Genomic DNA, 72,089 nt, shown 5'->3' with positions numbered 1-72,089 from the left:
ACCATTGTTGCCTACCTGGTGGGCAAGGGAAGTAGCATGCTGGATGGCGGATGAGGCAATTTTAGCTATTTCTTGACTGACTCCTTCTCCCTGACTCTGGCTGGACTGGTTAGTCTGGCCATGTTGCTCCAGTCCTGCCATAAAGTTCAGTGCCATGGTAAGTGTATTTTCAACGATATCCACTTGTTTCTGCATGGCTGCTGTGTCAAAGTTGACCTCTTCCCTGCCCTTCAAGTTGACGAGGTGGCGAGCGATGGGGATGAAGGACAGAGCAACTTTCTGGAGCTGCTCATTGGTGGAACCTCCCTCCTGAATGGCCGCGTCCGTCAGTGTAGGCAGGAACTTCTCCACCAGGTCGTGGACGGTGTCGTTCCTGTAGATGAGGTCATAGTTCACAACCTGATCAGGGCGTTGTTATGGTGCTGCCGTGATCAGGCCGACCACACCCACCAGGAGGTACACCAACTATTTTGGGGAAAATAAAGGCTGGTGTCCGCAATGCAAAACACAGTTTTGTTTTTGTATCACAAAAAATAAAGCAGTAAAAGACAGCATTAGATCCGGTACTTTTACCACAGACATAAATACGTGGCCTGAAGGAAAGTCAGCCAAGGAGAGAGAAAGAGAGAGAGAAATCCACGTGTGTCCTCTGCAAGACAGCACATTTACGATCGATTTTATCATAACTTATACCTTCTCTCTCTCTCTCTCTCTCTCTCTCTCTCTCTCTCTCTCTCTCTGACCCCTACAGTTCGAAAAGTCTATCTGGTCCTGAATAAAATCGTCTGGACATAGTGAGGAGAGGCCATTGAAAGACGTCAAGTGAGGAGGAAGTGAAGGTGTGGTGGTCAGGAATTGTGTGTGTGTGTGTGTGTGTGTGTGTGTGTGTGTGTGTGTGTGTGTGTGTGTGTGTGTGTGTGTGTGTGCGTGTGTGTGTGTGTGTGTGTGTGTGTGGTGGAAAGGAAGTGAGGGTGCATTGGTGAGGAAGTGCATGTGTGGTGGATAGGTACTGAGGAAATGGTGGCGAGGAAGTGAGGGTGTGGTGGAGAGGAAGTGAGGGTGTGTGATAAGGAAGTGAGGGTGTGGTGATAAGGAAGTCAGAATGTGGTGGAGAGGAAGTGAGGGTGTGGTGGAGAGGAAGTGAGGGTGTGGTGATTAGGAAATGAAAGTGTGGTGGAGAGGAAGTGAGAGTGTGGTGGAGAGGAAGTGAGAGTGCAGTGATAAGGAAGTGAGGGTATGATGGTGGTGGTGAGGAAGTGTGGGTTTGGTGGTGAGGAAGTGAGGATGTGGTGATGGTGGTAAGGAAGTGAGGATGTGGTGGTGGTGGTGGTGGTGGTGAGGAAATGAGGGTGTGGCGGTGGTGGTGAGGAAGCGAGGATGTGGTGGTGGTGGTGAGGAAGTGAAGGTGTGGTGGTGGTGGTGGTGAGGGAGTACGATCATGATGGTGAGAAAGTGAGGGTGTGGTGGTGGTGGTGAGGAAAAGTGGGTGTGGTGGTGATGGTGAGGAAGAGAGGGTGTGGTGATGGTGGTGAGAAAGTGAGGGTGTGGTGGTGATGGTGAGGAAGCGAGGGTGTGGTGGTGGTGGTGAGGAAATGAGGGTGTGGCGGTGGTGGTGAGGAAGTGAGGGTGTGGTGGTGGTGGTGAGGAAGTGAGGGTGTGGCGGTGGTGGTGAGGAAGTGAGGGTGTGGCGGTGGTGGTGAGGAAGTGAGGGTGTGGTGGTGATGGTGAGGAAGTGAGGGTGTGGTGGTGGTGGTGAGGAAGTGAGGGTGTGGCGGTAGTGGTGAGGAAGTGAGGGTGTGGTGGTGGTGGTGGTGGAGGTGGTAGTGAGGAAGTAAGGGTGTGTTGGTGGTGGTGGTGGTGAGACTCGCGGGCCAGATGAACCCTACACGTGTGGACTGTTGACTGTTTTCGCGCACCCTCTATTACACTCAATGGTGCGTACATCACCGGTGCGAATAGGAGGTGGGTGACGCAATGGTTATACACACAGCAGGACCCGGATTCACAAACACCCTTAAGATAAACTCCCTCTCGTAATTCAGAATACTTACGTGTCTACTCTAGGAGGGGGGGGGAGTGTTCAAGTAACGTAGAAAGGAATAAAAACGTTAAATATGCAAAATAAATAGCTGAGGAAGAGATGCCACGAAGTTTCCCATGGCAACGAGGAGAGGGGCCATATTCTGCGTGACACTTTAGATTTTGCAACCCTTCCTCCTTACCAATTTATTCTGCACATAACAGCTGTGTAACTTCTTGTACGGTACTGATGCGTACTATGTCGGTATTAAAACGATATGAACAGCATACAATAAAATGTTAAAGTGTATTATGCAAAATAAATCAGTTAAGAAAAGGTGCTACGGCCCTAGCAACAGCAGCAGCAGCAGCAATAGTAGTAGTAGTAGTAGTAGATGTTGTTGTTGTAGTAGTAGTATATGTTTTTGTAGCCTCAGATTCATCTGAAACATGAACCTGGTCGATTGCAGGCTTAAGTCGATCCTTTCCTGCAGTCCTTTCTCCTCCTTTCGGGGGATAGGTAGTTGAGGGACGTTTGTATAACCAGGCAGTTAAGCAGCCTGGTCATATCGGTGCCACCACATGAAAGCGTCCCTCTCCAGCATCCATAGACAACACTGTGCCGTCAGGGTTCGCTTGCCGCTGATGCACATTACTTAGGCACCTGCTCACCCTGGGGACTCTCTCTCTCTCTCTCTCTCTCTCTCTCTCTCTCTCTCTCTCTCTCTCTCTCTCTCTCTCTCTCTCTCCCCTTGCCACCACCAGACGATTTTAATCGACTTAGGTCAAACCTTTATACTTTTTGAACTCTAACTTGGCCAAGATTTTCGTCCTTTTGTAGCTTGTTTCACGTTTGCTAGTGAAGGAAAATAAACAATACAGTACTGTGACTGAACACCCTTTCCATATTGCTTCTTCATGACTAGCATAATATTTTAGCAATGATCTGTCTTTGCATCTCAGGATTCAAAACGGAGAGAGGGCAATTTTAGGCCAGGCTAGAGTAAAAGCGGTATAGTTGTGGAGGGGTTAATGAAGGCAATATTTTACACCTCCAATTTGAAAAGCACCTTTCCTTCATATTCTTTATTTCCTCCATAGTCTGTATGCTTTTGCTACACATTTTGGTCAAGGTATATATACTGCATATTGTATAACAGCATAACATGTATTATGGCATGACGTACAATGGTATTTGTTTCTAGAATTAGCTATGGAACTCATAGTTTCAAAACACACTCCATAATGGAAATTTCGCATAATTAAAACATTATCCTTAAACACACAGGTTCCCTAAATAACGGTAGCCGTTCTTTTGGATATCGCCTCAACACTTACCGAAATATTTATCTGATCATCTTGTATTTTAGCTGTACATTTACAGTACCGATCAATGCATCGCACTTATCTTACGTTGTGACGCACCTTTTAGCGCTTATAAGTAAACTCTGCACTGAAAATTAACGCCACAGGCCTTCTGGACGGCGTGGGAATTTGTCGAATCTCACTGAGGCCTACAACTAAATGTTCGTGCTTCGTTTCTTTTCCCCGAGGACGTGTACTTCGACCATAATCTTGTCTCTCAGCTACCAGTGCAGATATTTTTCCATCCATAATTTTTCTGCCTCCCGTGTTCCAGAGGGTGTTTTTCTACTACTTTCCATGGGTAAGTAATTCGATTGAACTCCACTGTGTTCGGGTATTATAAGGTGTCTATTGTCTTTCGCTCCTAGGCATCGATATCATATTCTAGGACTAGCATATCCTCTCTGTTAATTACCTTGCCTGTTAGCGTCATGTTCAAAGCTTTTCGGCTGTCCCCACAGCATTTCATATACAGTACTTGTATTTTTTCACACCTCTTTTCTACTGATGACATATACAGACTGCGATACACATAAACATAGTCAATAAAACAGTTCCACTTTCACATGTATCACTTCTCCTGCAGAAACCCCTTCCCATTCGTGCATCACCAGCTCGAGGAAAAGTTAATTCTGGCTATCATTCACTTTCCGAGAAGGTGCGGTACTGAGTGGACCTTATGTAAACTAACATAGACGCAAGTTAAGGGCTGTCTCATTTAGGACGTATTTTGGTGTTAGCGGGAGTGTTTCATGACCTACCAATGGGTTTTCTAGAAGGGCAGTAAAGTGAAATTCAAAATTCAAAGTGTTTCTTGCTCCATTCTGTGATCGAACTAGCATTTTCGCGAACAGCAGATCGCTTCTCTAACCGACCACCACCCTCCCTCCCGACGTGGTTGTCTCCGGCCACCTCGTACTAATTCTTGGCCAGTACGTATGGCGATGTCTGTTTTGCTTTTTCTTATTCGCTCTAGGTACTGTAGATTTATTACACTCTCCCTCGTGAAGCCAGCGTCGGGTAGTGTTGTACGTGGTGTGTGTGTGTGTGTGTGTGTGTGTGTGTGTGTGTGTGTGTGTGTGTGTGTGTGTGTGTGTGTGAAAAAAATAACTAAAAAATTATTATCCGATTTGGACAAACCAGCTCACACCCACGCACACGCACGCACGCACACACGCACGCACCCACACCCGCACACACACACACACACACACACACACACACACACACACACACATAGATACATATATACACACATCTGTCTGTCTATCTGTAGCAAGACTCCTTAACCCCTTAGTGGGTGGCCACAAACAAATCACCTCCATGTCGCCCTGTCCCCTGCCATTTCGATGCCCATTCCCCCGTTCCCCACCGCACACCCCCTCTCTCATATACATCTCCACTCCATCCTTCCATCTCATCCTCGGTTTCCCCCTCTCTGCCCCTCCCCCTCTCCACGTCACTCACAAACACTCTAGTCTTTAGTCTGTCGCTCTCCATCCTCTCCACATGGCCAAACTACCTTCAATATATTTCCCTAACGCTTTCTATTACATCGACTTCCACACCACAACGCTCCTTCACTTCCTCATTTGTCAGCCTGTCTCTCCATGTAACTCCACATGCTCTTCTCAGATAACTCATTTCCACTGCTCTTTCTCTTGATCTGTGTCCTTCCAACAAGGCTCAAACTTCGCTTCCATACGATAGGGCTGATATCACAATACTCTCATGCAGCGACTTTTTTGCTTCCACGCCCACTTTCCTGTTCTTTATCACTGCTTCCAGGAACATACATAAGGGTACATGATAAATATCAAGGACCAGTTTTTTCCACTATGGACCCTAATTGCCGATGCTGCGAAAAGACGACCCGGAACAGACCAAGGGTACGAAGCCAAGATACTAATCAGAATTTTAGCACCTGCCCGATGTGCGTGTGTGTGTGTGTGTGTGTGTGTGTGTGTGTGTGTGTGTGTGTGTGTGTGTGTGTGTGTGTGTGTGTGTGTGTGTGTGTGTGTGTGTGCTTTGTTCAGGGTGCCGGATAGGGACGCCTTCACACGGAGGCATCGACATACGCCGGTAACTCTAATCCCTACTTATACAAACGTCTCTCACCTCCCTCCCTGTACCCAGGAAGGAAGGTAGTGGACCTCAGGAGGCTGTACACGTTGGTCTGCAGTCCACTGGGTTCATGCTTAGATGTGCCTAGGGCCAGAACAGCATCAATGGTTGATCAACGTTCATGCATATCATCGTGGTGCTGTCAAGGTTGCGTATGAGGAAAGTAAAAAACAGTTCCCATGAATTGAGACTTTCCATATGACACTACAAGCTCCTAGGACTCACTCTCACCTGAAGAAAATCGTTTGGCGAGAATGATAGAGTTGTCTGAACAAGGGAGGGTTATTCTTATTAACTGTAAGAACAGTCCTACACGAGTGACGACTAAAATGTTATGGCCTGTGTACAGTCACCGCAAGAAGTACTGCTTCCATGAAACTGAACCCCACTTCTCCCTCTCCTTCCTTCCTTCCTTCCCCTCTCCCCCACCTTCCTTCTCTCTCCCCTTCCCCACCTCCCTTCCCTCCTTTCTCCCCCACCCACCTTTATACTCTGTTGCTGCTTTAAGCCAAATTCCGCTGCATCCCTCCACCCCTTCCTCTTCCTCACTTCTCCCTGCTTTCCTCATCCTCTCTTTCCAAAGCAGCCCTACTTGTACAGTATATTAAACCGTATTCAAAGGGAAGATTGTAACCGCAGACAACTGATTGTCTGCCTTAATAACGTTTGCACAATACATTGGCGTTAATTCTAAGTTTTTTACTATATATAAATCCATTTATTCAATCTCTACATATATAAAGTGGGTCCAAGTCAGGCCGAGACTGCTGTAACCCCCCAGTGAACAACCCTTCAAATGTGGGCATAAATCTTCCACGCGTCTGTCTGTTTGGTAATTCTGTATATTTATATACATATATTAAAGCGAGTTATTGTTTTACCTTTTTTTTTTCTTTTCTTTTTTTTATGTCTTCCGATGGACATGATGCAAAAATTATAATATGGTTACCGAGAGAGAACACAAGACTATAGTTCAGAATTCTTCGTCCTGTGGCTAAAGTGAAGCGCGTGTGGGAATACCAATGCTGTGTTTATTCCCTACAACTCGATTACGTATTATTCCACTTGTTTTCGCTACTTTCAGATGATTTTTTATTCAAATTTGCAGATGCTTTTCACACTGGAGATGTAAAATATTGCCTTCATTAACCCCTCCACGACTATACCGCTTTTACTCTAGCCTGGCCTAAAATTGACCTCTCTCCATTTTGAATCCTGAGATGTAAAAACAGATCAATGCTAAAATATGATGCTAGTCATGAAGAAACAATATGGAAAGGGTGTAAAGTCACAGTATTATCTTTTCCTTTCACTAACAAGCGTGAAACAAGCTGCAAAAGGACGAAAACCTTGGCCAAGTTAAAGTACAAAGACTATAGGGGTTTGGCCTAAGTCGATTAAAATCATCTAGTGGTGGCAAGGAGAGAGAGAGAGAGAGAGAGAGAGAGAGAGAAAAGTCCCCAGGGTGGGCAAGTGTCTAAGTAATGTGCATCAGCGGCAAGCGAACCCTGACGGCACAGTGTTGTCTATGGATGCTGGAGTGCGACGCCTTCATGTGGTGGCACCGATATAACCAGGCTGCTTAACTGCCTGGTTATACAAACGTCCCTAAACTACCTATCCCCCGAAAGGAGGAGAATGGACTGCAGGAGAGGATTGAGCCTACAATCGACCGGGTTCACGTTTCAGATGAATCTGAGGCTACAAAAAAACTACGACTACTACTGCTGCTACTAATACTGCTGCTGCTACTGCTGCTGCTGCTGCCGCTAGGGCCGAAGCACCTTTTCTTAACTAATTTATTTTGCATTGTACACTATAATATTCTGTTGTATGCTGTTCATATCGTTTTAATACTGACATACGTAGTATGCATCAGTATCATACAAGAGGTTACAGAGCTGTTATGTGCAGAATAAATCGGTAAGGAGGATGCGTTGCAAAGTCTAAAGTGTCACTTAGACTATGGCCCCTCTCCTCGTTGCCATGGAAAACTTCGTGGCATCTCTTCCTCAGAGATTTATTTGGCATGATTAATGTTTTTATTCCTTTCTACCTTACTCGAACACCACCACCCCTTAGAGTAGACACATAAGATATCTGAGTTACGAGAGGAAGTTCATCTTAAGGGTGTTTGTGAAGCAGGTCCTTCGGTGTGTATAATCACTGCGTCGCCCCACCTCCTATTCTCACCGATCATGTATGCACCAGCGGGTGTAATAGAGGGTGCGCAAAAACAGTCAACAGTCCACATGTGTAAGGTTCATCTGGCCCGCGAGTCTCACTACCACCACCACCACCATCACACTTTCACCGCACCCTACCACCTCGCTTCCTCCATCACCACACCCCTCACTTCCTCTCCATCACCACATCCTCACTTCATTACCACACCCTCGCTTCCTCACCACCACCACCACACCCTCACTTCCTCACCACCACACCACACCCTCACTTCCTCACCACCACCACCACACTCTCACTTCCTCACCACCACCACCACACCCTCACTTCCTTGCCACCACTTCCTCACTTCCTATCCACCACACACGCACTTCCTCACCAGTGCACCCTCACTTTCTTTTCACTCCTCCCCCCCCCACACAAACAATTCCTGACCATCACACCTTCACTTCCTCCTCACCTGACGTCTTTCAATGGCCTATCCTCACCATTTCCAGACGATTTTATTCAGGACCAGATTGACTTTTCGAACTGTAGGGGTCAGAGAGAGAGAGAGAGAGAGGGAGGGAGGAAGGGAGGGAGGGAATAAAAAATCTGAGTTATGATAGAATCGATCGTACATGTGCTATCTTGCAGGGGACACACGTGGATTCCTCTCTCTCTCTCTCTCTCTCTCTCTCTTTCCTTTGCTGACTTCCCTTCAGGCCACGTATTTATGAAGAGTCTTTAGCGTAAGTCTTTTTAAAATTGCCTCTTTATTCTTATATCTCCATTGATGCAGCTAACAAACCCTTTACAGCCAAACTAGAGCAATTAAAGTTTAAAATTACGAAAAAAAAAAAATCCTATAAAATCTACTCCTTATGGAAACTTGCTTATCCTGTAAACAGCTGAGGATTCTTTAAAAATATATCAACTATTACACAATCGCATTACAACACTTTTCCTATCCCGCCTTGACTTAACCTACTTTACCCTTTTATCTCTTATTTTTGGAGTGTCTCGGAGAAAGAACATGATGAACAGGTTGCATGGGTCTCTCGGCCGTACTGAAGTGGCACGGAAGGTTTCGTAGCTCCTCTTTCCATAGCAATTTATTCTGCATGGTACATCCAAATATTCCCTTGTACATTATTTATATTGTTTTAGTATCAACGAATTTCGCATCAGTAACATACAAATGGATAAAGAGGCTTTCTATTATGTAGGACAAATCACTGTGTAAGAGTTGCTACGAAACTTCCAAAGCCAATAAGTGCACATAAAAAATAAAAACTTGCATCACTCAGCAATTTCTGCTCCTTCGTCAGTTTACCTGTTACCCATTTACCTATTACCCATTTTATCTATTACCCATTTTATCTATTACCCATTATATTTATTACCCATTTGTCTTCCTCCTTGGCGTGTCATAGATGAAGGTATTACGTGACTGGTTGCTCGAGTGTACGTAACATTATAAATTTCGAGAGGAGCAATAGGGTACGCAGATGTCATGGCCACTACGCGGAACTGCAGATACCTGACTGTAGATGAAAAAAAAAAAAAAAATGGGAACAAAAAACAACTTACTGCATACTTTTTGTCCAGTACCTCGACAGTAGAATCCCATCTATTTAAGTTTTATCTGACATTGGCAGCTTCCTCAGGGCTCCTTAGTGCGTTGTTGTTGTTGGAATAATTGAAGTCAGTGGTTCCAAGGGCCGCGTCCCAAGTAGCATAAAAGATTTCGTGGTACCTTATTTTCAGCGATTTATTTCATACACTCCTTAATATTCTGCCTTAGGAACTGAAAAGACGAGACATCAAAGAGGAAAATACAAAGTTTATAGCAACGACGCTGTGACACGAAATCTCCTATACTACTTGGAATACGGCTCCCAAAACTTTTTATCCCTTTTGTATTTCCGAAATTCTCTCATTCTCCTATCCTCCACCATATTTTCCTCTCGTTGAATCTTATTATGTATTATGAGTTTCAGTGCTATTGAGGCTCAGGTGATAAATTTATCCTCATATATATATATATATATATATATATATATATATATATATATATATATATATATATATATATATATATATATAAAGTAGACTAAGAAACTGTAATTTTTTCTGATGAAGCCACGACACGGTATTTGCTAATCACCGGCTGGCTACAGGGAAAATTTCTAACGAAGAATTAAAGGAGGAGAAAATCAGACTAAAGAAATCCGTGAACCAGGTGACCATTAATTTTAACACTGTCAGTCAGATAACGCAGGTTCTATTTTGTTCTGTTTAATACTCTTACGGTTTTACTCAGGAGAATGCACTAAGTTATTAATGAAAAGGTTATTAAAAGCTGTGTTTGATTCCTGTTTGAAAAGTATATGAATTTAAGTCGCCTGGGGACAGAGAGCAAGAATTAAACCAACATGTACAAAAATGCTTGATAGATAGATAGACCATTAGGGCCGTAATATGGGGGTTGCTAAAGTCCATGAGGGTGAAACAACTATACTCGTTTTTTTTTTTTTTTTTTTTTTTACGTGTCCGACTCTGGGCAAAGGCTTCAGGGCCTATTTCTCGGGGGCAGTGACCTATCCCAAGGCCCAGTAGTCCTCCTACACCTCCACATGTCACCACTTCGGCGCTAACACCCATCATCCATATTGAATACATCCTAGGGCTTGTTCATACAGGATTGGTGTATTGGTATTACTCGTAGCGGGGGTATTTTTACGACATGTCGGCGGGTCATCTGGTAGATCAGGAAAGTCTGCTTTTAGGAAATTCAAATCCTGAAACTGTTCCCTGCCCCAGCCGGGATTCGTTCCTGGGTCCATTAGGACTGCAGGCCGCCTCTCTACCGATTCAGCCCACTTGGCCTAAATTTCCGATCAACCAGTCTTGAATGCTGAAGTGTAGGAAGAGAATAATGTAACACACGATGCTGGTCACAAAGGAACGCTATGGAAAGGATGTAGAGCGGTTGCATTGCCACTTTCTGTCACTGAGCTAAGTGAAATAACCTGTAAAAGGACGAAACTCTAGAGCCAGTTTGGGTAAAGACAGTACAGTGTGCGAAAATATTAAGGAGTGACTGGCTGACGGAGCCGTTCCAAGAGATGCTCCCTTGTCTGAAAGCACGTCATCGTATCGCAAGGTTTAACATACAGTAGATGAGAGTGAGGGAGGAATGTTGGGTGACGGTGATGTGAGGGAAAGCGATGTCAGTGAGGTATCAATGATGTACCGTACGTACAACGAGCCCGAGACGAGTGATGGATAAGAAACAGGTCTCTCTCTCTCTCTCTCTCTCTCTCTCTCTCTCTCTCTCTCTCTTACATTTTCGTCAGGCAACAGCGTGTGACAAGACTGAGATTTTTCTTCGATCATACAAACTTAGGGTTTCCTTGTTGCTTCATTTCAGTCATTTAATTTCTTCACTCATTTCACTCATTCATTTCATTCCTTCATTCATTTCACTCATTCATGCATTTCATTCCTTCAGTCCAGCGACGTACTGTAATCTTTATTTCATTTCTTGTGTCTTCAGAGTTTGTATTTAGCTTTGGAGAAAATATTCGGACTGGAGAAGTTAGGTACAGCCATAATTAATCCCTGCATCGTAATAAATCCACCCTAAAGCGAATAAAATCAGCTAAACATAGCAAGAATAATGCTGAGAACACCAAAGGGTCAATGGAAAGTAGTTTGGGGTCCTTGAGTGCATAATTCAAAAAAATCAAGATAGAATTGGCCTACTATTACTAAACTTGGTACATTTATAGAACTTGATATGCAATGCATGGCTACCAAATATGAATGACCTTGACCCAGAACTCAAGGTCACAGCCTGTTTGACACTCTTCATGGAGGGTCATAATACCTTCACTTTGAAGAGAACACCATGTGAAGAGTGCTGAAATCATCAGCTCCAGCGACAGGTATTGGGGATTATATCGGCCCCTGCAGTCGAGCTGAAGAAGAAATTGGATAACCTTGTCATGTGGTGAGTTACTGAAATTGCTATTGGCGATTTCTGTTTTCTAGTTATAATAATAATAATAATAATAAAAATAATAATAATTATTATTATTATTATTATTATTATTATACTAAAAGGGTTGGTGGTGGGTTAGTGCCCCACCCCGTAAAAAGAACTAACTAAAAAAGCAAATAAAGCGCCTCGGACCCGGACGGACCATACGTTGACGACTAAGGAACGGACAAAGGACATTCTGAGAGTAGGAACGTGGAATGTGAGAGGAGTGAATGATGAAGTGAAAGAGAGAGAGATTGTCCAGGTGCTTGAGGATGCAAAAGTGGATATATGTGGATTGACTGAAACTAAATGGAAAGGTGAAAGGATGAGAGAATGGGAATACGGTGTAGGTATATGTGCGGGAGTCAGTGAGAATGAGAGGGCAAGAGAGGGAGTATGTCTGATGATAAGCAAGAAGTGGAAGGAGAATATAAGAGAGAGTATGGAACAGTGGGTGCAAGGATTGTATGGGTGAGGATGAAAGTAGGTATACAAGCATGGTCGATTGTATGTGTGTGTATGCTCCAACAGAGGATCGAGTGGCAAGAGTGAAAGATGAGTTTTGGGCAAGAGTAGAATCATGAATGGACAAGTTTGAGAGGAGCTTGAGAGAGTGATGTTGATTGGAGACATGAATGGCAAAGTCGGGAATGTACGAGTGGATGGAGTGGTTGGTCAGTGGGGTGTGCCAGCAGAAGTAGATGGGAATGGTAGTGCTTTGGTGGACATCTGTGCTGGTAAGGGGTTGGCAATAGCCAACACCTACTTTCGTCATAAGATGATCCACCGGTATACATGGAGAGTAATGAGGAGGATGGATGGTGAACTTGTTGAACGAAAGGCAATGATAGACTACGTGTGTGTGGATGAGCGAATGAGAAGACAAGTGTTGGATGCAAGGGTGTGGAGAGGGTGGGGGAATGGAGTCTCGGACCATCACTTAGTGATGGCCAAGGTAGAGCTGCAAAGAAAGTGGTTGAGGAGGCGAAGGGGAAGACAGGAGGAAACAGCTCCTGTGAGAAGAGTGGAGAAATTGCAAGATAGTGAGAAGAGGACAGAGTATAAGAGCATAGTGGAAGAAAGATTGGGAAGGTATGAGCTAGAGCAGATGGAAGGGTGGAAGACGTATGTAAGATATTCACGGAAGAGATAAGCGCAGCGTGTGAGGTGGTTTGTGGAGTGAGGAGGAGATGCAAGGGTGTGCAACGGACAGCATGGTGGAATGATGAGGTGAAACGAGCTGTGGAACAAAAAGAATAAGGCATATGGTGAATGGTTGGCGAGTAGAGGGAGGGGAGAAGATGAGAGAGAGAAGAGAGAGGTATATGTGAGCAGGAGAAGGGAGGTTAAGAGACTGGTGAAGGAGAGTAAGAAGAAAGTGGATGAAGAGTTTGGGAGGAATCTGAGTGTGAAATGGAGGGAGAGTAAGAAATTGTTTTGGAAGGAGGTAAAGAAAGTAAGGATGTGTGAAAGGGGAAATAGTAGGGGAGTGAAAGATAGGAATAATAGATTGTTGGTAGAGAAGAGAGAGAAATTGAGGAGATGGAAGGAGCACTTTGAGGATTTGTTGAATGTAGAGAGTGAGAGCAGTGTGAGTATAAGTGGTTGGGGAATGGCTGGGAGAAGAAGAGATGAGAGGAGGGAGGAAGAGATCAGTAGGTCGGAAGTAGTGGAAGCGATGAAGAAGATTAAGCTGGGAAAGGCCCCAGGAATTGATGGAGTATGTGGTGAAATGCTTAGGTATGGGGGTGAGATTGTTGCGGAGTGGATATGGAAGTTGTGTAGATTGGCTTGGGAAGAGGGAAGGGTTCCAGAGGACTGGAAATCAGGTATAATTGTTCCTCTGTACAAAGGAAAAGGGGAGAGAGAAGTATGTGGTAACCATAGGGGTATTTGCCTTCTTAGTGTGACTGGTAAAATATATGGTAGAATACTCATTGATAGGGTTAGGCATATGACAGAGGAGCTAGTTGGAGAAGAACAAGGGGGATTTAGGAAGGGAAAAGGGTGTGTAGATCAGATATTTGTTCTAAGATGTTTAGTGGAGAAGTATCTAGAGAAGGGAAGGAAAGTGTACGCTGCCTTCATGGACTTGGAGAAAGCTTATGACAGAATAGATAGGAAAGGTATGTGGAAGGTATTAAGAATATATGGAGTGGAGGGGAAATTGTTGAGTGCTGTGAAGAGTATGTACGAGGGAGCTAGGGCTAAGGTGCGAGTGGATGGTGAGCTGAGTGAGTTCTTTGATCTCAATGTGGGACTGAAACAGGGGTGTGTAATGTCTCCATGGCTGTTTAATATATATATGGATGGGGTCGTAAAGGAGGTACAAGGTAGGGCAGTGGATGTGGGGGTGGCCCTAATGAATGAGGGTGAGATTTGGAAGCTTCCGGTGTTGCTGTTTGCCGATGATACAGTATTGTTGAGTGAAGATGAATGGGAGTTGCAAGGTTTGGTGAATGAATTTGGGACAGTGTGTAGGAGGAGGAAGCTGAAAGTTAATGTAAACAAAAGTAAAGTTATGGTGTTTGAGAGGAATGAAGTCACAGAGTGTGCAGTGAGGTTGGATGGTGAGGATATGGAGAATGTGAGTGCATTCAAGTACTTGGGTAGTGTGATGAGTAAGGATGGAACTTTGGGGGATGAAGTGCGTGTGAAAGGGTACAGCAGGGAAGGAAGGTTGTAGGCATGCTGAAAGCAGTGATGAGAAATAGGGAAGTGAGTATGGAAGTTAAGAAGTCTCTGCATGATGGTATTGTGATCCCTACTCTGACGTATGGAAGCGAGGCGTGGACCTTGCAAGAGGGGAACAAGTCAAGAGTGAGAGCAGTGGAAATGAGTTACTTGAGAGGAGCATGTGGAGTGACATGGAGGGACAGGTTGACGAATGAAGAAGTGAAGGAACGTTGTGGGGTAGATGGGGATGTGGTTGAAAAGATTAGGAGAAATACACTGAGGTGGTTTGGACATGTGGAGAGGATGGAGAGTGAAAGACTGACTAAGAGGGTGTATGTGGGTGAGGTGGAGGGAGGGAGAGGGAGGGGTAGAACGAGGATGAGGTGGAGGGATGGAGTTGAGAGGTATATGAGGGAGGGGGGGGTGAGTTGGGGGGAGGGGAGTCAAATGGTGGGTGACAGAGTGACTTGGAGGCGTTTTGTCTGCGGCCACCCTTTGCGGGATTAGGGCGTCGGGCTATAGATAGATAGATAGATAGATTATTATTTGGGGCGTCCACCATCCACTTAGTCGATGTAGTAGTACTACCTTCAGGTAACTCTGTACTGAGTGACAAAAGTTCCCTGTTACCCAAGAAATCATTTACTATGTTAGGTATAAAAATACCCCCGCTAATACCAATACACCAGTCCTGTATGAGACAGCCCTAGCATGTATTCAATATGGACGGTGAGTGTTAGCGCCGAAGTGGTGACATGTGGAGGTGTAGGAGGACTACTGGGCCTTGGGATGGGCTACTGCCCCCGAGAAATAGGCCCTGAAGCCATTGCCCAGAGTCGGACACATTAAAAAAAAACTTTGTAACGAAATGATGCTATGCGGGCTAAGGCGCTTCAACTGGATGGATTCGGTTTATTTCTCACAGAGTGCCACTCGGACGAACAAAGTTTGTCATCTTCGTTTTAAATGTCAGGAGAGAGTAGCCTAGCCCCGGACTCATATGTTCCTGATCAAAAAAGGGACTGAATAATAATAATAATAATATACCGGTATACAGAGAAAGAGACAATGAATGTTCCAGCCAAGGCCACCCCTGACGTTCCTCCCCAACGACAAACCGGTGTTACCATGTCCTATGTTTTCATTCTCTCTCCCTCCTTTATTTTATCCTATTCCACTGTAGTTGCTTAGTTGTGTAAATGATTAAATTAACTAATCCGCTGGTTAATCTGGTCAGTCAGATTATTTTTTATTGTTATTCTAGCTATATCCAGCCGATTTTCTTCACCTTAGGAGGGGTTAGATAATGCCTTCATTAATCCCTTCACTACTAGAGGTCTGCCCTGAGTCGAATTAAATCGCTTGACGGTATCAAGGGTAATATAAAACATCATCGGATTCAATGGGTCAATGCGACTCTTCACTGAGTCCACTACTACTACTACTACTACTACTACTACTACTATTAATGCTACTGCTGCTACTACTACTACTACTGCTACTACTACTACTACCAGCGGTAGGTGGTGGTGACCATAATCCACCCACTTGATGAACTGCTGCCTACTTCTCCTTCACTTTTGATGGCTAGCTCCATGCTGCCCTTATTGTTAGTCACTTTTTCTTTCTTTCTTTCTCTTATTCTTTCTTGTTTAACTGTGGCAGGCACTTCTACCCTTCAGAATTAACCGATTCCGACCAAACTTGGAAACAAAAACCAGCAAATGGCCTAGTTGTGTCCGCATGGTTTTGGTTGCTAGGCAACTACTCATTGCCTAGCAACGGCCGAAAATCCTCTTTTTTCTCACTTTTCACGTTTTGAACTGTAGAAGCATTACTAATGGCCGTAGAAAGTTCTGGCTTCTTTAGGCGTAATCTTGAGGTCATTCCCTATCAGAAGTGTGCTACCCATTTTTCCCTGTCTTCTCTAGTTTTCGAGTGGCAACGCTAACGAAGATTGGCCCTTAGTGTCCCTAGCAACCAGTACCAGTTTTCAAAAACGTACCCCAAGTTTCCCAGAGGCTTGATGGAATTGAATGAAAGTTTGCATGCTTATAGACATTGACTACAGCTTTCTACTGTACACCTATGTGGTACGTTGGCCAGGTCAGGGGTTAAAGGTCATCAAATGCAAAAACGGCGAAAATTGCTAAAAATCACAACTATGCTCGCACGAAATGCTAAGTCTTCGAAGGTTATTAAGCCAGGGCCATGATTCTTGGGTTGAATGTTGCACTGGAGTACCTCCATACAAAAATGACATTTAGTGTCGAAACTCACTTCCAGTCACTGGCAGCGCCACCTAGAAGTTGTACCTCTGGTGGGCCATTCTGCAAATTTCAAGTTCCCTAGCTCCACAGTGGGTGGATTGAATAGAATGAAACTTGCACGCTTATACTGTAGGCGTTAATGAATACCACACATGTGCTTTGTACAAGCAGGTCAGAGGTCAAAGGTCATCAAGTGCAGAAAATATGAAAAGCGCTAAAATTACGACCTTGCTCATGCAAAGTGCTAAGTCTCCAAAGATTATTAAGCCAGGGCCATGATTCTTGGGTGGAATTTTGCACTGGAGAACCTCCATATAGGAATTACTTTTAGTGTCGAAACTCACTTCCGGTTGCCGACAAAGCTTGGTCCACTTAAAGTTGGCCATCGTCACCTACCGGCTTGTAATTCTATTTTTGAGTCTGCTCTCCTCTCTTCCTACTTCTCCCTTTCCTTCCTGTCACATTATATTCTTCTTCTTTCTGCTTCACATGGCTGTGCACTGAGTGATAAGTGTGATGGATTATTGTAACCTAGGAAACCATTTACAATGCTGGATGATAACCATATAACTATATCTTTGGGTGAAGTGGAGCGCACTATGGTGCCCTGTTAACAGCGTGAAGACGCAGATGCGACATCCATCCAGGAACAAAACTTCCACATTCTTCCCGTGCCTCGCCAAAGCAAGGCGCTGTCGCCTGCATGGGGACATCTTTTTACAGAACGGGACGGCCCTGCAGGGGAGGATGCTTGCCTGTGGTTGAATAATCAGCCCGGCCAGACAGACTGGGGTTGATCGACAACAACTACAACTATTACTACTACTACTACTAATACTAATACTAATACTACTGTTACTATTACTGCTACTACCACCACCACCACCACTACTACTACTACTACTACTACTACTACTACTGCTGCTGCTGCTGCTGCTGCTGCTATTACTACTACATGTATAGTAGAACTACAGTAAATCCAGAAATAAATATGCAGATTTTTTTTTTTTAATAGGTTAAGAAAGGCAGCCTTAGATGAGAACCATAATAATAAGGATATGGTAACTTCCTGGAAGGAAATCAAGAAAATACAAAATAATAATACAGTGCTCCACTGCTTTTAAGTGTTGGCGGAAGCTTTAGACCCGTTAACATCCACAACCAGTGGATATTACATTATCAATATCTATTTAATTGTGCTGGGAAACCGATAGGTAATAACTAATGTATCAGAAAGTCACAATGACATTAGGGTGAACACTGAAGAAATTAAGGCTGCCATCAAGCTACTAGACTCCAACAAATGCTGTAGTCTTGATGGAATCCATACCGAACATTTGAAATTTGCCTCTACCCAACTCCTCAATAGACTCAGTACTTGCATCACCAGTCCTCTTATACATGCTTTGCTACCTAATTCATGAATCTCTGTTAACTCAGTACAAGTCACTAGAGATAAAGCAGGTAAAATTACCAGCAAAAATAACTACAGACTATTAGCGCTAGATAGTACTGTAGGTAAACTTCTTCAAACCATACTTGTAGACAGAATTTCCAACCTGAGTTCTACAAGTAGTGCCGGTAATCAGTTTGGCTTTAAGAAGATTTACAGAACTGACCATTGTATATGACTGTATACTGAAGGAGTTTGTAAAAGGGTATATCAAATGGAACAGTACCACTTTCACTTGTTTCCTAGATGCTAGTAAGGTATATGACAGAGCATGCTATAACATACTCTTTGATAAATTAGTCAAGTATGGTATGCTCATTTACGTTCTGAGAATTTTTATTTACTGATATTCTCATCAAACATTCTGTGTAAGTCAAGACAACTAATGGTGTACGAGAAGGTGGTATATTGCCCTCCCCCCTAAGTATTTAATGTGTACTTACTGTAGATGATTCGTGAAAAATTAAGTAGTAAAAAAATTGGATGTTTTAGTGGAAATGTACTTATTAACCACTTAATAAGCACCATCTGCAGCAGGCTTAAGCAAACTCCATTCAGTAGGTGAACATTTTGGTAACAATCACCTTGTTAACTTAACCCACTGAAATGTGCACCCAGGATATTAAGATCCAATCTATTAACCAAAGGCAAATCACCTACATTCAAAGGCAGCCTCAATTTCTTCAGTGGCTAATGAACGTGAACAAACGCTCGCAAACAAGCATTGGCGAACGTTGGCCTACATGACTGTGTACAGTCCCTTGAGCATTCATTCATATCCTGGAACTTCCGAATTAAAAGTATCCTTCAAAATTCCCACTGCAACCACTAACATACCAAGTATCAAGGGACGAAAAAGCAGTTGCATGACCTGAAATCAGTGTCATCCATGGGCTGTTGGAGGAAACGATGACATACCAACACACATTCGAACATTCATATAATGTAAGCTCATTTAAGTTCGAATATGCTCGCCAAAGAGGCAGCGAATTGCCACTACAATATTTACAAGTACGTTCGTTAGTATTTGTTCACGTTCGTTTGCCAAGTATAGTAACTCCACCTTCACAGTCAGGATCTACAAAAGGTAGATAAAATTAAATATCTTGGCCACTTTACATTAGCCGACTGCTCGGCTGATGCCGATATTTAACAGCAGCGGCTGTCCTCGAGAAGTAACGCTATCATTAAGAAATTCCACGTGTGTACCTAGGATACCAATGTCACATTGTTCAGGACATACTGTACCTCGATGTACACAGCTCGCTTATGATGAACATATAAAGATCCTCCATGGGTGGACTGTGTGCTTCATACCATAATAAATCAAAAACGTTCATTTGCCTCTCCAAATATGAGAGCAATAGTCTAATATGCTGCCAGGCCACCATACTAGGAGACCGGTACAGTATACGGTTTCATGCAACAACTGCTCTCTTCATTATTCGTTCTCCCGATATATTGATAAAGATAAAATAATGTGAAATAAGTTATGGCCATCTCCCTGTACTCAGTGCATTGCTTCCGCTATAACGAAAGGTGGCAGGTGAAAAGCCTCGTGTTTCTCCATGTCTCCTTCCTTTTTTGCTTTCCTCCTTTCTTTGTTGACGGTTCTGTTTTTTCTTATTTCCTTTTAAATTAACTTGTTAGCCAGATTGGTTCAATTAGCTTTGGGATGCTTCCTCCTATCTTCTTTTTGAGTTTTGTCATCATTTGCGAGCTTACAGTTTCGTTATTTTTTTTTTTTTTCAAAATGAAGAACATATCCTCTACGTGCTTCCGGTAGTGCTGCTAGTTTTTCCTCCATTTTTTCATAAATTTTATTTCCTTGATTTCATCCTTTTGTACTTTAATTTTCTGGATTTATGCTGAATTTAGCAAATAGTTGGTTGTGGTCTGAATGGTCGAAATGATTTACCTCCTCGTCAGTTTCCACATTGCAAAATCTCTCACATAAAAGTTGGTTTACTAGCATAAAATCAATTGTGCTAACTTGTTCTCCTCTGGCCAGCACTCCCACTTCTGGGGATTTTGTCCCCAGATTGGAACTTTTTAGTGCATCTAGGGATAAATCTTGGGAAATGAGCTTTCTGGGGATTTTCTGGGGAATTTTGGTCATGCTTAGTGACAATTTAGGGATTTATGCCTAAAATGATGAATTCATATCCACTGAAGGGCAGCACATATATGGTAGGGAGGCGATCGCCCAAGAGTTTAGTGGTCAGCTGTTTTGTGAGCTATATTTTGTATCGAGAATTTTCATTGGCTAATGAAGTCAAACATTATTTTTTTACTTCTCAGCCAATCACAGTCCATCTCTGTTCTCGGCTCGGCCTCGGTGCCAGTTTGTTTACATTGATCCTCCACATGTTGGACTCCGTCATACGCTGAGTAAGTGCATGATTTATTATTGATATTTTGAGTTATCATCAAATATAGTTTTATATCAGTCCTGCATAAAAGTGAATAGAGCTTGAATGTTAAGTGTGATTGTAACAGGATGTCATGTGGTAATAGGATATCATGAAATAAACCCACGTTAAAATGAAAGGTGTATTGTACAGCCATACACCATTTCTACCCGGCTTGGGGTCCCTCTCCAGCTAGGCTAGTGACAAACGAAGTACAAAAACAGCGTATATATAATATGAATGGGTAGATGGGGGGAATGGAGAGTAAGGGAGGAGTGGTGGCGGCCGTTAGCAGTTTTTGAGAAACAGTACCATCAAAACGTTTACAAGGAAAACACAGAAATACAAGTAGCTGCTTTCATAGCTGAAAATAACCTACCTTTCACTCTGGCAAGCCCATTGATACGCCTGATTCAGTCAAGATCTCCAGCAAATACCGCAGAAGAGGCTACATTAACACAGATCAGACATAGTGACACAAAGTGTACCAACATAACAAGGCAAGGACTAGGTCTGTACTTTGCAGAAGAGTTGGTTACGAAGCTGAGAGAAACAAAATTTAGCATTATACCTGATGAGACGACTAATGTGTCTGCAGAAAAACAACTTGGGATTGTTGTGTTATATTGTAATAATTTAAAATTGGAAGATTCACTCGGTTCTTTGATCTTGTTCCTGTTCATAACAGTACAGCAGAAGGACTTTACAGTGTAATAAAACAGTCACTGATTGAAAAGGGCAACCCAGTGAGTAACGTTATTGGTTATTCATCTGATACTACAAATGTCATGTTTGGAGATATATATATATATATATATATATATATATAATATATATATATATATATATATATATATATACTTTGGAAGTGTACTGTACTCTTTAGTTACTCATGTCAGAACTCTGAAATCACTCAGGAGTACTGGTATTTTTATTAGTTTATGGTATACCAAAGCCTGATTGAGTATTGACTCTAGTCAGAAAACAGGGTTTCATTTTACTTTAACTCCTTTTTAGTTCATAGTGAATTCACTCTGGTCAGAAAACAATGCTGTATTTTCTTTTACTTATACCAAAGCTATGTAAACCAAAAGATTACACTATAATGAAAAATAAATCTCATAAGTATAAACCACCCATTTCGTCTTATGATTTCAAAAAAATATGATTTTCTTATTTATAAGTACATTTATATATGTAATTTAAATCTGAGGACTTTTTGTCCAATCTAGGGATTTTTCAGTCCAAGTTTAGGAAATTACTGATTTCCTCTTGTGAGAGCCCTGCCTCTGGCCCAGGTTATCTCCCTTTGACATCTGTCATCTCCATTCAGAATTATGAGGTTATATTTTTCTGCCCAGTTTAGAACTCTGTTGCCGTTTAATCTTATTTCCTATGGACCTATAAAACCAATGTGGTCATTAAAGTCCCCTAAAAATAATGCTGGTTCTTCATGTTTCTGAAGAATGTGATCAATGTGTTTTCCTAGTGTTTTTTTTTCTGTTATTATTATTATTCCCTGGTTGCCATATATACCAAAATTAGGTTAAGATGTAGGTTTCCTGCTCTGCATATTGCGTGTAATATGTCCTTGTGCCATTCTTTTTGCTTTTCTATCTATATACCACTATTCTTGTTGTGTTGGATGGAGAGTCCACCTCCTTTCTTGTCTTCAATATTTCTCACGGAGAATGCATCTTTAAGGTTGTCTGGTAGGTTCAGATTTTCCCATTTACGTTGAGTTTCAGATATACAATATATAGCTTGCAAATTTATTTCACTCTGTTTTTCTATAAATTTAGCTGGAGTCAATCCTTGTATGTTGATTAACTTAACATCAAACTTAATTTTATTTTGCCTTTTAGGCATTAGGTTTCAAGGTTGCAAAGGACCGTGCGATTCTCCTGCGGGAGGCAGTACCGAGGGCAAATTAAAACTGAAACCGCGCCCTTGATGTACCACACAGAAAATTTTCATGCCCTGGCAAGTTACATCAAGAAGAACTTCAATTTGGTGTAATCTGGAGGCCCAATGCCGGAGCCTGACTGACCTCAAAGTTTTACCAGATCTACGTAGCTCTGCTCTGCAAGATCGCGAACCACTTACTGCTCGTCCCTGACAATGCGCTGAGACACCCTGCCTCCATGGGTGACTGGGTAGGGAACGTCAGAGTCAACTTTCTGCTCCCCAACATTATCCCCCCACTACAGTACAGCCAATGGACCAGGGAGTCGTTACTACATTTAAAGCGCTGTACCTGTGGCGCACCATGCAGCAGATGCTGGATGCGAGCAAGTCCCACGAGCCTGGTAGCACAGAGCTATTTCGATAGGGTTACAATATCCGCTACACCATTAATAGCTCAACTGCTGTGCGGAATGAGGTGTCAACTTGTACAACGAATGGCGTGTGGTGCAAGTTTTGGCCGGAGTGCATTCACTCCTTCACCCACTTCCCAGTAAATGAAGAGGAGGAGGAGGAGCGGAACATCGGGGACGTGTCGCACAAAGCTGGATTCCGGGGCGTTAATGAACAAGCTGTCCAGGGTATAATGGAAAGCCACAGGGAGGAGCTCTCCAGCAGAGAGCTAAAAACATGCAGGGGGAGTGTGCACATGTTCAGGAGGGCAAGGTAGAATCCGTGCTGATACTGGATATGGCAAAAGCTGCAGGAGATTCTTAACAGGGTTGAACAAACCTCATTTCGGAGAGGGACCCAAAACTAGCTCGCAATTACTTGTCTGCGTCCACGTGAACAAGGCTGTCGCCTGCTACAGGGAGCTCCTGGCAGAAAAGAAGAAGGCTGCCTAACGGCCCAGCATTATCACCTTTAAAACATGGCCCAAAACAAACAGCAAGGACCACCCATGGCCTTCCAGTCTTTCACCTATGTATCCACCTCCCCCAACACTTATTCAAAGCTCGCCCAACTCAGCTCCCTCAGCCTCTCCACGTCGCTCTCCACCTCGTTCTTCTTCAGTTGATGTGAGTGCTCCTAAGAACAAAGAATGAAGCCCAAGGACACCACCTGTCCCCTAGCCTCGGGAGGGACCCATTAAGACAACTCGACCAGGGCCAAGCTCCGCTTAAGGTTATAGTCATGCATGTTTTGGGACTTGATTAATTGTATCACTTGTACTCCACCATATTCTTATTACTCTTTCTACCTTACCCATAGGTGGCACAGTGATTGAAGGAATGTAGTCAGATAAGGCATCAGAGGAGATTTAAGTACCAGTCTAAAGGGTAGGATTTTTTTTTTTTTTTTCTCGATTTTGAGTGGGTGCCTCTTGCCCTTAAACGTAAGCCCTTTGAATACACGTAATCAGTGTTTCCAGATCTCCCGAAATATCGGTAGATCTACTGAAATTCTGATGAATCTCCAGAAATTTTTATGGATTTTGCCATTATCTCCCGAAATTTCGATCAGTGCTCCAGAATATCTACAGAAATTTTGCTGAATGGTAGTTAAAATGCACAGAAGCTAACTTGAGTGTCTGAGAGAGAGAGAGAGAGAGAGAATTTCCCTTTGCTGATGCTACTCACCAAAATCTCGAGGTACTAGATCCCCGTCTTGTAAGGTCAGTAGTATCAGTTGCTCCATTAATGACCTCATTTCCCTCCCTTGTTACCTCTCAGACTGCACCAAATATAGACACAGAATGAAGGCTGCTCAGAAAGTGATGTACTGAGCGGTGATATCGGCACAGCTCAGTTTTAGATAAAAGTGTGTAACGAAAAAAAAAAAAAAAAAAGAGAAACTGAGCCTATGTATCCACACCTGTCTGACTTCATGCTAAATTTGCTGTTTGCCTCACTCGAGTGCAACAGCTGAAAGACTACTTTCGTATATAAATCGCATGAAAACAAAATTGAGAAATAAGGTGTCATCTCAGACTATGGAATGCTTCACATTAAAAGGCTTCTTTAATGTGATAGTTGTCATAATTTTAAATTAACAAAGAAATCAAGAAAAGAATGGCTAGTGCCATGTGTAAGAAAAAAAAAAAATGTATTGGTCAAAAAGTTGCTGATGGTTCTGATGATCATCGCATGGGGGGTGATGGTGAAGAGAAATATTAAAATTTTGGTGCATATTTGCACGTTTAAAGGTAGTTGTTTGAATTCATGATTGAAAGAGTAATTTTCATGGCACTATTTTGTTAAATTTTTTATTTTCGTTAATTTCATCATTATTTAATCTACCAATTGTGCCATAAAATTTTATAAAAAAAAAAAATTAATTTCATTTCTTTTCCGATCTACCAATTATTGCAAGCACCATAAAGTGGATAATGTACAGTATGTAATGTATTAAAATGAGAAACTCCCGAATTTATACTCGTTTCTCCTGAAATTTTCGATCAGAATCTCCTGAAATTATCTCCGAACCATCTGGCAACACTGTACACGTTATAATCGCCCCAGTATCAGATAAATTGTTTTCCAATCCACTTAACGTATCCCCAATGGATTTCAGAACTGGGATGTAATTGTGCATAACCTCCATTCTTGGCGTCTGCCCTTGAGTTGCTATCTGTTGTAATTTCACACTAGCACACGAAAACAACCCAGTGTCTTTCATAGGGCCAGTTTTAGTTCCCTATTCAGGTTTCCCGTCACAAACACTCTGTAACTCCTGGCATTTATTCTGTGACTCCATTTAATTGGTCAAGAAACTTTTCTCGTCCACAACACTTGTATTTCCTTAGGCTCAAACGTACAGAAATGACAATGATTTGATGGACGTGTACAGTATTGTGCTTTCTTGAATGCGAGGTCTTGGGGAGGCGGGGGGCTTGGTATACGATGGAATAGTTGAAAGGAAGAATGGGACTGAAGTGTTTTGGTGTGATGAGGAAGGGGAGATTGAGATTTTTTTATTTTATTTTTATTTTTTTTAAAGAAGGAACCAAGGGCCAGGAGCCCACAAGACTGTTCCTTCCAAGAAAAAGCAAAAACAAGATAATAGGAAGCCACATTCAAGATCTGTTAATTTCGAGGTGCCTGGACACTGAGTTGGAAAGACTAAAGGTCATAGGCATTAGGAAATATAGAACGAGGAAGAGAGTGCCACAGTTGACCTGCTGCGTGCATGAAGGACTGGTAGTAATGGTCAGCTCTCGCATTTGAGAGTTGGACAGAAAAGGGATAAGAGTTTGTTGCTGCTGTAGAAGGGTTCTATGTGCCCACCGTAGTGATGGAGGGATGCAAGCAGACAGTTCAGAGGAGCAGTGAATATTGAAGTAGCAATAGGAAAGAGATAAAGATGCAACAGTGCAGTAAAGAGACAGAGATTGAAGGGAGCCAGTAAGAGGAGGAGACTTAATGAGACGAAAAGCCTTTGATTCTACCCCGTCGAGAAGAGCTGTATGTGTAGAGCCTCCCTACACGTGACATCTGTATTTTACACAGTGGTGAATAAAACCCATGTATAAAGTCAACATCTGTGCAGGGTAAAGAAGGCGCGGAATCAGCATGGCACGCCTAATCTCTTGGAGGCAGATTTTTACAAGAGAGGTAATATGACCTTTCCAAGATAAATCCCGGGAGAATGAAACCCAAATTATGTTTAAAGATGCAGAATTGAGCTGGATATTGTTAATAATTAGAGGGTACTCCTGTGGAAGATTTTGATGGGTTGAAAGATGTAGTAACTGAGTTTTATGAAGCATTAAAAGCAACAAGATTACTTTTACCCCAGTCAGAGATATGAGCCATGTCAAAGTCAAAGTCATATATTTATTTAGCCATAGAGATTACAGAAGTTGACATAACACTTAGTTTACAAGCGGCTGAGCCTTTTGAGACATCAGGTGTGCCATAGCCTCATCCCTTGCTTGTTGAAGTAACTACTGAGATGGATGCTGCAAGAAGCGAATGGAAAGGTGAAGGGTGCAGTCATCAGCATAGGAGTAGAGAGGGTTATATGTACAGCTTAGAAGACCATTGATGAATAGAAGGAAGAGAGTTGGTGATAGGACAGACCCTGGGGAACACCACTATCGTTAGCTGTAGGAGAAGAATGGTGGCCGTTTACAACAGCAGCTACGGAATACCCAGAAAAGAAGCTAAAGGCACAGATAGAAGGATGGGAGAGCGGTTTGGAAATTAAAAGATATATGCCTAACTCGATCAAAAGCCTTTCAGATGTCAAATGCAATGGCAAAGCTTTTGCCAAAGTCCCAAAAGGAGGATGACCAGAAGATCACCAGTGCAGCTTCCCTGACGAAACCCATATACTGACAGTCGGAAAGAAGGCTGAGGTAGGAAAGGTGTTTTTAAATTTTTTTTGTTAAGAACAGATTCAAAAACTTTTGAAATACAAGATGTTAAAGCAGCTGGGCGATAGTCAGAGGGATGAGAATGGCCATCCTTCTTCGGGACAAGCTGAATGAGAGAAAACTTACAGCAAGAAGGTAGGATGCAAGCTAACAGACAAAGGTAAAAGAGTTTACCTAGACAGATTGTAAGCAGAGGAGCACAGTTCATGAGAACAACAGGAGGGACTCCATCAGGCCCATAAGGCTTTTTGGTACTGAGGCCAATAGTGAAGAAAAAAACATCAGTTGAAGACATTTTAAAGTCAGCCATGAGGAAGTCAGAGGCGAAGTGATGGAGGAACATCACCAGAATTGTCTAAGGTGGTTTGGGCATGTGCAAAAGATGAAAATGGGACGTGTGAATGTTGTGGGTAGGGTTGCGAGAGGTAGACCGAAAAAGACCCAGGATGAGGTCATAGAATGTGACCTTAAGGATAAGGGACTGAATAGGGAGGCTGCCAGAGATTAAGCTGCGTGGACAACCTCCATTACCTAACCAAGGCCAATGCATAGCACAAAGCCCCAGATAAATATATACAGCTAAGCTACTGGTAATTATCTGTCCAGTACAGTTTTAACCCTCCAGCTGTGACGTGCATTTCACAAGGCATTTCTGGTAATCTACAGCATGCCTTTCAGAATTTTGCCCCATTTTCCAAATTTTCCTCCTTCCTTGCATGTTCTTATACTTGAGTTGCCGGACACGGGGTGATGCAACTTCTGTCGCACATTATGGTTGGTGGTGGTTTCTTTCTGCCTGTGTTGGTGTTAGTTGGCCAAAATATGCTCTGATAGCCAAACAATAAGGAGTCAGCCCACTGCTGAATGGGAACTGGGTTACCAAGATTCTACCGCTGTATTTCATTTGTAAGTAGAAATATTGGATCATTTGTATATTTATTTTGTTATTAATGTATGGTAATTATTTCTGTGAATAATTTTGAAGTGACAGAGGTCAGTTCATCCTAAAGCTCTCACACCAGAGACAGGCACGACACAGCCTGAGGTTAATATCGATGAGAAGTGTAGAAGTCAGTCACCATAAATCAAAAAGGCATCATCTTTCACATTAGGTTCTCGTTAACCTTCCTTTCCTTTTATCGGACTCAAGACAGCATAACAATAACAAATCTTAAATTACTAATAGCTCCATTTTTTTTTTTTATGCATTTGTTTCTGAACTATGGGTATGGTATATCTGTATTACCGTGGTGCGGCTGGTGCCGTTGAGGAGCCTTCATGTAGTGGAACTGTGCACCCTGGGTGGAGCAGCTGTAACATCCACTTCTTTGCCGAACCTCATAATACAGTAACTGTACTTCCTTGCACCTCGCCAAAGGAAGGACTCTGGTCCAACCGTGTACAGTACTTATTATACTTGCAGGACAGCCACACATGAGCAGTTGCTTATATGTGGTTGACGAGTTTGCTCAGCCAGACAGACCTTGGTTAAGCTACAATAAGAACAACTGTATTACTGTATTCAACCCTAGCATTTAGTAAGCACATTCTAAAATGTCTTGTGCATTAGACATCCTCCCCATATGCTTGACACTGGGTCACGTGGCTAGAGAAGCAGTCTCATGTCCGAAAGGACATGGGTTCCATCCCATGCTAAGATGAAGGTGAACATGAAGGTGGGGGCATATGCCATGAGGTATTTAGCTGCAGCGCTCATCTCTGCAACATTGGCCTTTGAGCCTGTGATGAGTTATTTACCCAATATCCAACGATACAAGACCACTGCAACCCCACTACATCATCAAACCAGTTTGGTATGCAACAACCCTAGCATGTATTGAGTATGGATGGCAGTGTCATATGAAGGTATATGGCACTAAGGACTGCTGGGACTCAAGAGACTAATAGGTATGTGCGCAGAGCTGGACACATAAAAAATTTGACAGTATAATGCTTTTAAAATTTTAAAGTTACTAAAATTACTTTTATCAGGATGGACCTTCCTCCTGTTAGTCTGATTTTTTATTTTTTTTAAATAACAGAACAGGCTCAGACGTACAGAAATGACAATGATTAGGTGGGTGTGTAGTGCGTCCCTGCGTCCAAGGTCTGGGAGGGCTGGGTTCACGATGGAAGAGTTGAGAGGTAGGATGGGACTGGAGTGTATTGGTGTTGTGATGAGAAGAGGTAGATTGAGATGGTTTGGACATGTGGAGATGATGGGGGATGATAAATTGGGTGAGGAAGGTGGGAAGTGTTAATATTGGGGGTGGGGTTACGAGGGGTAGACCGAGAAAGACATGGGACGAGATCATTGTGACCTCAGGGTTAAGGGACTGAACAGGGAGGCTGCAATGGATCGTGCAGCATGGAGAGCCGCTGTAGCGTTATGATCTGTCCCCCTGTCCGCCCCCTAAGGCGCATGCGTGAGGGTTGCCAGAGGCCGCCACAAATATGCCATTTGTCCTCTGATCTCTGTAGGGGTAACATGATCGGAGCCTCACGCCCTTTGTTTACAAACGGCAAATGGTCATTCCGGCTTCTCTTATCATTCGTCTCAAAGCTTTCTCGGGTAGTTTCCGCCCTTAAATTAAATTAGGTTAGGCGGAAAGCAGTAAAAATTCGAATTTCTAAGGTATGAATGAGTTAGGTTGGATAAAAATAGTTATAATTAATCATCTGGGGACGAGTTATCTAATCTGTTAGGCGTGAGGATTGCCTTAGCTTTGTATCTTTAAAGGAATGAGTCAAGCTCGTACTGTCCCGTGTATTAAACCATTTTTATCATACATATCCTTGAAATTATAAATAGTTTTGGCACACACTACTTCATTCGGTTGTGCATTCCACTGATCAATTGTCCTATTAGGGAAACTGAATTTCCTTACATCTTTATCACCTCTCTTTTTATGCTGTATTTTGCAATGTCCTTTTGCTGATTCTTCACAAATATGATATATATTCATTTATGTCTATTTTCTGTTCCCCTGATATGCATTTATATAGCATAATCATGTCTCCTCCTCTCCTGCAGCGTTGGTAAATTCAATCTTTCCAGTCTTTCTCAGTAACTTAAATCCCTTAAGCTTGGTACCCATCTTGTAGTGGCCCGTTGTACTTTTTCAATCTTATCTGTGTTTTTTGAGATGAGGATTCCAGACTACTGTGATGCATACTCCAGAGTTGGTCTGATGAATATCTTCCTCAGTATATCTTCATTTATATATGTGAATGCTATTCTCATATTAGCAAGCAATGTATACATGTTTCGTACCTTCTCACTGATGTGATCATCAAGATAGTCTGTTACTGATAATTACTCCTAGGTCCTTCTCCTTTTCTGATATGTGTAGGGTTGATCTTCCTAACTTATAATACCAATCTGGTCTTTTCTCACTTTTACCAAATTTTATTACATGACACTTATCCACATTAAATTCCATTTGCCATTTATTGCTCCATTCATGAAGCTTGTTCAATTCCTCTTGCAGCTCTTTGCAAGAATCTATGTTAGTAATTTTCTTTTTAATTTTTGCATCATCTGCAAACATATATAGATAGCTTCCATTTCCAATATTACTATCTATGTCATTTATATATACTAAAAACATAATATACTAACAACGTAACTGAGCCCTGTGGAACTCCGCTGGTCACTTCCCTCCATGATGAGTAATTTCCCCTCAATATTGTTCTCATTTCCCCTTTTCTTAGAAAATCCTGCATCCAACAGTGGAGATTACCTTGGATACCTCCTTGATGGTACAGCTTCCATAAAAGTCTTTGGTGCGGTACTCTGTCAAATGCTTTCTTAAAATCTAAATAGATACTGTCCACCCATCCTTCTCTTTTCTGTAATGTTTCTCTAACTTTGTCATAATTGCTTAGAAGATTAGTAACACATGATTTTCCCTTCCTAAAACCGAACTGCCTCTTTTATCATACCATGTTCTAGATGTTTTACCCAAGCTTCCCTTATCAGCTTTTCTAGTATCTTACAACACTGGTCAGTGATACTGGTCTGTAGCTGAGTAGTTGTCATTGTGTTAAATTTGACTAGTGTACAGGTATTTGTAGACCTCACAGGTGGTTAAGAGGGATGAGTAAAGGACTCATGAATGGAATGGAATGAAATGGAATGGAATAATTAACCAAAAAAAAAAAAAAAAGGAAAGCGAGCACCAAGCCACTCAATGACTAAGTTTCCCCCTGGGGAGGGGGGGGGATAGAATACCTCCTCAGTATCCCTGCTTGTCGTAAAAACCGTCTAAAAGGGGCACTTTAATCTTCATCCGTCCTCTTTTCCCCCTCTGCTTCTTGTACTTTATCTGTCCCACCTCTCTGCCTTATATTTTCACTTTAATACCCACCCAACTCCTATTGTAGTGCCATATAGTCATTGAGTGGCTTGGTGCTCGCTTTCCTTTTTTTTTTTTTTTTTTTTTTAATAATCCATTTCATTTAATGACTAAGTTATATGGCACTAACTTGGGTGGGTATTGAAAATATATGGCAGAGAGGTGGAACAGATAAAGTACAAGAAGCAGAGGGGGAAAAGGGGAAGGATTTTTAGTGGGCTTTTACGACAAGCAGGGATACTGAGGAAGTATTCTATCCCCTCCTCCCCAAGGGGAAAGAATTCGTGAGATAACCGTGACTGGGAGCTGGCTTAGTTTCCATTGATAGTACCCCTCTGGGGAGGGGGGACAATACTTCCTCAGTATCCCTGCTTGTGGCAAAAGGGGCACTTTAATCTCCATCCTTCCCCTCTTCCCACTCTGCTCCTGTACTTTATCTGTCTTACCTCTCTGCCTTACATTTTCATTTTAATACCCATCAAACCCTCTTCCATTATAGTGCCATGTAGTCATTGTTTTAACTTGGTACTGGCGCTTATTATTCACCTCCTCTTGTACTTCATGTGTCTTATCTCTCAGCCTTATATTTTCACTTTTATAACCACCCTAATAGGACAATTGATCAGTGGAATGCACAACCGAATGAAGTAGTGTGTGCCAAAACTATTTATAATTTCAAGGATATGTATGATAAAAATGGTTTAATACACGGGACAGTACGTGCTTGACTCATTCCTGTAAAGATACAAAGCTAAGGCAATCCTCACGCCTAACAGATTAGATAACTCGTCCCCAGATGATTAATTATAACTATTTTTATCCAACCTAACTCATTCATACCTTAGAAATTCGAATTTTTACCGCTTTCCGCCTAACTAATTTAATTTAAGGGCGGAAACTACCCAAGAAAAGCTTTGAGACGAATGATAAGAGAAGCCGGAATGACCATTTGCCGTTTGTAAACAAAGGGCGAGAGGCTCCGATCATGTTACCCCTACAGAGATCAGAGGACAAATGGCATATTTGTGGCGGCATCTGGCAACCCTCGCGCATGCGCCGTAGGGGGCGGACAGGGGGACAGATCATAACGCTACACCGCCATTAGGTGACCAAGGCCGACGCATGCAAACATGTTGGAGCCTTTAAAGAAACGAAACGAAGCGAGAGGAAGGAAAAACAAAAAAAATAAAAATAATCCATACACCAGATTACTGGTGTCCTCTGTTCATAATATATCTGTAACAGTTAGACTTGAACGGCTGTGGGTTGAAATTTGGAGGGAAACAACTCTGGGGAAGCGAGTTCCAGAGAGATACAGTTCGGGGAATGAAGAATTCTGACAGGCAAAAGTCCTGCAATATGGTTGAGTGACATTCCAGTCATGAGCGCTATTAGATGCCCGTGTAGCACAAGGGAAGGCATGGAGAGGTGGCACCATGGACGTAACTTCGTCAGAGCATTTGCCATAAAAATATCTGGAAAATAATGCAAGGGAGGCAACATTCCTTCTTACTTGTAGGGGAGGTAGTTTACTTGTAATGGCAGGGTTGTTAATAATTCTGACAGCTTTGTTCTGAATTTTGTCCAGTTGTTTTCATGCAACCTCTCCACATCCATTCCACAAGGTTGAGCAATATTCAAGCTGTGAGCGCACGTGACTCATAAATTACAGCTAACTGCTCTCAGTGAAGAAGTTACAGACTCGGTACAATAATCCAAGCTTTTTTGAGGCGGTTTTAGCAAGTGATCTAACATGAGAAGTCCAGCTGAGGGCACTTAAGTGAGATGCCAAGAATTTCAATACTTTTGGAGATGGGAATATTAGTAGCACTGAAGGTAATATATGAATCTGGCAATATCAGTCTATTAGTAAATTGTATATATTTAGTTTTACTAGCATTAAATGATACAAGGGTTCTCCATTCACTGATCGTAGATAGGTCTTGATTTATGGAGATGGCTGTACTGAGTTGAGAGGTAGAGACATTAGACTTTGTATATGGGTGTCTGAGTGTGAATGAACCATGTAGTGTTGAGTCATCTGCGTATGAGTGGATGGGTTTGTGGGTGACAGATAAGAGATCATTAATATGAACCAGGAACAGGGTTGGCGTCAGAACTGATCCCTGTGGCACACCAGCATTAGTCGAGTGAAAATTGGAATATACATCATCTACTTTTACTCTCTATTTTCCTGTCACTAAAGATATGAAGAAATCAAAGGAACAAAAGACGTTAGTCCATAGGAAGGGAGTTTGGACAGCAGGGAACGTTGCCATACTCTGTCAAAAGCTTTAGAAATATCAAGGGCTACTGCATGAGTTTCTCCATGTAGATCAGTTGACTGATGGATGGTATAAGTTAGGAGATTGAGTATGTCAATGGTGGATCTTTCATGGCGAAAACCATATTGTCTATCACTAATTAAGTTGTTGGATTCAAGATGTTTAACAATGTGCTTATTAATTAAAGTTTCAAATACCTTACCAAGACAAGATGTGACAGCTATTGGTCTGTAATCAGAGGGGTCAGAGGAACTTCCTTTTTCTTCAGAATTGGGTGGATATTGGCTTCTTTCCATGAATCTGGGAATATAAGAAGTACGTATGCATAGTTTGAATAATTTAGCTAGAACAGAGGCAAGTTCAGGGGAACACTTTTTCAAAACAATTGGCAAAATCCCATCTGGGCCTGGAGCTTTGTTGGTAGGTAAATTGTCTAGGATGGATTTTACGTATCTTGTCTGTATTTTAAGTGGGGCAATTTTGGGAGAGTCAAGTTCTAGTACTGGGACATTCTGACTCGTATCGTCTATGATAGAGTTTCTGGCAAAAATATCCGCATTCCCACGCGGGTCGTTTGTAATGTTGCCATCTGAAGATTTTAATGGGGGAATGGAAGATGACTTGTTAAAGTTATTATTGAAAGAATTAAGAGTTGACCAGAATATTCTATTGTCATTAGGGTTGTTAAGTTGTTTTGATGCTTGCTTTTGAAGAAAGTTTGATTTGGCTAGAATTATTACAGTTTTTGCATGATTTCTAGTAATTTTAAATTGAGAGAGTGATTCAGATGTTTTTGATTTTAAGTAAGAGTTATATGCTAATGACTTTTCGGCTGTTGCTCTGGCACAGTTGCCATTAGACCATTTTGGAGAATTCGATCTTTTAGTGAACTGTTGACTTGGTATGAATAAATCCATACTAGCTAGTATTAAGGGGAGACTATTCATTTTTTTTGGTTGAAAATGAAATTATGCATCAATTTACAAGAAATTTTACTGGATAATAGCTATATTTGGCAAAACTAATCCCTGTGCTTTATTTGTAAATTAGTAATTTAATCAGATATTTTTAAAATGATTGTATGTTTACTCACGTAGGATCAGTAGTCAGTGAAAGTTAGGTTAAATATATTAAGATTTTACTGAATATTTTTTTTCTTTTCTTCATGTATTGTCCTGAAACTTTCTACACGCTTAAGCAGGTATCATAGCTATTATCCAGTAAAGTTTCATGTAGATTGATGCATAATTTCATTTTCAACCAAAAAAAATGAGTTGTCATCCCTCAAGTCACAAATGTGGGACTTCATGAAGGTTTATGAAAATTAAAGGTGTAACACATGTTAGTCAAGCCAAATATCTAACTTCTCCATATGACCCCATCCAAATTGTTACCTTAAATGTTCTGTAATCAGTGTTAAATCAGGTAATCAGTTAAACTAAATTGCCAACTTTTCATTTTATGATATCACAATAATATATTATCAAAATTCATCTAAAATAATCCTCTTACAAACTACAGAGAGAATTTCATGAATTCAGAACCTGTCAATTCTGAATCCAAAAACTAGCAGTTTCTAGTCACAATAATTACAGTGCATTCATACATACAGTACTGTGAACAAGATTTTTTTCTACCTCAACTAAGCACTGCCCAATAAAACTGCATGAACATAACTTGTGTAATTAAAAATAACCCCAAATTTTTTATGAACTCGGTACACTGCTTGGTCAATAAAGTGATATTTTGGATAAAAATAAGAATTTATTCTTAGAAATGACCAATAAATCCTTCATAACTAAAGCAAATATCTACTCCAATGTAGCCTACTTGATCCAGGTAAATGAAGTGCCACTATAACAATTTACTGCCTTCAACTTTTCTATATACTGTATTTCAAATACCAGAAGCCTATCACAAAACTAATGTTTACAGTTCCTCTTTATATGCATTATCATCTCATCCCAACTGCTTTTGGGGAAAAAAAAAAAAAAAAAAAAAAACAGTGAAACAGCTAGGCAACAACTCACCAATCAAGACCTTGAATTTTTCAGCTTCATCCCTTATGTCAAAAGAGCCACAAACTATCACATATCTAACTATAAGAAGAGGCACCTTGCTCCCAAAGTGGGTGTTCATGAGGAATTACCTCTATGTCTGTCCTCTGTATCAGGCAACCTTCCCTCATTCTCACACCACCATCATTTATATACTGTACCTCCCTCCACCTCATCTTTGGTCTCCCTCTGCTCTTCTCTCCCTGTCTCACTAACACACACTCTCCTAGTCAATATCTCACTCTCCAGTCAATCAACATGGCCAAACTATCTCAGGATACTCCTCCACACACTTTCCAGCATATCCACATCAAACCTACAACACTCCCAAACCTCCTAATTTCCTGTCTCTCTCTCTCTCCACATAACTCCACACACTTCTCTCTCATTCAGGTACACTTGTTAAGTAAAACCACTCCACTAATTATTAAGTTACAATGAGGGATGCAACCTCTGTCTTGGGCAAATGCTTGCAGGCTTCACCTGTTCATTTTCATCAAATATTTGTTTTGCTTCCTCAGCTTTTAACATCACTTTTCCACACAGTTAATCATACTATCATCATATAAATATGCAGCCACAAAAGCTATCACATACAGCACTGCACAAAGATAAAACAAGGGCACATAATATCATACAGTACATCATAAATTCATGACAAACCATTTTGTACTGTAACTAGTAATGCACATAAAGGCTTCCATCTGCTTAAGTAATATACAACAGTATTACTCAGTTACAGGAAACAAATCACTGTTCATATCAAGAGCCACATATATAAATAAGACTCTACAGCTGATGCAATTCAGCTATCACAACATGCAATTCAGCTAACACAAAGTAATTCTGTCACATAAAGGAAGTCTGTTCAATCAATATAATTAAACTGGCAAGACATCACACCATTACAGGCTCATTTGTTTCAGCAGCTACACATGTTACATAAGGGGGGGAAAGGAAAGAAGAAACACACTTCCTTAATCTCAACAAAGTATCTCACACCAAAGATGACTTAAGAATGAGATACATTTAATTTTTTCCCTCTGATGACATTCACTGTTTTACTCTTGCCATCTCTAGATACTTCTCTTCAGCTTAACGGAAACATTTCATACTGGAGAGATTAAATATACCCTCACTAACCTCTTCACTATTACAGTTCATCCTAACTTGAATAATATCATTTGGTGGTAGGGTGAGTAATATTATAAATACATCACCATACAGTACTTTCAATTCCACAGCAAGTCTTTCGGCACACACGGCACAGTATAATAAATCATCTCTATAACAAACCGCAATTTACCAAATTTTGGTTATAATGAAATTTTTGTGTCAATCAAACAATTTCCTTATACAGTACAGTACTGTACACTAAAAAGGGTTCAATATATAGGGAGGATGCAGGCAACCCGCTGGTCAACCATATCGCAACTTCAAATGATTCATACAGTGCGCAGTGAGCCCAAAGAAAGTTAAAGCAGCACTAAGGTGAAGAACTCTGTCCTGATGGCAAAAATAAAGTGAAAAATATTGTGTTGCCATACTAAACAAGATAAGGCTTGACAAAGATCAGACTAAGAAGTAGATCTGCCTTTCCTCTTAACATTTTTTTATAATTTAGAAGCAACCAACGAAGTGAAACAAGAATGACTGTATATAAAAAGTATTCCTCTACACTTCAACATATCAGCCCCTTCAGTCTTGAGGGTATAAAATACATCTTGCTATTGCTGCTACCAAACAATTCTGCTTGTATTATGAAATCACCTGATGAAGTGAAATGGTTAGTCAAAGTTACACCTAATCCATCCAGTTCAAGAAACTTCTCAAAAGCAAAAGAGACTAGTCTGGGAACAGCAAGTACAATGGAAAAAAAAAAAAAGTGACAAAGTTGTCCTCCCTGGCAGACTTGCAAGCTAGCAGATGAGATATGATCAGAAAGAAGATATATACTGTACTGTAGAAGTAAAGCCACCATAGTAGTACAGCCACCATATAATCACATTAAAGCATAGTAATAATGGTCTAGCAGCAATAGTCCATCTACTTTGACTTGGCATTTGAGTTTTATCTTTCCCATAGCTAAATGACATACGACAATTCTTACCGCCCTACAAGTTCCATACCATTCTTCATGACTTGCACTGCATTTTAGTGTTCATCTCTCATTGCAGCTCAGCATTCAAGATGGAGAGATGGCAATTCCTGGCCAAGTTAAACAAAGCAGAGTACAGTAAATCTTCGCTGCATGTCTGGGATGTATTTCAAACTCTCATAACATTTTTTTTTTTTTCCATTCAATTGGTAATGAAAACTGGAAGAAATTAATAATCAGCTTTACTGATAATACCAGAACATGAACAGGGAATCTTTTTGTGATACGCAGTGAACTTAACTGAAAATGTGGACATAAAATAAAGCAACATATAACAAGGGCTTACTATACAGTCTGTACTACTTACTGTACATACCCAATGCTTCTCCATCTTTAGTCATGCAGTATGGTAGTTGTAACCCACTAAACATTTCCACTACACATTATCTATTTATTATCTTTTTAGTGTTCCACATTGTGTGAGCTAAGGGTTAAGGAACCAACTAGAGAGGCTGCTACATATCGAGCAGCGTGGAGAGCTGCCATTTGATGGCCAAAGTGAACATATGGAAGCATGTCAAAACCTTTATAAATGAAGTGAAACAGTAATGACTTCTCATAAGAATAAAGGAGCAGTTTCATTGGTTAATTCCTTTGATACACTGACATTGTTTTTTTTAATTCTTGCCAATGACAGGTAACTTCATTCAACTTGTGGAAGAACACTGCTACCAAAAGGACCTATAAATGCTATACAGAATCTAAACTCTCCAGGATTCTAATACAGATAAAGTCATCTGAAGATACAAGAAACAAAACAGAAAATGCTTCACCAAATTGAAAGTGTTAAGGGAGATCTCCAAATACTTCTTCTTAACCAGTTTCTCCCCAGATATATCATATTAATTTTCTTTTATATGTTACTACTCAGGCAATGTGTCGATATTCACTTCTTCAGCACACTGACATATTTTTCATTTTAATCAAGCCATAAGAGATGATTTTATTCAAGCTTTAGAAGGATCTCTAGCAGTCAAATGGTCATTGAGGGTTACATCTAACCCCTTCCCTAAGCTGAATATAGACCTCTGGAGAAACCACGAATATAAAAATGTATCATCAAACTCATAGAGTTAAAAAGACATAACATACTAAAGCATATAAAGGTGTAGTATGCAAAATAAATAATTAAAGAGGTGCTAAAAAACCTCCTAAGCCTACAAAAATATGACCTGAGAAATGTAACATTAAGACATCTTTAACCAACAAGGAGACCAATGCTGAAAGTAGGGCACTGCAATGACTTTCACCATGCTTAATACAATACATACTACAGGTATCTCATCTTCTGAGTGTCGTATTGCTTCACATTTGGTTATGATGTTTTATCATCAATACAGGGTGGTTGTGATGGTGACAATCATCCAATCATTTGATGTAGTATAGCCTACTTTTTCCTCCTCCTTTCTCATTCTATCTTTTTGTCTGCCCTACTCCCTTCCCAAATCTCAGTTTCTTTGCTGTCCCCCCCCCCCTTTTTTTTTTTTTTAATTCTTCTTTCCACTGATGTTGGCTCTATACTGAGTGACATACCAAACAGTTTCCTGTAACCAAGGAAACCATTTATAACACAGGGTGGTAACCATATAACCAAATCATGTGGTGACATGGAGCCTCCTACGGTGCCCTTGTTAACTGGTTGGACAGACACAAAGGCGGCGTCCATCCAGGAACCAAACCTCCACACTATTCCTCACGCCTCGCTGTGGTGAGGTGCTGTCGGTCTCAAGGGGACATCAGTTCACTGCATGGGACAACTCTGCAGGGGCAGTTGCCTACCTGCAGTTGATGGATCTGCCCAGCCAGACAAAAGAGTTGATCAAAAACAACAACAACCGCATCACAAGACACATGATCTATGACTATGAAAGCAATACAGGCTTATCATATTCTTTTTAGAGAAAACTTTAAATTAAACCTTCACTGCTCAAAAACCATTAATTCTACAGCACCTATTTTAACACGGTCATCTTTCTTGCCCCAGCCCCAACACCCACCATATTTCCATCCCATCCAATCATTTCTTTGCTCACCACACTCATTTATCTTCCACAACAACTCAGGGTTTCATGATGACACTGGTCACATGATCAATGGACAAGCTTGATTTCTTTTTGCATAGAGTAACTCCTATCTCAGCATTTGTTTGTAGGAATTATCAATCCCATGGACATTTTTATTTTTCCCTTCCTGGATGGATGGATGACTTATATTCCCACAAAGAGAAGCCTGGAGCAACAAAGTGAGTAATTCAGAGATTACACTTGACACCTTGAGCTACAGGGGTTAGACACTTAATTCCATTAATCTTCTCACACTGAGAATATTGTATACTGGGTATGTAATTCTCTCTACTGCCAAGCAATATTACTTGGCTAAGAAAAAATCCTATGGGATGAATGAATAAAGCAAAAAGTACTTTAACCCTCACTGCGCTGCAGACCTCGTATAAGGCAAAATGAACGTAGGTTTGCACAGGCTATGCTGCAAGCCACGTATAAGGTACAGTTACCAATGGTTATTAAACAATTCTTCAGGGGAGGTAAAATACTTTACAGACAATAAGTGTGGCAGAGGTTAAGTGAGGCTCATTTTTCAGCATGAAACAATACTTCTGAAATAACAGTACAATAAAATATGAATGCAATATCAAAATAAATATACATAAAGGAAAAATCCTATGAGACAAATGAGCAAAGTAAAAATCATTTAAGTAAAGCTCATATTCTAGAATGAAACAATTCCTTCTGCAATAATACTGTAATAAAATAAAATATGACTGCAAAACAGCATAAAAATGTATACAAGTACTGTATAGGCCAGTCACATGGAACTATTTAGGTGTATGGATAATAAGTAAGCAATTTAATCAATAAAACAAAACTGATGAGATAAATGCACATGATGATATGCTACAGCCCCTTCAATCCAATGATGCATTTTCCATTATATTATCAATGATGCATATTCTGTTATACAGTATCGTGCTCTTTCCAAATGATTTTTCTCTGCTTTGGGGAGATTTCAGAACCTAAGAGGTTAAATATAGCCTTCACTAATCCCTTTGCTACTTGGGGAATTATTCTAAGTGAATGAAGTCATCTAATTGCAGTAGAAATAAAACAAGAAATGCATCATCACACTAAAGGGGTTAACCATGACCCTTCACCGAACATCTCAACCAATTAGAAATGAACAAATAGTGTGCCATAGAAATGTGCTCCAAAGTTATTTCATAGCTTTTTTTGTGAAGAATGTGTGAAGTGTTTATTTTTCAGCAGAACTCCTGTTATTGTACTTAATCTCTTTAATCCAATAATGTGCTTTTCATTTTAACGTTGATATTTCCAGGTGGTATTATTCAGGTTAGGAGACACTTTCTGAACTGGAGGAACTATATACAGCCTTCACTAATCCTTTCACTTCTAACAGTTTGTCCTAAGTTCAATAAAATTATGTGATATACTGTGAAACAATAAACCATGAAAAAAAAAAAAATCAAATTCAAGGGCTAAATGAATGACAGACACCTGATTCTTTCCATCCTGACTGAACATGTGAAATTTTATTGAGATGATGATGTTAATGGTGTTTCTTTTACTTATTTACAATACAGATGTGATATAAGTAGTTGCAAATTACAGTATCTGCTCATACAACAAATCAAACTTCTAATCCTAAATACATTTCATTTATAAAAGCTCTAAAACGCTTGCATGAGTCAGCCTTGATCACCTAATGGTGGCTCTCCATGCTGTTTGATCTCTGGCAGCCTCCTTAGTCAGTCCCTTGTCCCTGAGGTCAAACTCTACGACCTCGTCCCAGATCTTTTGGTCTGCCTCTCACTACCCTATCCTTGATGATGACACCTCTCATCTTCCGTAACCACTTAACTTCCATCCTCTCAACGTACCCAAATTTCTGTTCTAAAAATCTATTAATCTCTTCAGTTCAGTAACATATTTTCATATTTTATACACTCACTTTGACACCAGATAATTGCAATCAGCTTACGAGTTTCCAAGTACTGTAGTAATGGAATCAATGAAGGCTGTATCTGACCCTCAGTTCAAGAAATGTCTCCTTAACTGAATGAAACACCTGGAAATAGCATGAATCATATTACAGCTGAGTGAAGGGGTTCACAATATCTGTGTAGCGCAGAATGAACTGAAAACTTTGGTTTTTAAAAAATATAAATGAATTATGGTAGTGAACATAGGAACTTATGATTGTTAACAATCAGGAGGCACAGTTACTGAGTATCAGCACCCTTACTACCTGTAAATACAGTAGCAAACCTGGGGTGGTATAGTACCTGTAGCAAAGATCAGGTAAATGCCATGTTAATATAATAAAATCATTCAAGCTAAAGTACTTTGATCTACCTTGTATTTAAATCTGTTGTACAAAACTAAATGTAAAAAAAAATACTGAGAAACTATAAATACCTTAAAATTTCAAAAGTATACCCACTCTTCATCCATTCCTGACTACAAGTCCATAAAAGAAATAATAATAATTTTACATCATTCATCATCTCATTCAGTTCTCTCACTCATGTTCCTCTCTTCCCTCTTGTTATATCATTTAGTCTCACTCTTTAAAACTTATTTTACATTGTACTTCCTCAGTCTTTATAGTATCCATTCCTCACACACTTCCTACCAGCCACCTTTCTTCATTGAACCACTCTGACCCTCACTTCTTTTACACACTTACCTCTCTTCTCTTTTACAGCACCATCATACGTAAACTCTTCCACTAATTCAAGACTCTCTTCATTCACCAGTACAGCACACTAAGAGTCACATTTTCACTAAGTCACATTTTCACCAACATAACCTTACTGTTTTCTCTTATTCATCTGTCTCCATTTGCTTCTATCAATTTTCTTGCCACATCCTCACTCATGCTGCTCTTGTCCTCTTGCCACAACCTCACTCCTCACTCTTACTTTTCTTGCTGCATCCCCTTACCCCACTTATGCATCTCTTGCCACATCCTCACTCCTCTCATACTTCTCTTGCCACACTTCACTCACACTTCTTGTCACATTCTCATTTCTCACTCATGCTTCTCTCATCACATCCTCACTCATATTTATCTTCCTATACCCTCATTCCCCACTCATATTTCTCTTTACAAATCCCCACTCCTCACTCATGCCATTCGAACAGAAGCAGACTGGAAGGAAGGCACAGCAGAGAGGACAGCTTCCTTCAGATTCCGCACCATCTCCTCCGGCTTCCACTGTGAATTATGCTTCAGGTGGTCAGAGAGGTCACGGGAATAGGGTTCTCTGGGCCCGTTGTGGTACAGAGACTGCAGTACAACCCTTGCGCCTTGCTGTTAATAATAAGTAAAGAGCGGGAAAACTTGATGTATGAAGCGAAGTAATGCTTTCAGACATAATAACAACTAAATCCTACGAGCTATAGTTCATTCACTTTAACACTGAGAAGATTTTTGTAATTTTGCAGTTTATTTCCAGTAGTTACATGACACCTTAAGCTAATACTGTGGCTCTACATCTTTCTCATGACACTTTGTGAATAACACCATTTTCTAGTGTTAATCTCTACTTATAGCTCAGCATTCAAGATAGTAAGATGGCAACTTTACACCACATTAAAGTAGACAGGGGGAGGCGGTGGCTCAATTGGTAGAGGTGGCCTGCAGTCCTACCGGACCCAGTTTCAAATCCCTGCTGGGACAGGGAACAGTTTAAGGATTTGAATTTCATAAACTCAGACTTTACTGATCTACCAGAAGACCCGCCAACATGTCATAAAAATAACCCCACTAATACCAATACACCAGTCCTGTATGAGACAGCCCTAGCATGTATTCAATATGGATGGTGGGTGTTAGCATCGAAGTGGTGACATGTAGAGATGTAAAGTATGTAGGAGGACTACTGGGCCTTGGAAGCAGGCTGTGAAGCCTATGCCCAGAGTTGAACACATTAAAAAGACATGGAGAAGAAAAAAAAAAGTTGACAAGAGGTGAAATGGGGTGAAGTGTAAGGTGATCTGAAATATCAAAGTGTAGAGTATGACTTCATCACTATAATTAACCTAACCTCAATATTATGATCACTGTCATCATCATCACCTTTCTTTGTATTACTACCTATGGATGAGGTGAAATAAAGCTGAGGGAAGATAGTTTTTAAACTTTTCTTACAACCCTGTGATGAGTTTTGTTAGCTGAGTTGAGAATTCAGACTAGACTGACTACAGACAACTTTCATTAATTTATTCAGTACAACAGATCTTTCCTAAATGGAATAAAGTTATATGGATGGAGCAAGAACAAAATATATAAAGATATCACCACATTGCAGAGGTTAACAATATACAGTGATCCATTATAATGACAAACTGTCAAAACATGCGCCACATCTTAGCACATAAACAGTACTGTGAACTACAGTACAGTACTGCATGTTTATTTACAGTTAAAAAAAAAAATAATGATGATAATAATAATAATAAGAGCTGGTAACATATTACACCTCTCATGTCACAGGGGACCCTAAAGTAAACTAGTCCAGTTCTCTTAACTCCTCCACACCGGGCTCCAGTATTTATAATGCCGTTGTTCTCTCACTATGGAAATTTTTTCAAAAATAGCTTGTTTTCAAACCTTAATATCTCGAAAACTATAACAGTTAAGGAAACAAATTAACGACCAAATTACTCACCAACTCTTCTCCTTGCAAATGAAAGTATCCCCAGGTAGGTAGGTTATTGCATAGATGAATAATGACATAATGAAAAGGAGTAATTTTTGGCAAGAGAGGTAGGCTGCATTCATGTGTTAGCGCTCGGCCCCGATTTTGGCTTTGCTCTCAATGTGATAACTTCTCCATTACTAGACAAACTAGACACAGCGGTGTCCAGGGCATGTCTTATGGCATTATCACTGAGTCCTTTCCTAGTATCCTTGGAATGAGGCTTGGCAAGGGTGGATGAGGCAGAAGTCAACGTGAGGTGGGAACGGAATTGAATAAGAAAGGTTTACACCCGGCAAAGTCACGCAGATGACTAAGGTATAGTTGGCATGGCTGGTGGGAGTCCCTCCCTAGCTTTTGGTGACAAAATCAAATGGCGGCCACTTCAAATTGTGGTGCAAAAACATGTGTGGTTCCTAACGACACCTGGCGACGCACAGCCACTGATTTCTTGACAGTTCCGACCGACATCCGGCAGCCAGGAGTTAAAGGGAGAAACATAACACACTCTGTGGAGAATTCTACAAAACAGAAAACCGCCAGCTACTTCTCAAGGTCTCAAACCATTGCACATAAGGCACAGCTTTTATCACAAACTAGAGTGCCCTACCACTAAAACCTCAAGGCATCACAGGCAATAACTAGGTAAATAACAATCATGTGTAGAAGCAATCAAAACATGGTACAGGTTGAGTATACAGTATACTGTACATAAAGTCTGCCATACAGAACAGCAGAAAGGAATAACCTGAAAACTATCTAATTATCTATCTATTGCCAGACTTCATAATCCTGTAAGGGGTGGCCATTTGACTTTGAGTTATTGGTTTTACGGGGAGGGGCACTAGCCCTCCACCAACCCACTTGCTGACTTGTAGGGAGCACGTATGGGTTGGTTATATGGTTACCACCCAACGTTGTAAATGGTTTCTTCGTTTACAGGAAACCATTTGGCTTGTCACTCAATGTAAAGCCACCTGTATAGGAAAGAAGAGCAATAAGAAGTGACAGGAAAGATGGGAGATATACGAAGAGAGGAGGGCAGCACAGAAAAAGAATGATAAAGGCTAAGGAAGAAGTAGGCAGCACTACATCAAGTGAGTGGATGATGGTTGCCACCACCTACCACCTGAAAACTACCTTAATAGACAGATAGACTATGGATGAATGACTCACCAGGAAGACTCCTAATTATCAACACACTTGACTATCCAGTATCATTAATTCAACAGACAAACCAGGAATGAATGTGGGAACAAACAAAATCTCTGAGGGTAAACATGGGCCCATAATCACATATACAGTATTTTGTCAAACACTGCATACCAACTTTTATAAAAACTGTCTTGCATAACAACTGGTTTATTTCCAATTTTGCCTTCTACAAATAAAAACTTGGCAGAGAATTTATCCATATGGTTCAAACATCACCTTAAAAGTGGCACCATTTACAGTAAATATAACTTTCACAGTAAAGCCCCAAGTTTCATGCCTAATTGGTTCCGTGAAAAGTACTGCAAACCATGAAACCGCTAGTTGGGGCATTGATTCTATGAGAAATAGGCTAATTAGTTCCAGGTCCCATGTCAACTCCCCCTAAAACCCATTTATGCAATGTGAAATTTACTGATTACACCTGAAATGAAAGTACAGTAGTATTAATACAAAGTACATAATAGGCAAGGAAACACTTGGAAGGCTGGAGTGAGGTGCTTAATGGAAGGGATGGGTGTGTAATTTCCGAGGCAGGTGGTGAGGCTACAGTGCCCCGCCAATCTGGCACCTCCACCTCCTCTGCCTGTACTGCCTCCGCCTCTTCACACAATACATCTATCCTGTGCAGCATCTCTTCTGCGACACTGGCAGCGAACAAATGACAATTGCTTTCTATACACGTGGTTTGTTTACTTTTTCTTGCCGCAAACTGAGAGGTTTTCGCATGAAATATTTGCAGGCCACTGCTAACCATGAAACCACGAACAAAGATGTCACTAAACTTGGGGCTTACAATAATCTGAAAAACTTTAGTCACCGTATAGTGAAAATTATGGTCCAGTATGGTCCACCTGTTATAGTGCCGCCTACTTCTTACTTCACCTTTATCATTCTTTTTCTATGTCTGCCCTCCTCTCTTCCTATTTCTCCCATCTTCCCTGTCACTTTTTAGTACTCTTCTTTCCTTTTCTGGTGGCTTTACACTGGCAAGCCAAATGGTTTCTGGTAAGCCAAGAAACCATTTACAACACTTGATGGTAACCATATACCAACCCATATGTGTTCCCTACCCTCCTTGTAAAACAACTAACAGAATCAAATGGCCACCCTTTACAGGAATATGGCATCTGGCTATTGACAGATAGAGACATTTTACAGTGTCCATAACTAGTGACATGTGAAGGTGTCTCACATGTCGGAGAACTGCTGTGTCTTGGGGATCAGATCATCAAGTACATACCCAGAATCAAAACACATAAATTAAAAAATATGTACTGTACTGTAAATGAAAAAAAAAAAAAAATTTATTGTTCAGAGTATTAAAAAATCATATGTAATTTCTTGAACACAAATGTGACTTACTTGTGGGAAGAGACTGCCAAGAGTTATGAAAGTGAGAAAGTGGAAGTCCTTGACCTCAAACATGAGCACAATTTTGTTGAAACGTTCAGCATCATACTCCACCACGGCACACCCATACTGACACAACACCTACAACATTACATGAAATTCAATTATTAAAGAAAAAAAAAAGTCATTTCATGATACTGCATTACCCACTTTACTATGAGGGTATATCTTATTTTCTGTTACTGTTTCCAACAGAAAATTTCATTTAACTTTGGAGGGACTTTTTGAAATGGAAGAGTTTTATATAAAGCCTTCATTCCCTTTGCTCTTAGAGATATGTCCTAGGTTGAATAAAACTGTCTGCTGGTGGCAAGAATAAAGTAAAGGAAAAAAAATTATCAGAGTGAAAGGGGATGAGTATATTCAAAATATAATATACTGTAACAACATATCATATTCCATGTCTTGATTTCACTGCTGTGAACTCCTCAAATTTAGAATTACACCAATGTACAGTAATCCCTCAATTATCCGACATAATAGAGCCAAAGGCATGTCTAGCTAATGGCTCCGTCTGGATGATGGACTTCTCCCCTGGCCCCCCTTCTTACATATCCTAACTTTGAAAGCCTGTGTAGGTGGCCACTACAGTACATCGTACAACACTTGATCCTGATGCTTAACGCTATTCTATCTGGTCAAGCAAACCTATAAACCACAGCCATGCAATTACCATGGTCAAGCAGACCCATCAACCACAGACAACAATCACCACTGCAGGGCCATACCTTGCAGTGACTTAAAAAAACTGAAAAAAACAGCTACACAAGAAAAATGCAGTAGGCACACAAAACATAATGGTTAAATGGAATAAACTCATGGTAAAATAGAAGAAAATCATGGTACAGTACAGTATGCTAGAATAAAATCAACGTCAACACTCATGATTTGACCATCCCGCATCAATCTTACCCATAATTTCCACCTGGACGCATGCATTTTTTCAGGATAAAATGGAAAAATGTACAAATAATGGTTTCAAACAGCCAGATCACAGCATCTGGGTATTGGACTGTCCGGGTAATGGACGTCCGGATAGAGGGATTACTGTACTAAAATTATGTTTGTTGTGAAGATACAACAGTTTCAGCCCAACCTGAACTTTTAAAAACTTCCAGATCAGGCTGAAACTATTGCATCTTTTAAAAAAACACAGTTTCATTGTGTGGTCATATTTCTTCCACATCACAAGTTATTACATAGCAAGACCGCAGGTATATGCTACAAATCTGTCTAAAAAAAATCATCAGTCTAGAGTCATTCAGCAAATTGATGGATGGTGGATACAAACAATCCTAACTTACAATACCACAATCCACAAATATTACCTCTGCAATAAACTGCTTCCTTGTCTCAAAGCTGAGGACTGCCCTTCTAATGCGCTCCTCCAGCAGCCTGAGAACTGTCTCTACATAGTCCATGAGGCAGGTACCAGGAGGAACCACAGGCAGGGCCAGGGATGCAGCACCTCCAACCAACGTCTCCACCCCCGGGGACAGGTGCAGAACAGGTACAAACACTCCCTCTCTCTGCTCAACAAGAATGGAGTACAGCTGAATTGTTGTTTTATGTCACATGTGTGTTCCAAAATATTAACTTTTTCATACAATTACTACAGTGCAATGGAGGAAACTGATAACAGATTTTTTATGAGGCTGCATTATTTTTATATGTAGTCATTTGTAACTTACAGGAGACTTGACACTATAAAAAATTACCTTAAAATGGCAACACAAAATTAGGACTTACTGTAGAGTTATACAGTAAGCTATATATACAAAATATTATACTATTGCTTGGTTAGGAATGTTAAAATAGTGTGAGGTGTGGCAAGAGTAACAACAAGGAAGAAAGGTACAGCATGGTAGGATGATGAGGTTAAGAAAGCAGTGGAGGAAAAGAAGAAGTGGTTAGAGTGGACACAGGACAGGGGTTCAGTTGAAATAAATGAATATACTGAGAGCAAGAAGAATGTAAAGAGACTAGTGAAGAGGAAAAAGATGGAGGTAAATGATGATCTTGAACACAGAATTAACGCAAATTACTCTGAAAACAGGAAGTTATTCTGGAGACAGGTGCAGAAATGCAAAAGTGACAGTGGAAAGAAATGTGAAAGTGTGAAGGATGTAAGTGGCAGATAATTAACCCATGGGGATGAAGGAAGGACTAGATAGAAAAAATATTTTTAAAGTCTGATGACTGGGAACAGAGAGAGCAAAGCAACTGCTAACATGATTGGTTTGGGGGTGTACCGAGAAGGAACACAGTGCCAGGAAATGTGACACTCGCAGAAATGAAGAACGCTGTGAGGCAGCTGAAATATGGGAAAGCAGCTAAGGCTGAGGTGTATGCAGAGATGATTAAGTGTAGTGGAGCGAGCAGAATTGTTGGAGACATGTAAGAAGGCATGGATCAATGAAACTGTGCCAGTTTAGTGAAAAAAGGCAGTGATTGCAATCCTGTACAAAAATATGGGCAAATGAAGTGAGTGCAAGAATTATTGAGGCATAAGTCAATTGGGTGTTGTAGGGAAGGTATATGGAAGAATTATTATAGAGAAAGTACGAAAGATATCAGAAGTCCTAGTGAGTGACGAACAAGGTGGCTTTACGAGTGGCAGAGGATGTGTGGATCAAATATTTGCAGTAAGACGGATAGTGGAGAAGGCTTGTGAGAAGGACTATAAGGTGTTTATGGCATTTATGGATCTGGAAAAGCATACAACATCATAGATAGAGAAGGACTGGGGAAGGTTTTGCGCATGTATGGTGTACAGTGCTCGTCAGAAGTATGGAGCGCCCTGCGTCCCTCCTGAGAAACAAACCTTTCAACATTGAAAAAACATAAAAATAATGCATTTTATTTACCTTTAGTGCTTTGTAGGGTAGCCTTTACGTTTCTTCACGGACCTGAGACGTCTTGGAAGTGAAAGGGCGAGGCTCCTGAGGTGCTGGAGCGGTATTTTGTCCCAGGAGTCACGAATGGCGGCTTCCAGCTTAGGCAGAGAGCTCACGTCCTTCCCTTGGAGACTCTTCTTTACGAGGTACCAGAGGTTTTCAATCGGGTTGAGGTCTGGGCTATTTCCTGGCCAGTCTGTCATGAATGATACCTCGCAGTCACGAAGCCAATTGGTGACCGATTTGGCCTTGTGAGCAGGTGCACCATCCTGCTGAAACACTCGTGCACCTGTTAGCTCGAAGGAGTCTGGTAAATGATCACACAGAAGCTCCAGGTAAACATCCTGATTCACTCTGAGGTTCTTGGGAAGTACAACAAGCTTCCCCAAACCCTTCCCTGAGAAACAACCCCATACCATGAGTGAATCAGGATGTTTAACTGTGCTTTCTACATACCGTGGGTCAAGTGGGTCACTACCTTTTCGTGCTCCTCTGTTACAGGTAACACTAAACGTTGCCTCATCAGACCACAACACTGACAACCATTGCTCCTCACCCCAGTTTAGATATTTATTAGCAAAGGCAAGCCTACGAATTCTCTGGCTGCTAGAGAGAAGAGGCTTTTTCACAGGCCTGTGACTTGTGTAACCAAGCTCATGCACCCTACGAGACACTGTTCTCACTGACACCTCACCAAACACTTCTGGGTTGCTCTCCTTAATTTTCCTTGCACTCACATGAGGATTAAACTCCACTGCACGTTTTAAAACATTAACAGACCTTGGGGAAGTTTTCCTAGGCCTACCAGACCTCGGTTTCTTTGTGGGAACTTCACCACTGTTTTCCTCCCGAAACCGCGCACACCAACGGCGCACTGTCGATCGTGCCACACCAACCAATTCACTAATTTCCTTTGTCTGGTGGCCTGCCTCCTTTAGAGCAATGATCTGGGATATGATTTCACTCGATAGTTCACGGGTAGGTGCCATAACAAAGTTTTAAAGGCCAAAACACTGCGGGACACTCGGTAAAAAATGGCGCAATTTGAGAGGGACACTCGGCGGAGTGCCTCTCTCTCAGGCAGCCCGTGGGCAACTGAGGCGGGAACCAACCAGCGTGTCGGAAGGCCTCAGGCTACCGTGACGTCATGCTCGGAGCTCAAACTTGTGGCTCAATTCTTACCCCCAAAAATGGGTGATTCTTTTTGGGCCATAAGTATTGCGCACCCGGCGGACAACGCTGAATACTTCTGACGAGTACTGTAGATGGTAAGCTGTTAGGTACTGTCAACTCAAGAGATTTTATGATGGTAGTGAGACATGTGTAAGGGTAAATGGGCATCTAAGTGAATGGTTCACGATCAGTGTGGGCATGCGACAAGGTTGTGTCGTGTCCCCATGGCTGATTAATATCTATATGGATGGGGTGATGTGAGAAGTAAAAACACGAGTAATGGAAAGGAAGAAATGGCATAGGTAATGAATAGTGATGGATAGAATATCTCAAATTTGTTGCACGCTGATGATGCAATACTACTTGCAAATACCTGACAGGAAGTTGGAAGACTAGTGCAGAGGTTTGTTGATGTCTGTGAGCATCGTGCCTTGAAAGTAAATCCAGAAAAGAGTAAAGTGATGGTTACTGAGAGAGATGGTGATTCCCAGTGTAATATTACAGTGAATGGAGAGAGACTGGAATTGGTGAAAGAGTTCAAATACCTAGATACAGTGATAGAAGAGAGAAAAATGTGCAAAAAGTGGAAAATAGAGCAATACACGGAAGGAAATTAGCTGGTGCTATGAAGGGCTTGATAAGAAACAGAGGCTTAAGTGTTACAGTTGCAAGAGGTTTACATGAAGGAGCATTAGTGCCAACTTTAACATACTGATGCGAGACTATGATGTGGCATGAAAATGAAAAGTCAAGAGCAGTGGAAATGGGACTGCTGAGGAGTGTAGGTGGAGTACAGAGAGTGGATAGGATACAGTATAATGTAATTCATGAAAAATGCGGAGTGAGGAAGTCTGTGGACACCAGAATCAGAGAGAGTGTACTGAGGTGGTATGGTCATGTGGAGAGAATGGATGTTGAGTGTTGAGAAAGGCCTAGCTGAGCGAATCTGAAGGAGGGGGTAGGCAAGGTAGGCCAAGAAGAATGTGGAGGGATATGGTGGATGAATGCATAAGCAAAAGAGGTATGGAAGTTGGTGAGGCTAGGAGACTGACAAGAGATCGAGTTGATTGGATGAATTTTGCGCGGAGAAGTGCATAACCAGGGATTTGTGTGAGGAAGAGAGATATGGAAGTTGGTGAGACTAAGGGACTGACATGAGATTGAGCTGACTGGATGAATTTTGTGCGAAGTGCAGAACCAGGGATTTGGCACCCTTTTTTAACAGATTGGCTCTATCAGATAGATATGTGTGAAGATACAGAATGTGGTGAAATTTTTTGGTCTATCTGACGAAGCCAGGATTTTGAGGGCTTGAATGATGAGTGAATGGAAGCGTGGCCCACTGATTTGGGCAAAGTTTGGCTGTCTGGACGTTGCTATCCCTCAGCCTGCCCTAGTTAGGGAAAGGAGGTCTGGATGATGATGATGATGATGGTGATGATATACTATTGTATGCCATTTCTGTAAACCATACTTCAAATAAAAAGTAACAGCCATATTTCATTCATCCCCCATCAAGCCCTAGTTTACTTCCCAATAAATCTTTGAGAAACTGAGATACAGGATTAGGAGAAAGCTAAAGCACTAAAGCAGGAGGACTATCAAGAGAGTACTGTATCCAATGAAATGGCCAATATGCAGCTTTTCATTTGTTATTCAAGCTTCAGAGTTGTAGAGGCCCAAAGCTAAGCTGCTCTAGTTCAGATGGGGTCCTTCCTGTTGTCCTCAAGAACTGTACTTCTGTGCTTACACCCTGCATAGGAAAACTATTTTGCCTTTGTCTGTCAACTTGTACCTTTCCTTCTTGCTGGAAGTTTGCTCTTGTTCAGCCTGTCCCAAAGATGGGTGACCATTCCCAGCCCTTAACCCCTTAACCGCGGGGTGTCACTTTCGTGACGCTTGGGAGCAAGGGATCATACCGCGGGACGTCGCTTTTGTGATTCTGTGTTATTTTGAATTCACCCGGGCTTCCAAGTGGGGGCTTGTATCATCTATCAGTACTGCCAATGTCCAACACTAGTCAGCACTCCTAATCTCATCTGTACTCCCATCCATTGTTGACAATTTAGCCATTTCTCCCCGTTCTTGACTCTCCTCCCTACCCCCCCTCCATTACCCTATCCTCTCGCCTGCCCGGCCGTGCTACGCTAAGTAAATCTTCCCTGGAATTTTTCACTGATTTCATCCATTGAAATAAGCCCTATGCCCTATTCTTATACCAAATAATATATACAAGAAAGAAATAAGGTAAGTGAGAGTGCCATACACCTGGAATTGGCTAATTATCACCTGACAACACCTCACGTGCACTCGTTCGCTAATTTTCGCTGTTTATTTCCCCTTGAAATATGCCGTATAATCTATTTTCATAATAAATATACATATAAGGAGGGAAGGGAGAAGCCTAAGTGATATTTACATTCACCTGGAACTACCTAATTTATAATGTATTGTCTAGATTTCCTGCCAATCATTTCAGTGCTATACATAGCTGTTTCAAGAGCTAACGTTGGTAGTACTGAATATCCCTAGGTAGGCCTCCACCCCGGCCCTCCCTTATCAGTTCACTCTCATCTTCCGAAGTGGAGGTACGTCTGTTTCCTCTTGCTGACTTCAGGGACTTTTCACCCCCATGCAAAGGGCCCTGTGACCTTTACCCCCTACTAAACCTCGTGTGGAAAGAGGTAAAGGGCTGACAATTGATAAAAGAGTAACTATGATCTTTCTATTGAGTAAAACAGTTCAAGTGGAATTGTAAATAATGTGTAAACAGCAAGTGAAAGTAATGAATGTAAATATATGTGAACAGTGGAAAATAGTTTTATAAGTTACTTCAAGTGACAGTGCATAACACAGTGTAAATAAAATAGAAATGTAAATAACGTAAATAAAATAGAGAACGTAAATAGAAATGTAAATGAGTAGTATTATAAGAATAAGAGTATATACCCTAGAAGCAATGAAAGTGAAAGTTTCACTCTAGCATGTCTGAATACTATGAGTTATGAGAGTGAAGATGAAAGTGACATTCACTCTCGATGCTAGTATACAGGACGAGAAAGTGAATGCTACGTATTTTACTGAAAGAAATTGAATCCCTACAGTGACAATAAACTAATACTACTGAAGGAAACTTATGGATAAAGACTGTAGATATATATAAGTGTCATATAGTAATAGAAATATAAAGTGTGAGGGGTTTTATGAATAATAAATGACAGAGTACCAAGAGCGAACTAGCGCAAGTGCGACAGTCAGATGCGCTCATAATTTTCATTGCTTTCACAGTGTTTTTTTTTGGGGAGTATGGATCCCAAACTACTTGAAAATCATAGAGTAGTGTTTATAGTGTTAATATCTGGCTGTGGTAATCATATTACGGGTTGTTGGGACGTGTAAAGTGGAGACTTCGTTACCCAACTTCAGAGGTCTCCACAAGTCCTACGGTAACTGACGAAGGCTCAACAAACATTCCAGGAGAAAGCTGAAGGTATGTGCCATAAGCATATATAATTTTAATATTCTAGGACTAATAACCGATTTTTGGCAAATATTTTTTGAAAGTCTGTCGGAGCCCGAATAACCCCGTGGCACACGCAACATTGGTAAACATGCCCGCGGTGTAGGGGTTAAACTATTGCCCAATTACTTTAACATCCTGTATTTCTAAGGTTTTTTAATCTATTCTTAGCAAAAAAAAAACTTTAAAGCAACTTTCCTATCACAACCTTCTTTCTTATGGTCAGTATGGGTTCCACCAGGGACGCTTCACTGGCGACCTTCTCATCTTTCTAACAGACTCCTGGTCATCCTCCTTATGAGACTTTGGCAAAAGTTTTGCCACTACACTTGACATCTTAAAGGCTTTCAATCGAGTCTGACATAAATCTTTAATTTCCAACCTGCCCTCTTAAAGTTTCTATCCTTCTATATGTCCATTCATCTCTAGCTTCCTGTATGGTCATTGTATAGTTGCTGTTGTAGACAGCCAATTCTTCTCCACTATCAATAATGGTGTTCCTCAGGGCTCTGTCTTATCACCAACTCTTTTCCTTCTATACATCAACAGCTTTCTAAGCTGCAAATCTAACCCTATCCATACATACACTGATTACTCCATCCTTCACCTTTCCATCCACTTCTTGCAGCATCCACCTCAGGAGTTACTTCAACAAACAAGGGATGAGGCTACGGCACACCTAATGTCAGACTTGGCCCATATCTCTGACTGAGGAAAAAGCAATCTTACTGTTTTTAATGCTTCAAAAACTTAGTTTGTAAATCTTTCAACCAGTCAAAATCTTCCACAGGAGTATCCTCAAATTTTTAACAATATCCAACTCAATCCTGTATCATCTCTGAACATTCTCAGGGTTTCATTCTCTTGGGATTTTTCATGGCAAGGTCAAATTGTCTTTCCTGTAAAATCTGCTTCCAAGAGATTTGGTGTGCCAAGTTGACTCTTTGCCTTCTTTATCCTTGCACTGTTGTTAACTTTATACAAGGGTTTTATTCATCCCTGTGTAGAATACGGATCTCATGTGTGAGGAGGCTCCCCACATACAGCCCTTCTCAACATGGTAGAGTCAATGGTTTTTTGTCTCATTAACTCTCCTCCTCTTACTGGATCTCTTCAATTTCTGTCTCTTCATGGCAATGTTTTATCTTTATCCCTTTTCTATCACTATTTCAATGGTCACTGCTCCTCTGAACTGTACACATGCATCCCTCCTCCACTACGGCAGGTATGCAGCATCCGTCTAGCACCAAACTCTTATCATATTTCTATCTAACTCTCTGACACAAGAGTTAGCCATTACTTCCAGTCCTTCATGTATGCAACAGGTCAACTCAGAACTGTCTTCTTCTGTCTGTATTTCCTACTACCCTATGGCCTCCAATCTTTCAAATATACTGCGTTCTGGCATCTCAAAATGAACGGATCTTGAATCTGGCTCTCTGTTTTCTTTTATTTTTTCCAGGAGGAAACAATCTTGCAGGCTTCTAGTCTTTGGTTCCTTCTTCCTTACATTAAAAATATATATATATATATATATATATATATATATATATATATATATATATATATATATACAGTATATATATATATATATATATATATATATATATATATATATCCATCCATCCATCACTTAATCCTACGTTGCCCCATGAGGAGTGTAGGAGACCGGGGCTAGGAAAGTTGGTCCTGGGATTTAAGACAAGAGTGACCAGCCCCACTCATCCCTGAGTGGCATTACGTGAGCAATAAACCCCAACCCACCCCTTGGATATAAACATTCACCAGCTCAATCCGATTGGAGCACCTTTATTACCCACTAAACCACCAGGAGCCAAAATTTGGTTATATGACTACCATCCAGCATAGTAAATGGTTTCCTGGTATACAGGAAATCACTTGGCTTGTCATTCGGTGTAGAGTCACCCACAGACGGAGGGAAGAGGAAAGAATGAAGGAAAGAAACACAGAAGAGGAAGGAAGGAAAGAAGGAAGGATGAGAGGAACGGGCAATCACCTAAGATCAGCACTACATTGAGTGAGTGGATGGTGAGTGCCCCCACCTACCAATATGATAAACTGATACACGACACTTAATATCACACATATTGACTCACACATTCTGTTGATACCTTGGTTATAACATTAACATTTTCTCACTGCAGCTGACCAAGCAGTTATCATGCAACAAAAAGAATAACTGAAAACAGAAATTATCATCACAAGATGATATTTATCATGAAATACACAAAGTTTTGTTATTTATTTTTACCCAACCATTAATTTTTCTCCCTGAGTTTGCATTAATTATGTGCTTCATAAAGTTCAGCAAATGATTTAATACACGATACCAATTCAAGGATGCTGAAGAACTGGTTCACATGCTGAGAGGACTGTATCAGTCATAAAGTTTTCTAAGAACCAGTACAGCAATCCCTCAATTATTCTACATAATTGAGACAAAGGCATGTCCGAGTGGCTCTGTCCAGACAGTGGACTGCTCCCCTGTCCCCCCATTGTACATACCCTAACTTTGAAAGCTATTGTAAAAGGCCACTACTATACAGTACATCGTACAACACTTATTCCTGGTGTTTTACACTACTCTGTCTGGTCAAGCAGAACTATAAACCACAACCATGCAATAATTTTGGTCAACCAGACCCAATAACCACAGGCAAGCAATCATCAAGGGCCTAAAAAACGTGAAAAAAAATGGCCCAGCCAGGCAAAAATATTCGCGCAGTCATAATAAAATGGGACACACAGCCATTTATTCACCATTTAAGCCTTCAAAATTCTTGGCTCAACCTCACAGGCAAAATGATCCACACCAGATTATGCTTCATAATGCTTATCGGACAGTCATTCTGTCAACAGCTAAGTTGAAAAAGGGGTATCTCTCCATACATACATTATTCAATCATTTCTATCTTCCATCAGTTCTCTAAAAAAATATATATAGATAGTCATCGACTTATGACCATCCTTACAACCACTTCGCACTTTGCCTACAACAAAGGCCCCGAACAGCCTTCACAAATCCTTTTGAGATGCATCGGACAGCAGTCATCGTCATATATGGCATGCCTGACAGTGTTCCCAAGGCTCACTCACATAACAAACTTATCGCAATGCAAGAGGTATGAATAATGGCATTTAAAATTAAATTTATAGTACTTTACAGCATTGCCGGAGGTAGGAATAATGGCACTGGATATTCAATTTGTAATACGTTACAGCATTTCCACTGGCATAATCATGCTGAATGCTAAATTTATAGTACAGTAGTGCACCAACTTTCGCTACAGCAGGATTCGCGGAATCCACTTTCGCGGCATGCACCAAATATTCCCTAACTTCCACTTTCGCTTGAAAAAAATCGATTTTCGCGCACAAATTTTGGGTTTGGGACATTATTTTGAACTTTGAATTTCCTGCACCGCCCGCCCGCAACTCACCGCCATCTTGAATGACGTCATGTCAACACTCTGTCTACCCATTCCCGCCATTGTGTACGAGCGTGCTAGCTCCATTGTGTTGGATTCTCACGGTTCAATGGCCTCTACTGTACCTGGTAGTGTGGGGAAAGGGCCTGGTGGTGTGGGGGGAGAGCCTGGTGGTGTGGGGGGAGTTGCATCTGAGGAGGCAGAGAGAGAGAGTGGTAGCGAGGCAGCAAGAGGTGGCGCCAATACGTCTGGAGTGGCTAAATAAGCCCGCCACGCGCCTCGGATACTTACCCCCAACATCCATTAAACACCTCAACCTGGTCTCTGTGGTATGTTTCTCCTCATATAATGTGTACTGTACAGTTTTTATTGTTTGTATCTCACAATGCAATGTACAATAGTGATTTGATGTACTGTATTGCAAGTGAAAATGAAAATCTGATGTTACTTTAGGATAACCGGGAACCAATTAGCCTTTTTGCCATAAAGACAATGCCCCAACTTTCGCTAATTCCATTTTCGCGCATTATTTTTGGACCCAATTAGGCGCGAAAATTGGTGCCCCACTGTAGTGTACTTTACAGCATTGCCAGCTTTATGAATAAAGGTATTGAATATTAAATTCATAATACTTTACAGCATTGCCAGTGGTACGAATAATGGTACTGAATAATAAATTCACAATACTACACAGCATTGCCAGTGGTATGAATAATGGTACAGTACTGAATACCAAATTACTAATATTTTACAGCTATAATAAACATTTACATTAGCAATATATGAATGTACTGTTTATGGTTATTTTATATGTTACTGTTTACATTTTCTACTTTTTGAAAAAATACGTACATCACACTGTATGACAGTTTGCTACAAAGCTTGGAATCATTTCATCTTGAACCCAAACCTTGAGACTGTTTTCTTTCTGCAATGCTAAAGGAATATGCAGTTTAATATTAGCCGCAACTGATTTATGCGGTTTAAAAAACGTTTTTCCTTCCATAACGTCGAGGTGAGTGGTGACACTGCTAGTGATGACGTGAAGGCAGCTGAGGCATTCGTGGAGGAACTGGGTAAAATTATTAGAAAGAAAGTATATTCACCTGATTTATGCATATTATTAAATTTAAAAGGGTTTGGACACCCGTAATGTGTAGTGTATATCTGACTTCTGACAGTATTGCACAGACATGCCCCAAGATCTGGCGCATCACTAACTGACGATTCGCTACACCAAACAAAAGAAATGGGGGAACATTCCCAAAATCCGAAAGGCCGTCAATTCACTAGTCCAAACACTCAACCCCTCCCTAGGTTTGAAACATGCACGTCTGAACACGTATGTAGTGGTGCACGAGGTTCTCCTGGTCCTCCCTCCAACCCTTCTCTTCTCTCCCCTATCCCCCACCACACTCAGCATTGCCAGGCATGTCCTCCTCCACCTCTGTTTGTTTCCTGTGTGTGTGTGTGTGTGTGTGTGTGTGTGTGTGTGTGTGTGTGTGTGTGTGTGTGTGTGTGTGTGTGTGTGTGTGTATTTACCTATTTGTGTTTACCTATTTGTAGTACAGTGTACACGAACTGAGCTAAGCTCGTGTTGTCCTGTCTTCATAGCTACATTTATCTAGTCTAGTTTTAAACACATGAATGTTTTTTGCCTGCACCACCTCTTCTTCTAAGTCGTTCCAAATACTTATGCTTCTATTCGGGAAACTGAACCTTTTAAAATCATTAAGACATCTACTTTTCCTCAACTTGAAGTCATGATCTCTTGTTCTTCCATTATCCGGCATAAAAATATCCTCTCTATAAACCCTTTCCAATTCTCTTACATTTCTAAATATCATGATCAAGTCACCTCCTTCCCTTCTCTCACGCAGTGTTGTTAACTTCAGTTTTTCCAATCTCTCCTCACAGGTGAGTTCCCTCAAGCATGGTATCATCCTCGCTGCCATCCGTTGAACCCTCTCTAGTTTATCAATATGCTTCTTCAAATGAGGTGACCATACCACAGCCGTATACTCCGGTCCTGGTCTTATCATGGTCACTATCATCTCCCCCAGCATTTCATCGTCCATATACTTAAAAGCCACTCTCATGTTGGTCAGTAATCCATAAGTTCCTCCATTGATTTTGTTTATATGTTTTTCTGGTGACAAGTCATCCTGAACATCACTTCCAAATCTTTCTCATCTTTTCTTTTACTAATTATCTCACTGACCATTTTATATTGTGTGTGTGTGTGTGTGTGTGTGTGTGTGTGTGTGTGTGTGTGTGTGTGTGTGTGTGTGTGTGTGTGTGTGTGTGTGTGTGTGTGTGTGTGTGTGTGTGTGTGTGTGTGTGTGTGTGTGTGTGTGTGTGTGTGTGTGAGAGAGTGAGTGAATGAGTGAGTAAGTGAGTGTGACTGGGAAGAGTGGGTTGTAGGGCAGTAGTAGTAGTAGTAATTGTTCCCTAGGCAGTCTGGCCGAACAGCCCCAAGTTCTTAAGGAAGGCCACAGTCGAGATCGGGCTTTCCCACAGAGCTCTCAAGGAGTGTATGTTGTCTTGTTGGCACAGGCAATTGTGTGCAATGCAGTCTTCCACACTGTGCTTAATAGTATGGGGTGCTGTGTTACATCCTGGACAAGCATCAGTGACGGGGTCATCCAGCCTCTTCCAATAACTCGAGAGGGCTGGATGATACCCACATCTCAGCCTGGCCAGGTGGACCCTGTCCTCAAGAGGGAGATAGGCTTCAGAAGGTTGGATTTCAGGAGGCCATGCATGCAGCTGTGCACTGTCTTTGAGAGGCTGAATGGAACGGCTAGTGATCTGAGCATGGATATGCTTCCGAAAGCTGGCTTGAGCCGGGCAAGGGGGGAGAGATGACAGTACAGTATTTGTGTATGATATCGTGTGCTGGGTGTTGTTTTGGTGTTCCTTGGTGTGTGCGGTTGTGCTGCCATGTAGTGTAGTGGATGGTGTGGATTAGTAGAGGCTGTGGCAAGAATTTGTGTGCCTCTCATGCCCTCATGTCTAAGATGATCCTTAACTTTGGGGACTCTGGCTTTTTGGTGTAACTGGTCTGTTCGTATAGTAGCTGTACAGCCTGTGATTATTTTGAGGGCCTTGTTCTGTATGGTCTGGTAGGGGAGTTTGGCTTTCTTGTCTCCCTCCGCATCCCCTCATCCTCCCCCACCCCAACATTTCTCCCTCCGCATCCCCTGCCCTCCTTCACGCCTGCTTGTTCCCCTCCCCATACCCCCACCCCCACTTGTCTCCCTCCCACCACCCCAGCTTATCTCCCTCCAGTCCCCCTGCCCTCCACCACCCCAGCTTGGCGTGCTGCCAGCTGCCTGCAAGTTTCCCTGATACATCTCAGTTGTCCTGAAGCATCTCAACACTGCACATCCTGTCACTTTACCTTCCTGCATGTGATGTCTCATTTTTTAGCAATAGTATTGTTTATGAGGATAATACCATTACCTACGGTGTTTCTGTATCACTCTCGTACTGATTGAGCATGGTATATGAGAATTTGGGTTTGGGCCTGGAACGCATCTCTGGCTTTTCTTCAGCATCTTATGGGGGAAAATTGCTTCGATATCCGACATGCTTGCTGAGCGAACACTCTCACTGGTATGCAACATTGCCGGATAGCAGGGTAGGCCTGTATTTTGTAAGCATTTTTGACTTATGACCAAATAGATCTTCGAGGGATCCATTGGAACGTAGCCCCATCATAAGTCAAAGACTATCTTTATATATATATCATTCCATGCAAAGCACAGTGACAGAAGAGTAGACTATTGTAATCCAGAAAAGTTAGGAACAGGACACCAATCTATGTCCCTGGTAATGCTTTACAGAAAATCCTCTGTGCATCTCTTGGACTCAAATCATAGCAGCTTTCTGCCTCTACACAGTCCATACCTTCCTTATTTACAAATTCAACGCTTGAACACATACCCCTTGAAATGTGACTTGAAGAAGGCTTGTTGGGGAGCCTGGATTGGCATCAACCAGCACAGGTGGAACATCTTGGAGGCTGAGTGGAAGACGCACCATCAGTGATGACATTCGCTCGCCCTCACGGCTCACTGATATCTAAAAACCAATTTTGATTATTAATCCTTTCCATCTGATGACAATACAGTTTGTTGATGTCTGAAAACAACCTTTATCTGTAATGTAAATACATCAACTATGCAAACAAGCCCCCTTCTTCTGTAGACTACCCATATCAGTTAATGCATATACTGTACTATACCATCTTAACTGTTAATACTGTCTGCCTCACCTCAATGTCTCCCTCTCCAATCTTGAGCACCTTCAGGAGGGACTGATACTGGACCTGGAGGATGTCATCTTCCTCTAATCTTTCCAGCTGTTAAATACATCATGCAATTACTACTGTACTATGTGAAATGAGAGAAGATTGAGTTGGTTTAATGTATCATGTATGGCTGAGCACATGACAAGGTATTATCACCTATTTTTTAACTTGACAGTCAACACTCTGACAATCAGTAATGTATAATGCATATTGAGGAAAAAAAAAAAAATGCACAGCTGGATAGCCCTGTGATATACAGACATGATTCCTGAAGGATGGGAAGGCTCAGAGAGTGCAACTGTTTGATTCCTTTTGTGACATGTATCAAATGAGAAGGCTATCCCAACAGTTCTCTTTAACACTATCAAAATAACTGAGATTCCTATCTATCTATTGCCAGATGCCACAATCCCATAAGGGGAGGCCATTTGACTTTGAGTTATTTGTTTTACGGGGAGGGGCACTAACCCTCAACCAACCCACTTGCTGACATGTAGGGAGCACGTATGGTTTAGTAATATGGTTACCACCCAGCGCTGTACATGGTTCCTTGGCTTACAGGAAACCATTTGGCTTGTCACTCAATGTAAAGCCACCTTTAAAGGAAAGAAAGGCAATAAGAAGTGACAGGGAAGATGGGAGAAACAGGAAGAGAGGAGGGCAGGCACAGAAAGCGAATGATAAAGGCTAAGGAAAAAGTAGGCAGCACTACATCAAGTATGTGGATGATGGTCGCCACCACCTACCACTGAGATTCCATGCACTACAAATACAAGGATTTGGTGTCTGGCAAGAGTGAGATGAAAATGCATAGACCAATGGTGGACAGAAGGGTTTACACAATGCTATAAGAAGTGGTGGGTTGGGGAAGTTAATTTCTCCAGTGACAAAGTGGAGTTCCTTGGCCCTAAGGGTAAGCTGTCCTTCAAAACCAGCAAAATATGATGTGAACCTTTCTAACTGGACTTTGTACCCATATTAAGCATGTGTAACTCAACTACCAAAAGACATATACATACACATAAAAAAAGAAAAATATTAAACCATAAATTTTTTTTAATGTAAAAACTTCACAAATTAAAAACATCATTACAATAATGGTGATGTACTGAAGCTGCATAGAAGATACCAGTACAATGTCTGCCTTAAGCACAACAGAAAACTGTATACTGTAATGACATATAGGTACAATACTGTTAAAAATTAAATTCAATGTCAAAATTAGAAAAGAACAAAACACTGTACTATGAATTTAAGATGTTGTACCAACAATATATACTATAAGTCATGCAACATACCTGATATCTTTTGTAGAGTTGCAGCAACTGATGAAGTAGTTGAGCAATTATATCAACTTCATTACAGTTCCAGCTATTAAGTGATGGGACCTGTATGAAAAGTTATTGTTCGGCATTTTTTCTCTTTTTGCTAATTTCACTGTAAATACTGTTGCACATTTATAAAGAACTACAGAAATGTAGTATGGTATATGGCAGAGTTAAAAGCAGCTGCAAAGGCCTTAGAAGAAAAGTCACTTAAAACCACTAATCACTTACTTTATGAATAATGTTGTATACAACATTTAACACCTTCCTTCAGAGGATGCAATTCTTATTTATTCTTACTGATATCAATTTTATTAATCTTAAAAGGGAACCACAGTAATGACGTCATTAATTCAGACTATACACAGCCCTTCCAGTATAAAAAGTCTACCCTAAGGTAAATTAATTACATCTGTGTCAAGTATAGAATAATAGTACTGTACTTGAAATAAAGATAATAAAAACATTCTCATAATATATACAGTTTTCAAGCTTTCAGTCACTTAACTGGTTAAAGTGTTCTACACAAAAAATGAAAGACTGTTAAAAAAAAAAAAAACTAACTTGCCATTTACTGTACCTACCTCACTGACGCCTTGCCTCCTCCTAGGAATTACCTCACATGGGATACTCATGACAGACGAATCTCCATGATGCTCTGCTCTGTCCTTACACTTCTCTTTTTTGCTTTCATCAATTCATCTTTGATTTCTATCTCTCATACAGAAACTGATCAGTCCTATTCCCTCATACAAGTGGATGTCTGCCTCTTTCAACATCACCAATTACAAGTAATCCCCTGTTTATCAGATGCTGCATTACCTGACATACGTCATTATTTGGCAATGCAAAAAAATCTGGCTGAATTAAAGGCATATCTTCCCCCCCCTCCCAATAACTTACATACAGTATGCGTGGGAACCGAATTTTTCAAACTACCAGTTGCTCCCCATGACACCCTCATGCCACAAACGATGCCCACCAAACCAAAGGCCGATGTTCATTCCACCTCAGTCACAAAGAGTAAGCCATTCAGTGTTGGTTTGCATTAAAACTGTCATGGAGTGTGTGACTTTTGCTGCCACACCAGAGCTTTTGCCAGGGTTTATGTTACTTGCCTTTGTGCTGTATGCATGCCTGTGACTCCTATAGAAAACTAAAAAATGATTATGTAAATATGCACTCGGATGACACTAACCTGTCTCCATTCTTTTACATAACTTAAGTATCTAGCCACCTTTTTTTTTTTTTTTTTTTTTTTTTTAATGTGACCACCTCTGGGCATAAGCTTCACAGCCTGCTTTCTATGCCCAGTAGTCCTCCTACGTCCTGCACACCTCTACATGTCACCACTTTGGCGCTAACACCCACCGTCCATATTGAGTACATGCTAGGGCTGTCTCATACAGGACTGGTGCATTGGTATTAGCGGGGGTATTTTTACGACATGTCGGCGGGTCTTCTGGTAGATCAGTAAAGTCTGCTTTCATGAAATTCAAATCCTTAAACTGTTCCCTGTCCCAGCGGGATTTGAACCCGGGTCCGTTAGGACTGCAGGCAACCCTCTACCGATTGAGCCATCGCCTCCCCTGCTTTTGGTTCTCTTCATATTCATTTATGCATCTCACTCTCACTTTTAATAAATAACAAATATTCTTAGTGCCTCTACCTCCTTCTGTGGAAAAAATAAAATGATTATGGAAATATGCATGCAATTGGTACAAGCCTGTCGCCTTTGTTTTAGGAAACATGTTACTAGTAACCTGCTTTTGGCTCTGCTCATTTCTCTCTACACATCTCACTCTCACTTTTAATAAATAACAATATCCTTAATGCTTGTAAGTGAACAAGAATTCAACGGGGATGAGACGGGCTTATTGTGGGATATGTATAAGGGAAACGCATTATTAATCATTACAATCACATTAACATTAGACATGAGTGGTAGTGTATGAATTATATAATGAACATATGAAGGTGACCACTGAAAAGTCTGTATTGAGAAGGGCTTTGTGTATTGCCAGGGATGCCTGTATAGGGTTACATAGGGGTTGTACTTCATGCAAGGGGGGTGGTCTTCAGGGAGTAGTATGGTATTATCCGAAAAAACAGGTTATCCGACGGGGCCTTGGCTGAATTCTGACAGATAACTGGGGTTACTGTACGTTACTCCCCTGAAGAATTTTTTGAAAATCTGAGTCTACTAAACTGGTAGTTGCATCTAATTTATCAATTCCCCAACATCTGCTTATCATCATCTCATTATGAATAGTTCATAGGTGGTCCACTGGAGAACCATACCTTACTGCTAACAAATAATTATAGTACAGTATGTGAGTGAAATGGTGAGGGGGAGGGGAAACGGATAGACAGGATAAGGGTGGGGAGGTATATGAGTGAGATGTGAGCTTGGGGGAGGACAGCCTGACAGCAGAGGCTAAGCTGACATGGAAGCACTTTGATAGTGATCATCCCTTCAATGATCAAGGGCATCCGGAAATACTTTAGACAGATAGATTGATAGCAAAGATATACAGTACCATAATAATCCTCACCTGTTCTTCCAGGTCTTTTGGTGTGATGGTTGACGAGAAATGAGTGTCACTCAAAGACAAATCAGGAGGCATCCAAGGTTCTTCTGGGTAGAAGAGTAGGTGGACAGTTATATTTGTCCCAGCAAAGGGAATTTTGATTGAAAGCTCATCTTCAGAACCGTTATCAACCCTCTCTCCATTATTTTCATTATCAAGTCTGTAGCTTTTTACAGTCACACTTTCTCTAGCTCCTGTGATTTCTGCCAGATCACTGCACAGCCCACCTGAAATATAAATCATAACTCACTGCTCGGACTCTACGGCATTCTGGACTGAGAAGACTCTGCTGCTATATGTGTCAAGCGAAGCAAATCATATGACTGACAACTTTGATAATACAGCTACATAAAGTACACAATAGTGCCCTACTACCCCCCCCCTTAGTCTCACTCACACACCACCTTCACTCACTCACCACTATCACCCACTCACCACTCTCACTCATACACACACACACACACACACACACACACACACACACACACACATACACACACACAGAAGACAAGCAGGGGTGGGGGAGCATGGGGGAGGTGGAGAGGAAGACAACCAGGAGTGGGGGAAGGTGTTGGACTGGAGAGGTGGAATGTCGGACTAGCAAGGAGACAGACATTCAATATGTTTGGATTGTGGGAATGTTCCCCTATTTCTTGCGTTCAGTCTAGCAAAACACTGTTATCGATGTGCCAGAGAACAGGATATGGGTGTAATGTACTGCAATGGTGGTGAAAACAGTTTAAAAACTGTTGGTGCGATCCAGACTATTGTCTGATATATCGGAAAAAGTCTGGGTTACAAGAGGGAAGTCTGGATGTGGCTTTTATCAGAATTCCACTTTTTTCGAAATGGCTTGGGGCCCCAATTAGTACATTATAGTGAAGTTTTACTGTACAAATTAATAAAATTAACTCAACCACCATCACATACGAAGCTAATGTAATAGTGCTGGAACCACAGGCCTATCTTAGGCCTTGCCCAGAAGGTCAACTGTAACTTTGAGTAAGTAATAAAACGAGGGCATATTAAACTACAATATGTACTGTAGCAAACTTCTTTAATTTCCCTGAAATATTCATGCTTCCTTACAATGCTGCTGTCCTCTCAGGCAGTGTTTCCTATTCCACATGGCTACCTCATAGGTTAAATTTTGCTTCCATGCCAGTATCAGGTGAACAGACAGAAAGAGACCACCAACCATTTCCATCATATTCCTTGGATATTGTTTGTCTTCATAATCATTTAGTACCGTACAATTTATAACTTCTTTTGTGTGTGAAAATGCAGGAGAACTCCCATGCATAAAATTTTCTGTATCATTTTTCTCAATACAGTAATCATTATAGTAATAACTTTAAAAAGTTCTGGAAATCATAATTATGAAGCTAACTACATACGGTACATATATATACATTTGGTCTGATCAGCTAGTCAGGTCAGGTGCGGGTAAGGGGATGAGTCTGTTATGATGTGGCAGGGGTAAACCAGTTCTGCTGTCGGGCCCTGCTGCGGATGTCACTGATTGCATTGCGCAGTTGACCCTTGTGCGGTGTGGTGCGGTGAGGATCTGTCCGTTCTCCCCTTTGGGGCTAAGATGCGAATAAATGTGTTTGAATGGGTGAGTAAATGGGGAGTGTGTCGTCCTGTCTCGGTTACCTCCCCTTCCTTGGGGGAAGCAGCCTAGGTATATAGATAGATAGATAGATTTAAAAGAGCGATGTTGTTTGTCCTTCAATCATGCCCAAACCATGGGCCAGAGACCCCCAGACCCATATATATTCTGAGTCAGGGTGACTCAAAGATGGTTTTAGAGGGGTCGAAATTCAGATCTGGGTCACTGAGGTCACTGGTAGAGTGTTCGCCTTTTTGGTCTAGGCAATGCTGGGTACCCCTGCAGTCCAATTTTTTGGCACGGGCACTTAAATGACCTCCAGTTCGGACACAGACTATGCGAGGCTGACCTCTGGGGTCATATGAGGACACCGATCGGAAGTCATTTGACGTCACTGGTCAGAGGTCATTTGAGGTCACCAGCAATACAGTATATGCTCGAACAACTGGACCCAGTGGCCCAGTTTTTGGCATGGAGACTTACATGACCTGCAGTTCAGACATACAGGTAGGCTATGTGAGGTTGACCTCTGAGGGCTTTTGAGGTCATTGGTCAGAGGTCATTTGAGGTCACCAGTAATAGTAAACACGTGAGCACAAATACTGTGCGTTAGTCTGCGAAAGTTGAAACAGAAAGTTCCTAGGCCTCTTACAATCCCTCTTCAAATGCATAAGAGATACATGGTCTATCTAGAGTAGTAGAAAGAACGGCTGAACTAGAACAAATAGGATTAGAGCATTTGCCTTTTTGGCCTGGGCAACTCCAGGTACCCCTGCTAGTTAAAAATAAAACTACATCAATTTTACACACATACCGGTAATAGCTGCCAGCTATGTTGGTCTCTCAGGATGATTCAGTTCCATGGTCAATCAGTCACCAGTACAGTAATTTCATTCCTATTACTCTAACCTATCCCAATGAAACCCAACCCAACTTAATGTAATCTAACCTAACCTATGGTACCTTGATCTAACCTAACCTGACTAGCAGATGACCTGCAGACGAACGGGTTCTGGGTCCAAATCAATCTGTTGCCCCCAGTAGAACAATATTGCCAGCATCAACAAACCCAACTTCATTAATCTTAAAATCATATTAATTTTCTCCACAGACTCTGAGTGCCATAAATCATATTCATTCATTCATTGCCAGACGCCATGTATCCCAGACAGGGTGGCCAAGGGCTTAGAGTTAATTGTTTTACGGGGAGGGGCACTAATCCTCCACCAACCCCACTTGACACGTAGGGATGCCAACAGCCTCTGGTGTTCCCAGGCGGTCACCCATCCAAGAACTAACCAGACCCAAAGTGCCATAAATGAGTTATATAATTAAGAAATTTAGTCCAGATCATGAGAGTTTCACTTTTTGTTAATGGGAGCTCTCCTACATCTTGTCCGTTTTTTCTTATTTTTGTGACAGGACTGACTCTTCTTGGACATTATTTGACCTAAACATTGACATTCTTTGGCTCTAACCTTGGTAATCCTTCAGACCGACCATGGCCTCATAACAGGATATTTTTAAAAATAACAATAACCATCTCAAACAGAACCTAATTTACCCCAAAACAAAGATTCCTTGTACGAAATCTTTTCTATATACTGGCTCAAGCAAATCAAACTAAGTGGTACCAAGAATATTTATTTTCTAAGTTAAATTAACACTCAATGTTTCATTGTGGTACATGTTATATACTGTACTGAGAAAAGCAAACGTCATACATAAACAACACTCAGTGTACAACTTATCAGACTTTTGTATTTATATCGAGAAAACTGACAACTATAAAACATACAAGCTGTACCGTAGACCAACCTGGAAAACCATTCAGTTTTATATATTCAACTTGATGTGCCAATTGCTCCAGAGCAGCTGATTTTTTGTGTCCGGCTCTCCCTTCCATTGGATCTTCACAAGAACTTGGTAAATGTTTTAAAAAGGCCCTAACGTGGCATTAAATTTTGAAAATCATGGAAAACTTGCTCAGACTCACGTGAACTGAACATGCAAAGTTAGCCGAATCATTAACCTTTCATAATATTAAGTTTTGCCATTATTTTGCTTTAGTTTTGCCTAGATACTTAATATTTTTATGTTCTCAATAAATTCCCAAATTTCTTAAGCTATAGGATGCTTGTATTGTTCAAAATTCTGAACCGATATCTTTATGCCGAACCGAAACTATTTCAATTTGTTTACTTGTCAAGCTACATTTGTTGATGTTTGAAAACTATATGTAATTTATTTTTTCAACTTCGCTGATTAAAATGTGGAACTGACTATATTACAATCTAGTTCAAACTAATTAGTTACTCAAATGAAGAATATCTTGCATATGCAATACCTACAGGCCACGCCCCATCCACTACCGTCAAACGTAAAAAAAAAAAAATCTATTGTTTTCTTTTATATCATAGATGGGTGATTTCGTCTAATCATATACAATATAAAGTACTATTATTTTTGTTATCGTCAGGTGGAAGAGATGGTGGAGTAAGGGGTGGTGCTTGTACAGAAATGGGTGGGCGAGCGAGTGAACAAACCCTGCCAGCTATAGTCTTAGCCCTGTGAGTGTCTGGGATAGGAGGTCACCGTCATAGGAATGAGGGACTGCAGCAGTAGCCATGCTAAAGCCGCGTTATCTTGAGGCCATTTTATTCCAGTCAAAACCAAAATAATGTGGACCTACTTGATGTTCGCGAGAACGGATTTTAGTTCCATCCTTAATGTGCTGGAGGATGGAGTGGGCGGTGTCATGACGGAATCACCTGAGTGTGTAAACAGAGAATAAAGGATAATATTTATTGTTGTAAGTGGTATAGAGTACCTATGCAACAAAAGATGGTGAGTCTTGCTGCACACCTTCTTCAGCCAAAACAGTTACATACAGTTAGTGGTTATACATTCGTGGGTGTAGCCACACAGTAATTAAACATTCACTGTAAAAAATGGGAGAAATGGAGTTCCCCCGAGCTAAGCCCTGTATTGGACTATATAGCCCCGCTAGGGTTACAGGAGCGAGCTACCACTCCCGACACGGAAGCCCGGGCGAGGCTCGAACTCGCAATCCCCCGATTACGAGTCCGGCGCGCTACCACTGTGCTACCGCGCCCCCCACGTACACTGTAAGTGGTAAGGAGTACTTACAAGTGCTCGTGGGCCCTTCGGGCCCTCTCGCACTTGCTCCGGCAGAGGGCTCTTGCGCTGCGCGCTCGCTTTCTCGTGCTTCGCTGGTTTCCTCGTGCTTCTCACTCGTTTCCTAGCGGTTCTGGTAATCCGAGTCACGTTTATGTGCTGTTCTACTGTAGTCTAATGTTGTCACTATCGGCCATCAAGGCGACATCGAAGGGCCCATGATAGTCCGTTTATGTGCTGTTCTAGTCTAACGTTGTCACTTGGATTTTTTTGCAGCTAACCAATTGATCGTGTTATTTGCAGCTTCGGGAATGGAACCCAAGTTGTCCGAACGCAAGTCCGAGATATTAATCACTCGGCCACGGCAACCGACCGGGCGCCGGGAGCGGCGTTTTTTGGTCACGATTTGATCGCTCATTAAATATAGTAAAAGTTTTTCAATCGTGATGCGGCTAGGTTTTTCATAGCAAATTTTTTGCGATTTTTGTGCCAATTTTGGTGCGATTTGAATGTGTAGTTTCGGCTGCCCAAATTGCACACACACACACACACACACACACACACACACACACCGCTCGCTGGTGCAGTGGTAACGTTCCCGCTTGCCAACTGGTGGACGGGAGTTCGCGCCTCGCTCAGGTTGCGAAAAGTTTCACTGACGAAGTGGGTGGTTACTGTCCCCCTGGAGCAAGGGGACGGGTGTGTGCGTGTGTGAAGGTCACAGCCTTGCCCTTAGATCGGACCATATGAGCTCTCAGCTCCCTTCCGGGAGGGTAAAAGCTGACGATCACGACCATCAAGTGATCCTGATCGAACCGGTGAATTACACACACACGGCTACTGCTATAGTATATTAGATACAACAATGTAGATGGGGGCGCTCATCATCCACCCATTTAGTGTAGTGGTACCCTGTTTTTAGGGTAGCTCTACATCAAGTGGCAAGCCAAATGATTTCCTGTAAACCAGGAAATCATTTACAATGCTGGGTGGTACATTATAACCAACCAACACGTGTTCCCTGCGTGACAG

The 72,089-nt window shown here is 41.3% G+C and overlaps 1 protein-coding gene across 1 annotated transcript; it reads right to left on the bottom strand.

The window, feature by feature from the left end:
- Positions 1-42,769: 42,769 nt before the first annotated feature.
- On the bottom strand, positions 42,770-69,926 carry LOC145414561 (BRISC and BRCA1-A complex member 2-like). Its single transcript, XM_080284079.1, has 8 exons — positions 69,738-69,926; positions 66,272-66,534; positions 63,690-63,779; positions 62,356-62,442; positions 62,025-62,162; positions 48,366-48,566; positions 46,990-47,118; positions 42,770-43,022 (listed from the first exon to the last, which is right to left on the bottom strand). Exons 1-8 carry the CDS (start codon positions 69,823-69,825, stop codon positions 42,837-42,839), a joined length of 1,182 nt encoding a protein of 393 aa, XP_080140205.1. The 5' UTR covers positions 69,826-69,926; the 3' UTR covers positions 42,770-42,836.
- Positions 69,927-72,089: the final 2,163 nt, after the last annotated feature.

This window comes from Coenobita brevimanus, chromosome 100 (genome assembly GCF_032717465.1).
Source record: "Coenobita brevimanus isolate Jiangsu-jjx chromosome 100, ASM3271746v2, whole genome shotgun sequence".
NCBI classification, from domain to species: Eukaryota; Metazoa; Arthropoda; class Malacostraca; order Decapoda; family Coenobitidae; genus Coenobita; species Coenobita brevimanus.
This window is presented reverse-complemented; position numbering and strand designations above follow the sequence as displayed.

Excerpts from the sequence above, each read along its gene's own strand:
- LOC145414561 (XM_080284079.1), bottom strand. The coding sequence starts at position 69,825 with ATGGAAGGGAGAGCCGGACACAAAAAATCAGCTGCTCTGGAGCAATTG. Across the intron at positions 62,443-63,689 it reads AACTCTACAAAAGATATCAG|CTGGAAAGATTAGAGGAAGA; the intron begins GTATGTTGCATG and ends TGTATTTAACAG. Across the intron at positions 62,163-62,355 it reads TTGGAGAGGGAGACATTGAG|ATATCAGTGAGCCGTGAGGG; the intron begins GTGAGGCAGACA and ends ATTGGTTTTTAG.